The following is a 72,089-nucleotide window of genomic DNA, read 5'->3' as shown; positions in this document are numbered from 1 at the left end:
AAAAAACGACTCAGTTCAGGCACTTAAACAAACAAACAAAAGAAGAAATCTCATTCGGTTTTGGAGATCAAAAAAGGACTCGAAAATTACAACAGAACAAACAAAAATCGAAGATTAGCAGAGAAGGGAGAACAACTTCGAACGCTGGGAACCACTTCAAAGTTATCGAAATTCGATCAAACAAACTTCATAATTTGGCTATAAAACAACCATCCATCATCAAAAAAAAAATTTTCAAAAGCGAAGGTTAGCAGAGAAGAGAGAACAATTTCAAAGGATCATCTGTTAAGCCTAATCCGACTATTGTTTTCAATGGATTGTCGGTCCTATGCTGATGAAAAGACATACATGCATAATTTTCCCTACAATATCCATAATAACAATAATAGCAAATCAACAGCATGCATTTCTTAAGCCTAACCAACAACAGAAAACACATTTCAATCGCACATGTAATACAAACAAAATAACTCTGGAAAACTAACCTATTAGCAAATCGGGGCACAATGAAGAAGAACCTGAAAAAAGCAAAAGGGGAAACCGATTAGATAAAAACAATAGAAAAGGTTTACCTCGAAAGTTTTTGTTTTCATCTACAATAGAAAAGGATATTATTCTATCGGGAAACATAGACTAACCGATGACACAAATCGGCAGAAACTGTGAGCAAATCGGCCGAAATAGAAAAGAAAAGAATCGGGGGAGCAAATCGGCAAAAAAGGCAAGAAAATAAACTGGGACCAAATCGGCAGAAAAGAAAAGTAATGAAACAAGGAAGCAAATCGGATGAAGGTGGAAAACAGAAGAGAAACAAAGGGGATCGGGGGAGGGTAAAAGAGGGAGGGTTTGCTGAAGCGTCACCTAATCTGGGCAGAAGGGGGGGAATAGAAATCGGTGCTTTTCACCGATTAGGAAAGTAACGGAATACACGTGTATTAGTAATACGCTGAACCAAACGGCGGATTAGAGAGGTATTAGGTGGGGCCCACTGATTAGGGGTGTATTGGCATAGCCAATACACCAAACCAAACAAGCTCTAATTAAAGTTCAAGATGTGTTAAAGCTCCCCTTCTATTGTTATTTCTATTACTACATACTTTTTCTTCCTAAAGGGCACCTATGGAACAAAAATCAAATTGTATATCATGAAATCGTATTCAATTTTAAATGCAACATGCTAAAATGCAAAGTTAATTATAACGCAGAATATTGTTCAATTCATACTATTTCAATTTTTTAAAAGAAAAACTTTAAATTCAAATCACAAAAATATCTAGTGGTAAAAGCCATAACCAAACAATACCTTAATAAAATTGTGTTTTTATGCACTAATTATGTCTTATTATACATATTAGAAGACAAGAAAAAATTTGAAAACATAAATTTAAATATGAAAGAAAAACACACATTGAGTATTATTTTAATTTTCAGATTTTAATTTCCAACTATACAATTATAAATCATAAAAAATAAAACAAACAAATAAATAAAGAATTAGCAGAAAAAGTGGTTGAATTCAAATTTGACAGCTCAAACCCCTTTCAGATCTATAAAATAAAAGACCAGTAATTAAATGTATAAGTTAATGAGTGTCAAAACTAAAAGGAAAATATTCAAAAAAAAAACGAAAAAGAAAAAAGGAGCTTACCATGAAATTTCATAATAGGAATGCAAAGAATGAGAGGATGATGAGAAAAAAAAAAACACTAGGTTTCGAGGAGAGCTCGCTTAAATGAGATTCATGTTGAGCTCTAAATCAATAGCGATAAGCAACTCGATTTTTATTAAATAAATGGACATCAACAAAATTTAATATTTGTTTATTAAATGAACCAAACACGGGTAAAAACATGTTCAATTCATTTGTGCTTGTGAATATATTTATTTATGTTGGATTAAAATTCTTTTAATAAATCATTCAAAACTCATTTATTATACAATTATTATATATTGATAAAATTATTATTGTTGGTGTGCTTATTTTATTTATTTATATTGTAATTATTAATACTTATATTTGATTATTATATAACCAAAAAATAACATATTTGATTTGGAGTGATTGGATAAGAGGAGTCGAGAATCGCAGAAGTCTAATAGGAGTACACGATGCGAGTTCAGTCGAGTCAGTCTTATCCATGGAGTACGACAGTGGTTACTTTGGGGTTTCCATCTATTTGGCCGATGTGCAAGTATTGTAGATGTAAACATTCAGGAGAGTGTTGAAGATAACTGGAGTTTGTTTTCGGTGTGGTTCGAAGGATCACTTGTTGAAGGATTGTCTGAAGATGAATGATGTGTCCCAGACACAGAGTCCAACACTTGCTAGAGGTTGAGGGAAAAATGGTAACGTCAGATGGGCTGGGCAGAGGACAATTGTGCACAATGTAGTTTTTCCAAACAAATTTGGAGGACCAACTCAGGTCTATGCAGTTAGAGAATCACAGGACCGAGATATGACCAATGTGATTGCAGGTAATTTCGAGGACGAAATTCCTTTTAAAGGGGGAGAGTTTTACACCCCAAAAACTGGGTTAGTAGAATTAGGTCAGAAAATCGGGGATTAGTGAACTAGGAACTATAATTAAGTTAGATAATAAATAATTAGGGATAATTAAAATTTAATATTAAAATAATTAGAATTAAAATTTTAGGTTAAGAAATTGAAATTAAGTGTCCGAGAATTAATTTGGTGAAAACGAATTTTAAAAATGAGATTGGATTTGAAAATAATTTAGAAAATAATTTTTAATTGAAAATAATGACCTATTTAAAAAAAAGAAGAAGGAAGAAACTAGAGGTGGTTAAATGAGCAATGATCCAATTTTTAAAAATTGGTTGCCTACTTAACAACCCCCACTATCCCTTCCTTCTCATTTTCTCCATTCATTCAAAATTTTCCTTAACACCAAATTAGAGCTTTTCTCTCGAAATTGATTCATTCTTTTTGAATCTTAAGCTTACTAAACACAAATTCCTCTTCCAATTTCGTAGAATAATCAAGTTTTCATTTTCAAATTCTCTATTGTTCTTCACACATCCTAGTTCAAATTTGGTCTTAAACTCGTCATTTTCGTCAAAGTGAGCTTCTGACTTTTTATGATAAAACTAAGTAATATTTTATTTCAATTCGAAATTTAAATGATTTAATCAAGATTTCAATAGATCAAGTGATTTTAAGTTGATTTTTAGCTTGAAAATGGTGGATTCCGTTTTACTTAGTTGAGCTTTGATTTTAAAGTGATTTCTAAATCATTTTGATCTAATTAAAAGGTTTTTAACCTTGATTTAAGAATTCCTTTGTTAATTTAAACAAATTGAACGTTTTCACTTTCTTAATGTTCAAATAAGCTTGATTTTTTCGGAAAAATTAGATTCGTGTAATTAGATAAAATTGATGGTTTAGATCTGTAATTAGGTGATATATAGGAGGTATGAAGTTGAAATTTAAGCTTAGAAACGAGAGTTGAGTAGTTAAACATCTATTTCGGCAAAACTAGCTAAGTTTTCGGCATAAAAGTTAGTAGGTTTTGATCTATGATTTTGGTGGGATTTAAATGTGTTTGATTTTTTTTATAATGCCTTTGTATTATGTTTAATGTATATGTGAAGTGTCAACTCAATTAGGAGCCTCCACAAGCAAGGATAAAGGCAAGCAAAAGCTTACTTGAGCTTTGTTGTGTAAGCAAGTTGCTAAGGTGAGTGGTCTTATGTGCTATATTTGATGTGCAAATTAGTGAGTTAAAAGGGCTTAGTTGGTCAAATCATTTAATCTAAGTCCTAAGAGTAAGTGTTCTTACTTGAACTTTGTTATTTTTATAAGCAAGCTTAGATGTGTTGTGATATGTGTATGTGTGTGATGTGAATATATGTGCTGATTATATGACTGAATACACCTTGTGAATAGTTGGTTTTATGCACAAATATTTGATATGAAAGTGTATATGTGATAAGCTATAAAAGTAACATATTTAATCTCATTCTTAATGCATTTTGTGGATGGTTAATGATGTAAATTAGTGAATTTGTTGCTCATAATCCCTTAAATTCATGTTTCTATACTTAGGAGAGCATTTGAGAGTGAAAGGAGCGAAAAACAAGCAAAAATCGGACGAATAGAGCTACTTCCAGGATCCACATGGCCTGGGTACTTCCACACGAGCTGGCCACACGCCCATGTGCCAGCTCGTGTCGATATCGTACCTCATTTCCCAAACATGCGAAAAAGCCCAAATTTTACGCTTTTTGAGCATTCTAAAGTCTATAAATATCAACTAGAAGAATATCTAAGGGGCACACAGAGAAGATTGAAGAAATTAATCGAAGAATACCTCAGAGCCAACTCAGAAGTGGATCTCCTTCAAGATTGAAGATCTCCTTTCAACTTCTTTTGAAGTTTATTTGAATTTCTTTATGTCTCGTAGTTTTTCTGACTTCAAGATTTTTTCTTTTCAGATTATGAACTAAATTCCCTAGATACCTAGGGAAGATGAAACCTATGATGAATCTTATTATTTGATTTTTGATTTACATGATAAATACTTGATTCTTGTTCTCAATTATGTATGTTTATTTCGTATTTTAATATTTTCAGGATATTAATTCATGTTTAATGTGCTTATTTCAGTAGAGCAAAAGTCCCTGTTTAACAGTAGATCTATCATAATTGAGTGGAGTTGCATTCAATCCTAGAAATAGAACGACATAAATCTACCAGATTAGAGTCAAATCTAATAGAGGAATCCATTGATCGAGTTAATCCGACAATAGGGGTTTTAATTAGAAAGAGATTTCAATTAATCAACCTAGAGTCAGTTGTTCTTACTCTCGAAAGAGATATTAACATAATTTATGGATTTCTACAGATCAAGACACAAGTGAATAAATCGTTTAATTCAGATTCAGAATAATAGGTGAAGTCTAGGTGGATTCTTTCCTGGGTATTGTCTTTCTCAATGGTTGTCTTCAGTTATTTTTCCCAATTCATTCTCTGTTGCGTTCGTAGGTAAATTAGATTAGTTAAATTAGATTAAAAACAATCACTTCAATTTTTCGGTTAAATAATAGAAAAACGATAATTACTAGTACTTTTAGTCCTTGTGGATATGATATTCTCTACTCACCATAGCTATACTATTGTTCGACAGGTGTGCTTGTCTTTGTTGTAATTATAGTTAGTTTAGTGATCATCAATTTTTTGGCGCCGTTGTCGGGGACTAAAATATTAGGTACACTTTATTTTTATTAATTTAGCAATTTATTTTTATTGCATTTTATTTTTGTTTTTAGTTTAATTTTTGTTTTCTAATTTTTCTTTTATTTGCTTCTGGCAGGTTTCTTTAGTTTATGACTAGAAGAAACCCATCGGGACCATTATTATTTGATAGTGAGATTGAACGTACAGCTCGCAGAAATTGTAGAGAAGCAAGGCAAAGTCAACAGAATATAGTAGACGGGCAAGAGGACGTTGTTATTGTTATTGAGGAGATGGGTGATAATCGGAATAATCAGCTACCTCCTATAGTTGCTGCGAATCCGGATCCTGCCCCTCGTACTATGCACGATTATGCCAAGCCCACTCTAACTGGGGCTGAATCGAGTATTGTGAAACCCACCATTGCTGCGAATAATTTCAAACTGAAGCCGAACACTAATCAGATGGTACAATAGTTTGTTTAGTTCGATGGTTTACAGGACGAAGATCCAAATACTCATTTGGCTAACTTTCAAGAAGTTTGCGATACTTTCAAGATTAATGGCATTTCTGATGATGCCATTCACTTACGGTTGTTTCCCTTTTTGTTGAAGAACAAAGCTAAACAGTGGTTGAATTCTTTACCACGAGATTTTATCACTACATGGGATCAAATGACCGAGAAATTCTTACTAAAGTACTTTCCACCAGCTAAGACAGTAAAGTTGAGGAATGATATCTCTTCCTTCATTCAAATTGATTTAGAAACCCTATATGATGCATGGAAGAGGTATAAGGATTTATTGAGAAGGTGCCCTCACCATGGGTTACCTCTATGGCTACAGGTTCAAACCTTCTACAACAGTTTGAATCTCTTAACTAGGTAATTGATCGATGCAGCAGCCGGTGGTACTTTCAACAATAAAACACTTGAAGCTGCTTATTAGTTTATAGAAGAAATGACACTGAATAATTATCAGTGGCAAGTCCTGAGAACAAACCCGATGAAAGTAGCTGGTGTTTTCAACTTAGATGCGATCACCATGTTATCGAATAAAGTAGAACTTTTAAATAAGAAAATTAATGGTTTATATAGTTCTACATAGGTACATCCGGTGCTGTAGTGCAATACGAATGGAGGAGAGATGAATAATCCAGAATGTTTACCTTACGGTCCTAGCACAGAGAACGAACAAATCAACTATATGGGTACTAATTCTAGACCTCAGAATAATCCTTACAGTAACACTTATAATGCAGGTTGGAGGAACCATCCCAATTTCTCTTGGGGTGGTCAAGGAAATCAGAGAGCACAACCTCCTCCAAGCTTTCAACAACCTTACCAACAAGAGAAAACATTGAACCTTGAGGAGATGCTGACGAAGTTTATCTCGGTGTTAGAAACCCGCTTCCAAAACACTGAAGCAGCACTTAAAAATCAACAAGCATCAATTCAAGGACTCGAGAATCAAATCGGTCAACTTGCTAAACTGATTTCAAAATGACCACAAGGTAGCTTGCCTAGCAACACCGAAACTAACCCAAGAGAGCAGCTTCATGCAATTACTGTTCGAGATGAAGAAGGGTTAGTTGAATATGAATCAGAACAGAGGCAAGAAATTGTGGTAAGTAACGGTAAGGTTGAGGTAAGCCAGAATGAACAAAAACCGGCGGTAAAGAACCTTGTGTGCCATATCCTAATGCGACAAAGAAAGACCACACAAACTAACAATTTGGTAAATTTCTTAAACTTTTAAAAAAATTGCATATTAACTTACCATTTATTGAAGCCCTTTCACAGATGCCTAATTTCGTTAAATATTTAAAGGAGCTTTTGGCAAACAAAAGGAAGTTAGATGATTCATCGCATGTGGAGCTAAATGCAGTATGCTCAGCCATTTTGTAAAATAAACTACCCAACAAATTGAAAGATCCAGGGAGTTTTACTATTTCTTGTTTAATTGGTAGTTTAAATGTTACCAATGCTTTGATTGATTTAGGGGCTAGCATTAATGTCATGCTATAACACCCCTAACCCGTATCCATCACTGAAACAGGGTTATGGAGCATTACCGGACCTATCGGACAATTTACAATTAGTATGGAAACCAAAACATTTTCACATTCAAACCTATTTAAAACATGCCTTTCATAATTAAATAATCATCATATACCAAATGACCAAATGGTCATCTTGAACCATCACCAAAACTTTTATCAAAAAGACTCAAGCCTACACATGTCATATAACCAATATCACAAAGCTTATAAATACTAAATCATAGCTGGATAGTGTGATGAGATCTCCAACGACTTCCAACCCAAGCAAGCCTCCGAAACTCTATAACCATAGGGAAAAAAACAAAATAAGTTATAAAGCTTAGTAAGCTCGTATAGAAATAAACTCATGTTATTAAATAACCGCATTTAAAACAATTATTCAAAATATGATATAATTCATATGATTGCACCATTCTATTTCAAATTCATGCACATAGTTAATCCAGATTTTCATGAGTTTATTCATTCAAAACACGTATAGTTTGAATACTTCTTATCAATTCATTCACATTTTCATATGCATAAGCAATTATATATACTTTATTCAATTCAATATTCATCACCTTTTCTTTAGCCAAGTGAATTATCATCAAATAACGATATTTCACATACTATGTGCCATATGTATATTTAGTTAAAACAACTATAACTCATATCTCACATATCATCTATACAATTCACATAAATCATATTCCAATTCATTCTCAATCATATAATCAACAACAGTATAATGCCCGTTGAACCTAATGAAACATTGAAGGATACTCGGGTGATACACATTATGTGCATTAATCGGTAATCCATTAATTCATTATCATTTCTGCTCTTTTGAGCAATGATCGGTAAGCTCATTCCGAGCTGAAGAACGGTAAGCTCTATCGAGCTGAAACAGTAAGCTCATAAGATCTGATATATCAGTAATCTTATACGAACTGTGGTGAGCCCGTAAAAAATGCAGGAGCTCGACCAAAACGGTAACCCTAGTGACATGTCACTCGTATCCTACGATTTTCTATAGTTCAAATGAGACTCGGTATTACTCAATACATTTCAAATTAAGCAATTCAATATCCTTTATTTCAACCATTCAATTCACATATATATACATATTCATTTCATACAATTGTAATTAAATGAAAGTTCGATTCTAATTATAGGAACTTATCACATTGCATAATTTAAGTAATTAAATCAATATGTCCAACTCGAATATTCAAATGCTTATCACACATACACCTCAATAGGTTAGAATATCAAATATGCATATAACCAACATTTCATCCATGAATGCTTCAATTTGGCATTCAACTCACATAGCATTTCATTCATACATTTCATAAAATTTCATTTCCATTTCCATAAATCCTCATAACACATATCATATTTCATATACATGATACATTAAGAACTTATTAGATTACTTTCATTTGATTCTCATTTAGGTTTTGTACGTATCTGTATCACTTAATTCGATTGTACTTTCATTCTCGTCTTGACTTTACCCGTTGAACCATTCAGAATCGTTAAGGATACTCAGAAATCATAATAGCTCATACAATGCCATATCCCAGATATGGTCTTACATGTTATCACATATCGATGCCACTGTCCCAGACAGGGTCTTATACGAAATCATATAACAATGCCAATGTCTCAGACATGGTCTTACACGTAATCACAATACAATGCCAATGTCCCAGACATGGTCTTACATGTTATCACCTCTCAGTAATCCCAATGTCATGACATTTGTATCATATTATATTCCTAAGGTTCATAAGGGGCTTTTGGACGTCGTAACTCTGTCGATTTCGGCTCGTATTCATGACCATTCATCATTCAATTCAATTCAATAATTATTAAGCATTTATAACACAATTTAAATACGTTATTAGCATACGAACTTACCTTATTCGCTGTAATGACGAATTAGGTCAACTAATCCGATACTTTATTTTCCCCCGTTCTAGATCCAAATCTCATTTTTCTCAATCTATATAATAAAAAAATTTTCTTATTTAATCATTAATTCATTCAATTTAACACAATTTACACATTTTGGAAAAAATACACTTTTGCCCCTATTATTTCACATTTTTTCAATTTAGTCCTTATCACATAAAATCACAATTTCATGCAATTTCATCCTACCCATGCTTAGCCGAATTCTTCTTATTGCCTTAGCAACCCAAAATTTTCAAATAATCACACTTTTAACCACATAATTTCAAAATTTCACAATTTCATCCCTAATTTACATTTTTATCAAAAAATCACTTTATAAAATATGAAAATCTTATATCAAATATTCATATTTCACCATTAAACATCAAAGAACACATAAGCTCATCAATGGAAACTATCAAAATCTTTAACAGTTTTGAAATCAAAGACACGGGTAGCTAGTACTAGATGCAACGATATCAAAAACGTAGAAATCATTAAAAACATATCAAAATCCATACCTATTTGAGTAAAAATACCATGGCCGAAATTCAAGCTCATCCGTGGCTATTTCAAACTCCATTTTCGTTTGTAAATTGGATGAAAGAAGATGATAATTAACTTTGTTTTATTTATTTTATTTTATTATTATCAAATACCAAAATTAACCTTTAAAAACATTAGTAACTACACCAAATGCCACTCCACTATCATCCACTAACTCATAAATGGGCTATTTGCCACATAAGAACCTTTATTTTAAAGTTCTATAGCTATTTGACACCTTTAGCTTATAGAACACAACTTTTGCACTTTACGCGATTTAGTCCTTTTTATCAAATTAAGCACCCAAATGACAAAATTTCTTCACAAAATTTTTACACAATCATAATATCATAATGTAATTATTAAAATAATAATAAAATAAATTTTTTGACATCAAATTCGTGGTCTTGAAACCACTATTCTGATTTGACCCCCCAAAAAAGGGCTGTTACACATGCCTTATAAACTGTTTAAGCAATTAGGTCTTGGGAAACCTAAACAAATTAGGATGAGTATTCAATTAGCAGATAAAACCATTAGGTTTCCTAGGGGTATTATTGAAGACGTACTTGTCAAAATTGATAAATTCATATTCCCAATTGATTTTGTTATTTTAGACATGGATGAAGATAGTGGCGTACCTTTAATTTTAGGACGAGCCTTTTTAGCAACTGCTAAAATTATTATTGATGTTGGTACAGGTGAAGTAATACTTCGTGTAGGTGATGACATGATTACACTCCAAGCTCGTGATTCTGTTAAGACATCTAGTGATCGAGATGATTATACGAGTTCTGTTAATATAAATAACATTGTGGCTAAACTTCTTTGCAGGAAACCTCTCGGAAAAACGTGATGGAACCACATTCCAGTCCATGCGACAGAAACAGAATGACTCATGAAGAATGAATGCTACAGATCGATGAACTAAACGAACGGTGGACACATGTGGAGCAGAAACCAAGAATACACGATGTAGAACTAAAATGACGCCATGATGAGCATGTGGATGGAACGAACCAATTTAAGGTTGGGGACAAGGTACTATTAGATAAAATGAATCCACGTATTTCCACTTTAGAGCTTAATGCAAGTGGAGCAACTCCTTTTATGGTACTGAGTGTCTTTCTATACGGTACAATCGAGGTAACTCATTCTGAATTCAACACTTTTAAGGTAAATAGTACTCGACTCAAAACTTATCTTGATAATATAATTGATAGCGAGAAAGAGGAATTTCGACTTCGTGAACCACAGTGACCGTGCGAATACTAGGTAAGTCGAGCTTAGACTTTAAATAAGCGCTTCTCGGGAGGCAACCTGAGTGTTAACCCTGCTAATTTTCTTAATTTTATCTCATGAATTTTCAAAAAAAAATGTTTTTGACCCATACGGTCTGGACACATGGGCGTGTCCCAGGCCATGTGCACTAAAAGGGATTCGATAGTGAGTTATATGGCCTGTCGACATTGCCATATGACCCACACGGCCTAGACACACGGGCGTGTTCTTGGCCGTGTGGATCCTGAGACTTAGTTTTAAAATTTTAAGAAATTCGACAGTGAGTTACACAGCCTGGCGAAATGGCCATATGACCCACACGGCTTGGATACACGGGCGTGTCCTTGGCCGTGTGGACCCTAGGACTTAATTTTTCTAAAAATTGACAGAGACACGACCTAAAATAGTCTACATGGGTGTGTGACACGGCCATGTGGACCACACGCTTGGACACACGGATGTGTCCTAGGCCGTGTGAAACCCGGAGCTAATTTTTTTCATTTTAAAACAAGTCAGAGAGTTACACGGGAAAGGCACACGGCCGTGTGGGAGACGTGGCCGAGCCACACGGTCGTATGGATGGTTACACGAGTGTAGGAGAAGTGAAGGAGGGTGCACACGGCCATGCGACACGGCTATGTGAAGACTGGGCTGGTATTTTTTAACGCATACGGGCTTTAAAACATCCATAAGGCCGTGTGGCCCAACACGAGCCTTTACACGACTGTATCACCCTTAAAAAACCCTACCCCCAATTTTTTACTTTTGTCTTCTTCCCCAACTTTCCCAACCCTAGCCACCGGTGCTCCCCTACCTCCACGCTCCAGCCACTATTGTCACCCCCTCCCTCATCTTGCCGAATCCTCTCCCTAGGCCTTCTCTCAGTCTTGTCGCACCACCCCCACGACCTATCAACCACATCTCTGCTCCCCATCTCATCTTCTTCTTTTCTTCCTTTTCTTCCTACCTTCGAACCACCCATGCGGCAACCCTCCTCGTCGCCCCACTCCTCCCTCGGCCTTTCCCTTCTCCCGTTAAACACCCACACCCCCTCATTTTTCCTTTTCTCTTCTACGCACCCCCTAAACCTCTCGGCCCTTCCCTTTTTCCCTGACGCACAACACACATCCATTGTTCACACACCCACCCGCAAAACCCTACCCAACCCACTAGCGCTCCACCATCATGCATCTTCGGCTACCCATCGTCGATCCCCCACTGATTGCCCATTCTTTTTTTATTTTATTTTATTTTATTTTATTTACTTTATTTGTTTATTATTTTTACTTGTTTATCATTTATTTTTAATTTTCTATTCCTATTATTATTTATTTGCTCTATTCTGCTTTGATTTTAGTTTTCGTTTAAGTTTATTTCTTATTTCGTTGCATTTTATTATATTGTGTTACTATTACTTTTTTCTTCTATTTGTTTTTGTTATATCTATGAATACTATTTTTAGTCTAGCAAAGTTGGTTTCAATTGTTATTTATGATTTTTCTTTTTTGCACTACTGTTTATTGCTCTGAAAGTTTTTTAGTTTATTTTGATTCTTACAGTTCTCTTATTATTTTTAGTATATTTTTTTTGATTGGTTAATACTAAGTCCTATGGTATTTGAATTTTGAATTTTTGTTTATAGTCTGTCCACTATAGCTTTCTTTAATTCATTTAGTTATTCTCCTGTCTGCTTTGTTTTGTTTTAATACTTGATTGTTTGATTTTCTTGTAGGCACACCATGACAAACACTCGTGGCAAGTCCAAGGTCGCCATCCCTGCTTCGAAAAAGCGGAAGACACCTGACACGACTTCCTTTTCGAGCGCTTCCACAGAGGCCCACTACCCTTATCTCTGATTTTCAGCGGGTCCCCAAGAGGCTTTATTTTAGCTACTTCAATAGCGACCACTCGACCTAGGCCAATGTATTGATTGAGCCGCTTTGGAGTAGGTCTGCCTAGCTGATGATATTTGCGCTTTTAATACTACAACATTATAGGAATAATTCTTTTCCATCATCGAGCCCACATACATGGAGCTGACGTTGGAGCTTTGCACGACATTTATTATACAGCAAGTCATGACGACTCATGACAAGCCAGGCACCATCACTTTCCAACTCGGTGGTTTGCTGCGCCATATGAGTGTCTCCAAGTTCGGCGCTGCTATGGGACTCTACACTGAGGAGTTTATGAGTGTTGAGAACTTCATCCGCCTAGATCGGCACATCCATTACTTGCCATTTTATTGTTGGACAGATCTTACGGCGAGTACGACCCTTTATGATGCGAGTCGCTCGAAGGCGACTTCTCTCCTTCCAGCTTTGCGATACATTCATGCTTTTTTAGCTCATACTTTGACGAGTAGGAGAGAGAACACCAGCGTCGTTAGTACTACCGATGCTTATTTTCTATTGAGCATGGCCACCGAGCATATCTTTGACTTGGCCTATTTTATCGTCCTAGCCTTCTGCCATCAGACAGATCGCCACAGGAAGGGCCCTATCTGTTTAGGTCCTTACGTTACTTGACTTGCTCGACACTTCGGTCTCTTCGACACACTGGAGCAGTCCTCTACGCTTACTCTACTCAGGCAGATGTCTCTACAGGGAATCTCGACCATGATCCATATGAGGATGATAGAGCGACTTCATGAAGTTGATCCTCCTCAGTACTGTTTACTTCATTCTGACTTTTATTATTGGTTATGAGTGTGTCAATATGATTTATTATTCTAGAACTTGCATCGTATATATATGTTGAGGCCACACATTTTGATTTGATATACTGAGATGATAAAGACATTTAGGTTTAACCCACTTATCCCATAAAAAGTCTACCTACATAATTAACCCTTAGTGAACCCCGTTAAGCCTAACACATCGTTTCTTAAATTACCCATTAATGTTAACCCATAACTCATTCTTTTTGATTCATTGAGAATTTCTCTCGCTCTATTGACTCCCTTTTTATAGAGATTTGATTTGGTTAGTTACCTAACTATGTTCTTTTGTTAATTTGCTAAGTTGATTCTTGTTCTCGAAAAAAAATATTGATTATTATTTAGTTTTATGATTGAGTTTGAACAGTTAAATTCATATTTTGGAAAGAAGCTCGTGTTATTCTTAAATAGTTTTCAATTGATGTAATTGTGTTTTAATTCAGCATTTGTTTATTTTTCTAGTTTGATAATTTATCAATTCGATCTCGATTTTAACAAACTTTTTCAGCCTTTCTCCACACCCTTAACCTAAGCCCCATTACAACCTTTTAAAGACCTTTTGGTTTCTGTATCATCTCATTTTATAGTGGTGGACATTTGATTTTCATGCAAGCCTATGGTAATAACTTTTCATGTTTGACTATTGAGTGCTTATTCTTGAACCTTAAACACTTTGGTAATTACTTAGATAAGGGGAAATACCTATCTTTTCATGCTTTAAAAATATTCGACTTGGATTGTTTGAATCTTTAGTGCTCTTTTAGTTGAATTATCAATGTATGATTATTTGTGAATTATGACGAAACATCATTAATGAGAATTATGAGTTGAGGAAAATTAATTTTAATTGTAAGTTGAGGATTTTGCTTGAGGACAAGCAAACGCTTAAGTGTTGGGATATTTGATAAGCTATAAAAGTAACATATTTAATCCCATTCTTAATGCATTTTTGGATGATTAATGATGTAAATTAGTGAATTTGATGTTCCTAATCCCTTAAATTCATGTTTCTATACTTAGGAGAGCATTTGAGAGTGAAAGGAGTGAAAAACGAGCAAAAATTAGGCGAATAAAGTTGTTTTCAGGATCCACATAGCCTGGGTACTTCCACACGGGCTGGCCACACGCCCATGTGCCAGCCCGTGTCGATATCGCACCTCGTTTCCCAAACACGCGGAAAAGCCCAAATTTTAGGCTTTCTGATCATTCTAAAGTCTATAAATATCAACTAGAAGAAGATTTAAGGGGCACGTAGAGAAGATTGAAGAAATTACTCGAAGAACACCATCGGAGCCAACCCAGAAGTAGATCTCCTTCAAGATTGAAGATCTCCTTTTAACTTCTTTCGAAGTTTATTTGAATTTTTTTATGTATTGTAGTTTTTCTGACATCGAGATGTTTTCTTTTTAGATTATGAACTAAATTCCCTAGATGCCTAGGGAAGATGAAACCTATGATGAATCTTATTATTTGATTTCTGATTTAAATGATAAATACTTGATTCTTGTTCTTAATTATGTATGTTTATTTCGTGTTTTAATATTTTCAGGATATTAATTCATGTTTAATGTGCTTATTTCAGTGGAGCAAAAGTCCTTGTTTAAGAGTAGATCTATCATAATTGAGTGGAGTTGCATGCAATCCTAGAAATAGGACGACATAAATCTACCAGATTAGAGTCAAATCTAATAGGGGAATCCATAGATCGAGTTAAGGCGACGATAAGGGTTTTAATTTGAAAGATATTTCAATTAATCAACCTAGAGTCAATTGTTCTTACTCTCAAAAAAGACATTAACATAATTTAGGGATTTTTACGGATCAAGACACAAGTTAATAAATCGTTTAATTCAGATTCAGAATAATAGGTGAAGTCTAGGTGGATTCTTGCCTGGGTATTGTCTTTCTCATTGGTTGTATTCAATTATTCTTCCCAATTCATTCTCTATTGCGTTCGTAGTGAAATTAGATTAGTTAAATTAGATTAAAATAATCACTTCAATTTATCAGTTAAATAATAGAAAAATGATAATTACTAGTACTTTTAGTCCTCATGGATACGATATTCCCTACTCACCATAGCTATATTATTGTTCAATAGGCGCGCTTGCCTTTGTCGTAATTATAGTTAGTTTAGTGACCATCAATATGGCTCACTAAGAAAAGTGTTTGCACTTGAGATGCTTTAAATGACAAGTGATATGAATGTGAAGTGAGTGTGTGTGCATAAACTAGAAAACTATTCTGTGAATTGGATATATTGGCCTTGTGAACCTTTGAAAACATTGAATATAGTTGGCATGTCATGGGATTTAAGTACTCATATATGTGTTTATTGTTTTGGCATGTGGAGGGACAAGGGAATGTAGAACATTGTTCCATTCATGGTCATGTTGGTGCATAGGAGAGTGCTAGCTTCGTGCTACACTTTATGGGTCCGATATAGACTCTATGAGTCAAGTGCGGTGTAATGGAGATTCGTGTATCCAATGAGTGTTTTAACATGTATTTTCATTCTCATAAGTAGCCAATGTATCAATATGATATGATGTTAATGATGCCATGTGTTAATTGTTTTTAAATATTGTATTTGTGGATTACTGTAGCATCTTAAATACTTATTGAGCTTGGTTAAGCTCACACTCTTTTGTGAACATTTTTGTAGTGACATAAATGGAGTGAAGTGGTGAAGTGAGAAAGTTGATGATCCAAAGGCAATGACATCTTTAATTGTGCATGTGAGATAAATATGGAAATGTGGGTGCAAACTTGAAGGACTAGATTTTACTTTTGATTTGGATTTGTTATTGGAGTTTCTATGGACTGTTTAAGGACTTTTATAACTGTTTGTGTGTTTATACTGCCAGAAATATGCTTGAAAAATGCTGCAGTGTTAGATAGATTGTTAAATTTTCAAATGTAATAAGGGGTCCGCCATAGGGTTCGCAGGTATTTGGTGATAGGGGTTTGCATGTGTCCAGTGATACGAGGTATTTGGTGATAGGGGTTCGTAGGTATCTAGTGAGAAGGATTCGTATGTGTTTGGTGATAGGGGTTCGCAAGTTACATGTTAGGGTTCGAAGGTGTCTATATGTTTGCTTCTTTTCCTAGTGTAAATTAATTTTTGTTAATATGATTAGAAAAGCATGTTTAGAAATTTCACATCTTAATTTAATCCCTTGAATTTCAGTAGGGTAGCTTCAATTTCTTAAAATAACTTTTTCGAATATTTTGGAAAAATTACGATTTAGTCCTTAAGATTCCTTTTAGAAGTAAGTGCGTTTTAAAGATCGTTTTAAACCGAATTTTTCACAAATGCTTGAAAATAAAACGCTCAGGGCATTGGTTGATTCAAGTTTATGATTCACGTATTTAATGCTTACGACGTGTAAAAATGACAATTTTACCCCTAATGTTTTTTCGTTGTATTATGATGATCGAAACATGATGTATGTTGTTTGTTTAAAATTACTTATGTAAGCATGTTTTAAATTTGGTATGATGGTTGGTTTGTGGTATGTTGGTTGACCGGTAAGGAGAGTCACTTCGGTGGCTAATGTGACATTCGAAATTTGGGTCGAGCTATCTCAGTCGGGTTTGGGGTGCTATAGACATTATATCAAGGTTGCCCGTCTGGGCTAAACCTACGATATGTATAACCCGAGAGTTTGCAACAAATCTAAAATATCATAATAACATGTAATATCCCTGATAAAATGTGCGTATAACCCTAATGGCATGTCATACGCATCTTAACCTTTTACTAAGTTCACACAGGCATCATTTCCATAAATATGTCAATGCCAATTCCTGTACATGATTACATATTTCATTCACGAGTCCTATGATCATTCAACATTCATATTTGCACATTTTACTATTTCATAATAACCAATATTCACATGACTATTCAATTAGTCCATTTAAGTCATATGTATCAAAATTATTGAATTCTACTTAATTCTAACATATAGATAAATTGAAGCATAATTCATAGATAAAATAAATAGGGTGGTAAGTTCCATATGAACTTAACTGCTCAAAATATGTAAAGTGGATACTTTATGGGCTAATCTGTAATTTTAGTTTTCCCCCGATTAACTCCACTTCGATCTAATCTTGATCTAAATAATCATTTTATATCATTTTATATGATAAATCAATACCATTTATTTCCATTCTATGTTATGATATGTATGAATCCATATGAACTTGATTTTCAATATCCCAAAATTTTGCATTTTATTCAATTTAGTAATTGAACTTGGGATAGTCATAACTTTTGATTCTAGCTTGGATTAAAATCCGATTTCATATATTCTCATTAGGGACCTTAAACTTTCTATTTCTAACATAACTTTATGACAAGTTTTACATTTATTCAATTTGGTCCCTAATATAACAAATTTAACAAATAAGCTAAATTAACTTTACAATCTAGTCTTTTTTATATTCTAAGCTTAAAATCTATCAATTTTGAGTCTAAGTCTTTAAGAAATCAAAAGTGACAACTTTTTAAAACTTTAACAGTTTTACAAATTGATACATGGTCTAGCTAAATCAAGCTCCCATGACCTTAAATCTATAAAAATTTCATGAAAAATGACCTAATTACCTTAGTTTCTCCTTGGCCGAATGCTGCAAAGCTTGGAAGCATTTTTCTTTGGTTTTATTAATGGTGGACGGTGCTTAAAGAAGAAGATAGTGGAATTTTCCATTCTCCTTGGCCAAATGCTGCAAAGCTTGGAAGGGTTTTTCTTTGGTTTTATTAATGGTGGATGGTGCTTGAAGAAGAAGATAGTGGAATTTTCCATTATCTCAAGCTTTTTATATTTTAATTAATCTAAGTAATTTAGTTTAATTACCTTAATTTGGTTTAATTAACTTTAATTTAATTATCATTTATTCATAATAAGACATGACACTCACTTCCACCACTTTATGCATTGTCTAATTGCTATTTTCGACCTTTGGTTTATTGTTATTTAGGTCCCTAAACCTTTGACCAATTAAAAATCTGTAACGATTGGAATTTTATAATTTATTCATTGGGCCTCAATTAACTATAAATTTGGCAAAATTATTGGACCAATATTTAATAAATTTTTATTTTATCCTTGTAAATATTCATATTTAATATTTGCGGACTCGTTTTACGAAAATCTGTTTCCGAAACCATATTTTCTGGTACCATTAAAAATTGGATCGTTACATTGGCATGGTTGGGAAAGATTGAGGCTCAAATCTTGAAAGTCCGGTTCTTTTCATATTAGCTTAGCATTTGTTTGTTGTGCATTATAGTATTGAATTCTATATTGTAATTGGTTGAACATGATCAGATGCATTCATAGGAAGTAAGGTGACAAGGAGTAAAAGTACCATAAAAGCCTCTGCACTAGAAGTTAGATTGCATTTTGCCCCCTTTACTCAAAAAATGAGTAATTTAGTCTTTTTATGTTAGATTGAAGAGCAAGTATGTCATTTCTGTTAAATATTTCATCCATTTACATTGTTAAAAATTGGTGTCGCTGACAAAATAACTAGATAATTACATGTGGCATGCTAAGTATACCTTACACTGATGTATAAGGACCAGTTTTTAACAGTGAAAACTGATGTAATTTTTAACAAAAGGACTAATTAGTTATTTGATCTAACATATGGGGACTAATTTTGTAATAGCCTGATTTTTAGTAGTGCCGAAAAAGGCGATTTCGGAACCCCATTTTTGTAAATCGAGTTTGTAAATACTAAATTAAAATATTTATGGAGTTGGTATGAAAGAATTTCAAAGTTTGGTCCTTCAATTTTGTTTATTAATTGCTTAATTAAGGTACATGAACTAAATTATAAAAGTCTTATCGCTATAAGTTTTTAATTAGACAAAGACTTAGAGACTTAAATTGCAATTAGCCAAAGGTCCAAAATGGCAATTAAACCAATTTCTAATATTATGTTAGTGGATGTTGGTGGATTAAAACATTAAAGTGTGATTATTAAGTTAGTTAACACTGTAGCTTAGATTTATTTACATGTTTAGGACCTTTAACTTGCTTGTAATGACATTTTCATCTCTAGTTTAATACGATTTCAGTTTGTTCTATTTTCATCCATTAAAAATCTCATCTTTATCGTTTTTTCTCATTTACTTTGTTGTTAGTTGTTTCTCTTTCAACTTTTTTCAAGTAAAAACCACAACTTTCATCTTTTTATTGAGTTTTATGTTAATTGCTTTCTTAGTTGCTTATTTGATGGTTGATAGCTTTAGTATGGTAATGGGTAACTAAACCCTAGAGGGTTGGTTGATGGAGTTATGGGTAAACTAATTTTTAGGTCAATGACTAAATTGTAATAAATTGGACTAAATTGAATGAACCTCAAAACTTAGGATTGGCACCCCTAATGGTAAATCAAGACAAGTGAGACCGAGAGGTAATCTTATTGGGCATCAATTCATTAGCCTCAATGTTAACCGGTGAGATCGAGAGATAAACCAGACTAATTTGTCTAATTTGGTAAAATTGAGACTAAGAGGTAAAATGGAGCCATTTTATGAGTTTAAGCAATTTAGATCCCTAATTCGATAATTAGTGAACCATATTGAAGTCATCCAACTACTGTTCATATTTTAATTAAAAGTTTTATATCTTTGTATGCTTTATGATTTAGTCCTTTTATTAATTAGTTAGTCAAACAATTTTCTTAAGCTCAATTTCATGGCCTGCCATACTATGCTATTTAGCGAGTAGCTATCTAGACTCTTTATTTGCATGTTTGTAGCTAGAATTTGCTCAAATAAGAAGTACTCATGTATCTCGTTGTACAAATTATATTACAATTGACCTGTCACACTTGTAGACACCACACGTAGTATTTCTTATTTGATTGTTGTATTTTTGTTGATTTCTTTCAACCCCAATGTTCACATGTCGCGCGTCGAGAGGTGGTCACCCGAAGTTTCTAAAACTTTACAATTTGGTCCTATTTCGAGTTCAGGTTGATAAAAGAGCTTTCGTAAGCTCGATTAATACTCGATTTTGATTGTTTAACCATAAATGAATGTGTTTCACATTGAATTTCATGTACATATGAATATTTTACAATAAATTGACTGTAGTTGCTCCAGCAACGAATGTAGCATCCTGTAGCTCGAACTCGATGATCGGGTCAAATGAGGGGTGTTACAAATTTTCCTATTTTTAAAGTAGAAAAAGCAAAATACAATTCAACTCGTAAGATAAATAACTTCATGATACTTTTACTAATAAAGATCCCATTGCAATTGATACATTGATTTGAAGGCCATATCAAGTTGGTAGCCCAATCTCATCTTAAGGCCAACTAATCCACTTTGTAAACCTACATCAACTATTTTGGTCGATGTTATTAAGCTTAAGACTATCTCAACTGTAGTATTCTCAACCATCGTTAGAGATTTTAGCACTATAATTTATTAAACTATATATAAAAGGAAACGAACTTCCTTTTTATTGACAATGGGCACTTTCATATTTTTTTAATATAAACAAATGTTAAAGTTTAGTTTTGATCCTTTTAATTTTCCTATGTTTGGGATTTATTTTATATAATTTAATTTCTAAGTCTTTATATTTTTATAATATTATATAATTAGTCCAAATAGGTAATATTGTTAACTTTTTATTAAAACATGACATGGTTATATATAATTTAAGGGTTAGTATTTAGTACACTGGCAGTGTACTTTTTTATTCCACAAGTAGCCTTAAAAAGCTGTCATGTGTCTTTTGTTAAAAAAATATTTATTTATTTTAATTTTTTACTACATCCCTATATAGACTTGATCATCGGTCGGACCGGGTTGAGGTCGGATCAGGCCAATGCAAAATTTTAGGCCCATTTTTTAGACTTGGGCCAGGATAAAAAATGCTAAACCCGTGCCTGACTCACCCACATTATTATTTTTTATATAAAACCAAAATTTAAAAATACAATACATCAAATACACTAAAAACATTAAAATAAATGTTTCCCAACAAATTGAAAATACATTAAATTTTTTTTTACTTAAATAACACTAAGATAGTTTCAACTTAGCAAATAAATACCTTTAAAATAGTAGCAAAAGTAATAATAAAATAAGAGTTATATAATATCCAAACAATAACAATAAAATAGTAGCAATATAAAAGTAAAATAGAAGTAAAACAACTTCAAAATGGCAACAAACAACAACAAAACCACAACAAACAGCAATGAAAAACATTTAGACAAATTCGGGCTTGACCCGTTTACAAAAACGTGTCTTATTTTTTCTCCAAACCCATTTTTCAAGCTTATATTTTTGCCCAAACCCTCCCACTTTTCGAGTGGACTTGGGGCCTAAGTGGGTGGCCCAACCCATGATCAGGTCAACCTCTATAGGACACTTGTCATCCCCTAACCCTATTTGTGGAGTCTAAAAATTCTATTGGTAGTTTATCAAACTTAAATACCTTAAAAGTCTTAGAAACTAAAACATGACTTCTCATTTCTTTTAGGTTTGCATAAGTTTTTTTGACATTATAAGACAATGGTCAAATTTCAAAAATTGACCCCTAAACTATGTTGAAACTTGAAATTTAATCTATATATTTTAATTTTGACATAATTTATTCCCTTTACTCTTATAATATCATTAATTAGTCTAAATAGTTAATATTGTTAACTATTTCAATCAAAATGCTAAGGTCAATTTTGTGTAAGAACACTATTCAATAGAAAAAAAAGGTAAACTATAAAAATAGTCACTTATGTATAGTTTAAATTACAGTTTGGTCATTGAACTTTAATTTGCTAAATTTTAGTCATTAATGTTATTGATTTGTAATATTTTAATCACTATGTCGTTAAAAAAATTACGGAAGTTAGACATGACATAAATTGTGTGATTAAAATGTTAAGACTCTAATGATTGAAGGCACAATTACCCCTTATCCTTCTCTTTCTTTTTCACCTGAGATCAGATAGGTTTTGTAATTTTTTTACATTTCATTTTCACTTAATTTTGGTTCTTTTTATTTCTTATATTTTTATCTCTTTTTCTCATTTTCTCTCTATTTCTTCCCCCTTCACAACCCTAGCCGTCGCCCAACTATTGCCACGGTCGTCCGGTGATATTTCCGACCAAACTCACCTCCAAAATGCTCCCCTCTTCATCATCTTTCACCTTTCGGATTAGATTTCCTCAGAACTCACTTGAGAGCTTTGAAAACATAAAGCCAAATATCGGGAATGAGTGACTTGATATGCCTTACACCGTCGTCCAATCGCCACGATGCTTCAACTGTGTCTTACTATTATAACAACGCCTTCTTTCACAATAGGGATGCTTCGAATGAGACCCCGAAACTTATTAAACCCACAAACCCAAATGGGTCTTGGATTTACCTTGATTCACTTATTCTCTTCTCTCTTATTTCTTTTTCCTAATTTTCGATTGTTGATTTTTTTTTGGTTGTTGGCTTCCTTCTCGATAGGCTTCAGGAAAACCTCCTTTTGTTTATTTGTTTGTTGTTGTTGAGTACTGGATTGAGGGACTTGATTTCGGTTATAGGTGTTGGTGACACCTTTTTTTGTGAAAATGGGGTCGAATTGGGTTTTGAAAATGAAAACGAAGATGGGAGTCGCCACGAATCCTTTTTGATAAGGTGTGATCGGGTCACCTTGAAAAGTGGTTGTTTTTAATAAACAATTTAATTTTATTAAAACAACGATTTTGGTCCACAAAATTCAAAAAAACGGGTTCGGGAGTCGGTTACGTACGAGGAAGGATTAGCACCCTCATAACGCCCAAAATTGGTACCTAGTTGATTAGTTAGTGTCTTAATGTCGAAAATTGAAAACTTTGAAGAATTTTAAAAATACAATCCTTGTATTGAAACGTTGAAATTTTTTTTGAAAAGAAGCATATTTCACGTTAATCAAGAAAGAGAATCATATCTAGTAAGTTAGGACACAATGTCTCGAATTTTCGATACGCGAATATAAAATGCTTATTTAAAAGATATTTAGTTATCTCGGATTTTAGAAAAAAAGGATCAGGCCTAGTAAGTTAGGACTTGATCTCTTCTTAATTTCCGAGGTCGTTTAAATAAAGTTTAAAAGGATATTCAATTGTTTAAATCAGATAAGAAATCGCAACCCAATACGTTAGGACACAATTTCTCAAAAATCTAAACATTGAATATTGCCTTTATTATTTTAGAAAAATCTGCATCTCGGGAAAACAACATTTCATATCCAATGCGTTAGGACACGACGTATTGAATTCCCGATAATGAGCTTTTTATTTATGTTTTTATAAAAAAGAGTAGTCTCGATTATTTAGATTCAACGAAGAAAATCGAATCCCAATACGTTAGGGCTCGATTCTCTCGAAGATCCCAAATACCGAGTATTACTTATATCTTTAAAATTTCTTTTTTGAAATAAAAATGGGTGTAATGGAATAACAATGATAATGATGTAAGTAAAATAATACAACCAAAAACAAAAGATAAATAAATAAGAAGTCACACATATATATATATAAATAAAATCAATCACGTATGTACAATAACAAGTAATAAACAAATGAAAATTCTAAAGCATAATAAATAATAACGGACATGTAAATAAATAAATAAATGAAGAAAATAAATAAAAGATATATATATATGAATTATAAGATATTAAAAATATAAGTATTTACATATATATGTATATAGATTATAAAATACAAAAATATATAAAATATAAGTATATACGTTATAAAAGCGTGTGTATGTACGTAAATTTATAAAAACATGAAAAATATATGTATATGTGTATTCTAAAATTATTATATAAAATATATATATAAGTAAGCATGTACATATATACGTATATAACTATCATAGAATATAAAAAGTATGTATATAGGTATATATATGAATTATAAAATATGAAAATATAAAGAACATTTATGAAATACATATTTTAAAAATATGAAGAATATGTAAGTATGTATATACACGTATATGTATATAAAATGTATATAAAAAGTATAAAATATAATATATATATATATATGTATAAATATATAAATAAATAAATTATAAAAATATGTACGTATAACATAAAAATGCACGCATGCACATATATATATAAATGAGGAAATAAATAAAAAGTAATAATAATAATCATAATAGATTTATTAATAAAATAACCAAAATAACGAAAAAGGATCGAATTGAAATTTAAAAAAAATTGATGTTAGTCTGAAATAAATAAAAAAAGGAAGGGCCACATCGAACGCGTTGAGAAACTAGGAGGGGCAAAAGGGAAATAATCTCATTCTTGCAAAACGTAGAGTCCCAGTAGGGACTAAATTGAAATCGCTGTAAAATATCGAGATAAAAATTAAAAATTTAGAAATACCTAATTAAAAAACATTAAAAAAGCGGAAGGGCTAAAGGTGAAATTAGCCCTTCCATCTTAAAACACGCGTTGGGCTAAAGGTGAAATACCTACTATTCTCTCAAAAAACCCCTCCTCTCTCAAATGTCCGGCCGTTGGGTCCTCTTAGCGCCGCCGTTGCGCTTGCCGCACCGCCACTGCATCCGACGACCGACGAAGCGCCAGATCGGCGTTTGAACCCTGTCACGGTGAGCTTTCCTCTTTTTCTTTATTATATTTATGCGCAAATAAATAAACAAAAATAAAATAAAGGAGTTGAAACAACAAAATAAAGGGACCCCAGATCACCTTTGATTTTTTTTTGCTTTTTATCTCTGTCCAAATGTTACAAAAAGGAAAGAAAAAAAAGGAGAGAGAGGCCCCCCCAAAGTTACATTTTTTCGGCTTTTATAGCCTATTTCTATTGTTTGTTTCTGTCTTTGCTTGCTTTTTCTTCTTTGCAAGTGGCGGTGCAAGTGGATGGGCGGTGATGGATACGGATGGGACGTCCGCGGCGGACGAGCGACGATGGCGGCTAGCAAAGGTCCAAGGGTCAAGATGCGACGCCTAGGGTTTCAGTTTCTGAAACCCTAGGCTGATTTTGGTGAAGTTGGGTCTATTGTTATTGGGCTTGTGGGTTAGGTTAGTTGGGCTGCTGGGTTAATTGGGTAGTTAGGTCTGTTGGTAATTGGGCTGAGGGTTAATTGGGTTTATTTGTAACAGGTTTTGGGTTTTGGGCTTGTTTGGGCCCGGGCATAAAAATTGGCCTGTACAGCTACCCCTCATTGCTCGTTGTCGTGTAACGAGAATAGAGTAAAGACTAAGAAAGACCAATTTTACCCGGTCTCACCGAATCTTGACTTCTCTTGGCGCTTCTCTTCCAATAGCTTTATTCCAGTCCACTGTGTCTCATTGCTTCGATCCACTCCACTGCAACTTCAAAAGGATACGACTTATAGCTTCAATCCACTCTGCTGCAACTTCAGGGGGACGAGATTCATGGTTTTGGTCTGCTCAACTGCAACATCAGGGAGATATGGTTTGGCATGATGAGATTCGCTATCTACAGTCTGCTCCACTACAAATTTAGGGAGATAAGACTGGATGTGATCTGCTCCACTGTAATTTTAGAGAGATAAGATTTGTGGCTCTTCGAGGAAACATTTGCTATCTTTAGTCTGCTACACTGCAACCTCAGTGAGATAAGACTTGTAGCCTCAACTTGGTTTACTGCATCGTTAAGAAAATAAAGTCTGATGCGATCTGCTCTACTGCGTCTTCAGAGAGATAAGATCCATCATTTTAGTCAGTTTCACTACAACTTCAGGAAGATAGGATTGGTTTCTTCAATCTACTCCATTGCAACTTCAGGGAGTTAAGATTGGATGCGATCTGCTCTACTGCAACTTCAGAGAGATAGAATTGGTTATCTTCAGTCTATTCCACTGCATCTTCATGGAGATAAGACTTGTATATTCAACTTGCCCTACTGCAACTTCAGGGGGATAAGGTTTGCTATCTTCGATCTGCTCCACTACCGCTTAGGGAGACAGGATCTGTAATCTTCGATCTACTTTGCTGCCAATACAGGAAGACAAGATCTACTATCTTCGATCTACTTCGCTGCCAATACAGGAAGACAAGATCTGCTATCTTCAGTCTACTTCGCTGCCAATATAGGAAGACAAGATCTGCTATCTTCGACCTACTCCACTCCTGCTCAGGGAGACAAGATCCGCTATCTTCAGTCTACTTTGCTGCCAATACAGGAAGACAAGACCTGCTATCTTCAGTCTACTTCGCTGTCAATACAGGAAGACAAGATCTGCTATCTTCGATCTACTTCGCTGCCAATACAGGAAGACAAGACCTGCTATCTTTGATCTATTTCGCTGCCAATACAGGAAGACAAGATCTGCTATCTTTGATCTACTTCGCTGCCAATACAGGAAGACAAGACCTGCTATCTTCAATCTATTTCGCTGCCAATACAGGAAGACAAGACATGCTATCTTCAGTCTACTTCACTGCCAATACATGAAGACAAGACCTACTATCTTTGATCTACTTCGCTGCCAATATAGGAAGGCAAGATCTGTTATTTTCAGTCTACTTCGCTGCCAATACAGGAAGACAAGACCTGCTATCTTCAGTGTACTTCGCTGCCAATACAGGAAAACAAGACCTGCTATCTTTGATCTACTTCGCTGCCAATACAGGAAGACAAGATCTGCGAATTCATTGATCTGTTCTCTGGAGAACATGACCTGTATATTCTATTTTATGAACCTAATTATGCCTAGTGATTAGGATGACATGATCAGAATGAATCAAATGCTCCTAACTACACGTGTATGAATGATATTTGAATGAATGCAGAATGTCATTCTTTCGAGAATGATCCTTCTTTATCACTTAGGTTATCATTACTCAAAGTTTATTAAGGTTTTATCATTGATGTGCTACAACACATTTTTGCTCGACTGGCATATCCAAAGAAAACACTTAATCAAATTGTCCCCACTATGAACGTCAAAATTCAATCAACTGGGATGCAAAATTTGTACCATCATTCTCCTACTGTAACCCAAGGGTAGAAAAATATGGTTTTTTCTCAATCCTCTCCTATCGCAATTCAAGGATACAGAATGTGAAGCTCTTTGGTCATTTGTCCCATTCCCAAGGTGTTATACCAAATGCTCATGCACCAATGAAGAATTTTCTTCTCCCAGGAAACCTCTCATTATTGCTTAGTGAACATCGCTTGTTTGTTCAATGGAGCTCTGACATCTTGTCATTTTGTTCAATCAATGCTTTGACGACAAAATCCAAAAGGATAGTCTTAATTTAGACTTTTCCTTCTTAGATATTTCAACATTTAAACTTGGTGCATTCTAAACAATAACCCCGTTTCAGGTTCCTATATTATTTAGAAACTTCCAGAGTAATATGCAAAACTTCCATTGTAAAAGTATTATCAGTCCATTAATCATTATTCCAATGCAACATGCTTACAAAAAGGATATAACGATGAATAAAATAGTATTGATTTGAGAGCATAGCTCGAAATGAATAAATCATCAAAGAGAATAAGAATAACAAAAGAATTGATTGGGAACACATATCTTGAAAGAGAAGAATGAAGTATTCCAAGAACAAAATTCAATATAAATAGTATAAGAACTAGGTGCCCCAGATATCGCAGCTTGAACTTTTCTGTACAAACTTTCTGAAGACCATTCTGAGTTTGACATATGTTTAGGAGATCTATAAGGCTTTGTCAATGCCCCAAGATGTCGCCTACCCTTTCCTGTTGATTCAGGTATAACAAGATTACCACATGCCCCAATTTGATCAAAATTTGAGCTGCTCTGATCACCTCATGCCCCATTTTGTTCCAAAATTTAAGTCGCCCTTTTCGGGTTTTCAACTCAAATCCCCTTTGATCTCAAGACGCCCTTTGCAAGTTTTCACCTTGGCCTCTCCTTTTTCTTTCCCTTTTTTCTTTTCTTTTTTGAAATATTTTTATTAACTCTGAACTCATAGGATTAGGCATGTCCTTGTTATCCCTTCCGATCAAGATCGTCGCTTTTTTAGATAAGGTCTTCCACATAAGGTCCTTCCCAGCTTGGCATGAAGTTTTTTTTGCCTGGAAAGGATCTTCTTCAATACTAGGTCCCTCTTGTAAAATCCTCTAGGGCGAACTTTTCTTCTTCTTCTTCTTCTTCTTTTTTGTGAGCTCGCATCATTTGCTTTTGGCGCATTTGACCATGATGAACAAATTTAAACTTTTCTCTTCAATCGGGATCGGATCTAAAACTTAGAGAGAAGGAGTCTTGACCTCAATGAGCAAAACTGCGATAAGCCAAGGCGTTGCCCTGGCAGAGTTTTTTTTTTTGCCTTCAATATACTATTCACTTTGGGGCGATATGATGTTAATCTTGAACAGACTGCCAACTTCTGATATTGTACTCTTGTTCAAATTTAGTACATTGTCAGATATGATCCTTTTTGGCATTCCATACTGACATATGATTTTTTGAGAATTTGCTGACTGTCAACTTTGTGACGTTGGCATATGAAGCAGCTTCTACCCGCGAAGATAAATCAATAACCGTTAGAATCTTCTGTCGGGATCAACCCAATAACCTTCATGGCCCACATAGGGAAGAGTTATAGATTCCATTGATTCTTTATAGGGTAGGATCTGTTTTTCATCTTGATCTACCATCCTCGATAAGTCCGGAGATAGGCTACAATCTATGTCATCTTCAAAGTCGTGAGATCCCTCTAAACACATGTCTCACTCAAAAGGAGATTTTGAGTTTGTAGCGGCGTCACTCATGCCGTTGATATTCAGGGACCTATTGTAGGTACCAAAGAATATACAAAGAATGTATGAATTTAAGAATAATTATCTGTACAGTATGATTATGAATGAATGATTGATTTGGAGGAAATCCAAAAGTATGAAAGAATCAAAAATAATTATTCGTAAAGAATGAAAGAATATTGACTCAAAAATGATTGCAAAGATACATTTCATTAAAATAATGACGTTCAAACATGAGCCTATTTCACAAAAGAGTTCTTATTGCCTCTAGGCTAAAAGCAACAAGTGTGTTTCGAACATTACTTTGAGTAAGCTCTAAATACTACAGGGTCTCTTCTATTATTTAGAACACTCCCAGGTTTATAAAGGTGAATATCTAATAAGGCCCCTTTTTAATTGCGTCTTCATGTACGGCATTGATGTGAACGCTTCCTAACACTTCTTCATACATCGCATTCACCCCATTATCAATGTGATTGGGTAGCAGATTTTCAGCACTGGATGAATCATCAAATTTGACAATGCCCATACCGATAAGCCTTTCAATCACTTTTTTAAAGGCAATGCAATCTTCTATGGAATGCCCCATAATTCCCGCATGATAATCGCATTGTGCATTTGCGTCGTACCATTTGGGGTACGGAGGTCGTAGGGGTTTTGAGTAGAAAGGGGAAACAACATGCACATCGAATAAGCTTTGATATAGCTCCTTATACGACATCAGAACTGGTGTGAACTGAAGCTTCTCAATGTTTTGTCTTGTACCAGATTCTTGTCTCGGAGGAATCTGATGACTAAAAGCAACCGTCCTTGGCTGGCTTACGATAATTGGCTTTGAATAACCCTCGTTATACCTACTCGCATCATTCACATTATTTTTTCTCTTCTTCGAGGCTCTTGAAGTATTGATTTGGGAGTTTGACTCTCGCCCTTTCCATTTGTAACGATCTTCAAATTATTTTGAGAACTTCACTCTCACCTGTTTTGTTTCCGCTAGATCATCAAGGACAACAAGATTAGTTAGATTGCCCTTAAGGTTGGAACCTGAGCCTGTCACGAAATTCACCAGTGTCGCGGTGCTGGTCTGGTATTGTGGTCGAATGTTAGCACTACCCTTTGTGGATATGTATTTGGTTGTGTTTGGATGTTTGTTGGGGTAAAGCATGGAAGATATGCAGGGTCCTCATTATTATCCCCAAAGTGGACCACTGGGTTTTTTCCTTTTTCTAACCCTTTATCCAATAACTGGGTTAACTGGCTCATTAGATTTCTTTGGACTTCTAGCATCTGATCCTTCATATCTTGTTAAAATTTGGTCAATTGCTCTTGCATCTGTATTTTTGCCTTTGTTCTAATCTCTCCAACCTTTGGTCCGTTCCTTTAGTCTTTGCTCGGATACCGTAAGGGTGTTGGTTTTCCAGATTAGCTGAAATAATTTTACTCAATTAGGGTCTTTTAATAGTCCTTAATGCACATGATGTCATGTAATGCACATGCATGAAATGAATGCGAAAAAAGACGTTGACTCCGTTTCAATTCCATTTAGAAAATTTTACTAAAAAACAAATTTCTTTACATAAAACGGATGCATGTATGGCCTCGCCCTCATACTCCAAGAAACAACATCGATCTTTCCCTTTATCCGGATGCTTAAGATAAACCTCACAAATTGCCAATGGATGGCACTACTAGCTCCTTCTTGCCTGATCCTGGTTGCAATCCATCGTTTGCCCATCCTCGTAATGCTCATCAGCTCCTTTCAGGAAGTTGGAATGTCGGTGACTCTCAAATAATTAGCTTGAATCTTCAGGCCACGAAGTAAAGTCAGGTACTCTTCCATCACCCTTCTTTTACTGTGTTTCTTGGGATATATTTGGGCAGCCGTATTGTCATCCACTTTATCAAGAAACCCATTTTCTTATGACAAGCTCTCTATTTAGCAACTGAACGTGAATCAACACCTCTTTTTTATGATGAAAATGCAATGCAATCATAACCAAAACAAAACGAAATGGGTTAGTACAAAGTAAAAGTAAACAAGAAAAATAGAGTACCTATTCGGGTAACCACTAAGGGTTTGAAGTGGCTCTACCTAGGGTGGGCTTCTAAGGTCTTCTACATGTGGTTTTGGTTCTAAAGCAAAGGTACCCGAACCAGCAGATTCCTCGATCTTCACTCATTATGGGCTCATATAGACCGATTTCGGTTCAGGGGAATACATTTCCCTATGGCTGCACGGAGATGAAAATCTCACGAAGACATAGGTACAGATGTATCCCGGAAGTGGTCCACTATCTTGCACGGAGGTGAAAACCTCACGAAGGAATAGTTTCTCACTCCCACTTAAAAGGGTGTGACCAAAGGTCATGCCATGTAATGTGCAGAAAGATGCCAAAATTTAAACCAACACAACAATTATAAACCACAACGATGAAAATTGTAATAAAGACGAATTAAATACAATGAAAGGATCGTATATTTAAATCCAATTTTTAATTTTCAACAAAAAGGCAAAAAGTAATCAACTCGTGGCTTAACTCTCTTATTTAAAGTCCCCAGCAAAGTCGCCAAGCTGTTGACACCTTTTTTTAGATGAAAACGGGGTCGACTTGGGTTTTGAAAATGAAAATGAAGATGGGAGTCGCCACCAATCCTTTTTGATAAGGTGTGATCGGGTCACCTTGAAAAGTGGTTGTTTTTAATAAACAATTTAATTTTATTAAAACAACGATTTTGGTCCACAAAATTCAGAAAAATGGGTTCGGGTGTTGGTTACGTACGAGAAAGGATTAGCACCCTCGTAACGTCCAAAATTGGTACCTAGTTGATTAGTTAGTGTCTTAATTTCGAAAATTGAAAACTTTGAAGAATTTTAAAAATACGATCCTTGTATTGAAACGTTGAATTTTTTTTGAAAAGAAGCATATTTCACGTTAATCGAGAAAGAGAATCATATCCAGTAAGTTAGGACATAATGTCTCGAATTCCCGATACGCGAATAAAAAATGCTTATTTAAAAGATATTTAGTTATCTCGGATTTTAGAAGAAAGGGATCAGGCCCAGTAAGTTAGGACTTGATCTCTTCTTAATTTTCGAGGTCGTTTAAAGCTTAGGTTTAAAAAAAGACTCGTGTAATAAAGTTTAAAAGGATATTCAATTGTTTAAATCATATAAGAAATCACAACCCAATACGTTAGGGTACAATTTCTCAAAAATCTAAACATTGAATATTGCCTTTATTATTTTAGAAAAATCTGCATCTCGGGAAAACAACATGTCATATCCAATGCGTTAGGACACGACGTATTGAATACCCGATAATGAGCTTTTTATTTATGTTTTTATAAAACAGAGTAGTCTCGATTATTTAGATTCAACGAAGAAAATCGAATCCCAATACGTTAGGGCTCGATTCTCTCGAAGATCCCAAATACTGAGTATTACTTATATCTTTAAAATTTCTTTTTGAAATAAAAATGGGTGTAATGGAATAACAATGATAATGATGTAAGTAAAATAATACAACCAAAAACAAAAGATAAATAAATAAGAAGTCACACATACATATATATATAAATAAAATCAATCACGTATGTACAATAACAAGTAATAAACAAATGAAAATTCTAAAGCATAACAAATAATAATGAGACATGTAAATAAATAAATAAATAAATGAAGAAAATAAATAAAAGATATATATATATATATGAATTATAAGATATTAAAAATATAAGTATTTACATATATATGTATATAGATTATAAAATACAAAAATATATAAAATATAAGTATATACGTTATAAAAGCGTGTGTATGTAAATAAATTTATAAAAACATGAAAAATATATTTATATGTGTATTCTAAAATTATTATATAAAATATATATATAAGTAAGCATGTACATATATACGTATATAACTATCATAGAATATAAAAAGTATGTATATAGGTATATATATGAATTATAAAGTATGAAAATATAAAGAACATATATGAAATACATATTTTAAAAATATGAAGAATATGTAAGTATGTATATACACGTATATGTATATAAAATGTATATAAAAAGTATAAAATATAAAATATATATATGTATATATATAAAATAAATAAATTATAAAATATGTACCTATAACATAAAAATGTACGCATGCACATATATATATACAGAGAGAGAGAAAATTGAAATTGGAAATATATGTATATATATATATATAAATGAAGAAATAAATAAAAAGTAATAATAATAATAATAATAATAATAATAATAATAATAATAGATTTATTAATAAAATAACCAAAATAACGAAAAAGGATCGAATTAAAATTTTAAAAAAAATTTGCGGTCAATCTGAAATAAATAAAAAATGGAAGGGCCACATCGAACGCGCTGAGAAACTAGGAGGGGCAAAAGGAAAATAATCCCATTCTTGCAAAACGTAAAGTCCCAGTAGGGACTAAATTGAAATATCTGTAAAATATTGGGGTACAAATTAAAAATTTAGAAATACCCAATTAAAAAAAATTAAAAATCGGAAGGGCTAAAGATGAAATTATCCCTTCCATCTAACACGCGGATCCCCTGGAGCAGGCGGGTCGGATCTCGGGTCAGGAGCCCAAAACGACGTCGTTTTGGGGCTTTCCTGACCCTACCAAAACGGCGCCGTTTAAATGAAATTTTTTTTAACTTCATTTTCTGTTTTCTCTCTAAAAAAAACCTAATATTCTCTCAAAAGACCCCTCATCTCTCAAATGTCCGGCCGTTGGCGCCGCCGTTGCGCTCGCCGCACTGCCACTGCATCCGACGGCCGACGAAGCGCCATATCGGTGTTTGAACCCCGTTACGGTGAGCTCTCCTCTTTTTCTTTATTATATATATTCGCAAATAAATAAACAAAAATAAAATAAAGGAGTTGAAACAACAAAATAAAGGGACCCCAAATCACCTTTGATTTTTTTTGCTTTTTATCTCTGTCCAAATGTTACAAAAAGGAAAGAAAAAAAAAGGAGAGAGGCCCCCCCATAGTTACATTTTTTCGGCTTTTATAGCCTATTTCTATCGTTTGTTTCTGTCTTTGCTTGCTTTTTCTTCTTTGCAGGTGGCGATGCAAGTGGATGGGCGGTGATGGACGCAGATGGGACGTCCAGCGGCGGACGAGCGGGGATGGCGGCTGGCAGAGGGCCAAGGGTCTGAAACCCTAGGCTGATTTTGGGGAAGTTGGGCCATTGTTATTGGGCTTGTGGGTTAGGTTAGTTGGGCTGGTGGGTTAATTGGGTAGTTTGGTCTGTTTGTAATTGGGCTGAGGGTTAATTGGGTTTATTTGTAACAGGTTTTGGGTTTTGGGCTTGTTTGGGCCTGGGCATAAAATTGGGCTATACAGGTGTAATAGGCAAAAAGGCGATCAATATAGTGGAGATGATGATGGTGAATGGTGGTGATGTTGAATTGTGGGGTGTGTGGATGGTAGCAGTGAATGTATTTAGGCTTGGGGAAAATGAGCTATTGGAGAGGGTGAGTTGGAAGAAAGTGTGTTGTGTGTGAGTTTGGTGTTGCTGGTTTGAGTGGGGAAGCTAAATGGTGAAGATGGTGGTTTAAGATGCTCAATGGCTGAGAGTTGGGTGCTGGTGTGCATCAGTTGAAGGCATGGCGATGACTAAGAATAAGGAGTAGGGAGAGAGGGGGAAGAAATAAAGTAAAAAATAAAAAAAGGGATAAAAATGTATATAATTATGTGGCACTGACCCGGGTGACACGTGAGCCTTTAACGACATAATTTCTTCCATATCATATTTTATAATGTTTTTAAGTTAGAATAACCGCATGATGATTAAAATTTTATAAATAAATAACGTTTTAATCAGTTAAAGTTCAGTAATTAAAACGTAATTCAAATAATATATAAGTGATATTTTGTAATTTATTAAAAAACATTTCATCTTGACGATTTAGAATAAGTATTTTTAAGAAAAATTATAACTAACGTTTGATGTTTTTATTGTGTGAAATTTTTCAATTTCAAAATGTCATATTAAAAAGATTAAATTTCTTCAATAGAGAATTTAATAGAAGAATTTTAATAATAATAACAACTTGAATCAAAGTAGAAGACTATATTTTAAAAATAAAAGTAGAGACTAAATTTTAAAGGTACAAAATGTATAAGGACTTGAACATATTTTAACTTTTAAAATTTTAATTCTATAATTTAGAATAAATAAATAATTATGATAAAATTATAATTTAATCCCTAAAAATAATAAAAAATTAATTAATAATAAAATAATAAAACTATATTTTTACTATTATAAAAATATACCATTTCAGAGGATATAAAACAAATAGAGCAGGGATACAAAAGGAAAGAAAATCATTAGCGGAGTTGTAAAATTTGATTGGAGCATAAAGCCCTTGTCTGATGGGAATGAAAAAAACAAAAAAACAAAAGTAAATGTTAGAATTCCATCAAAATCATTGACTTGAAGAAGTCGTCGGTGATGACGACTTTGCATCATTTCCATCCAACCATCAACCAATACAACTGATAAACGTAAACGGCAGGTAAGTTGCCGCCTCGCCTGGTTGTCGTGCGCCATGCTGAATCCCATTCCCACCGTAATCTTCTTCACCTTACATATCCTATTAATTCAATCCCAAACCCACACCTCCAATCACAGTCGTTGTCCTCCTTTCCGTTGTCACCACATAGACTTCCCTTTTCCCTTCTCCGATCAACGCACTTTTGGCTCTGGCACCATAGACTGCGGCTTCCCTGGCTATCAAATCCTATGCGACGAGGAGGAGGAGGAGGAGGAGGAATCCACCCCAGTTCCCATCCTCATGATCTCAACTCAACCATATCAAGTCAAAAACATCTTCCTCAACCAGTTCTACGATGAAGGCGTCGTCAATCTCATCACCTTGGTCAATACCGATCTCATCCGGGACATTAACACCGCTTCATGTCATTCTTTCCGCAACTTTACCAGTCCTATCTCTGGTCTCCTTCTCCCTGACTGGAATATTAACTTAACCTTCTTCAAATGCCCATCTCAGTTTGCGCCTCCTCAAGATTTCCTGGACCAAACCGCCTTGAACTACACTTGCAATGATGAACAGTCCTGGCTTTATCTAGGGAGATATGTTAACAGTAGTCCAATGAATCGAACCGAACGAAGCTTCAACAATTCCATCACTCCAAGGGATTGCAATCTGGTTATGCTGCCGGTATCCAGTGCCGACATAAATGTTAGTAGCGTTAATAACGGTGATATTGAGCGGAGTCAGCTCAGTAAAGTATTGGCTGCTGGATTTCCATTGCAATGGAAGAGTGATGTGGATTGCGAGAATTGCATTAAGAAAAAGGAGCGGTGTGGTTTTGACAGGACAAAAGTTGTTTGCCTTTGTGACGATGACTGCAACAACACCAACTCCTCCAAGTAAATTTCTCCTTCCATTCCCATTCTTTTATTTCTGAATTAGTATAATTTATCTTTCTTCGTAAAACAAGTACTATCTTAAATCAATTACTATAACTCTATGTTAGTAATTTTTAGTTTTCTTCCAAGTATTCATGATAGCTACTGTTTTGCACCTATTATTCTGTAACCATGTCAATTTGTTTTTAAAGTGTTCGAGTCAAGATAATATAAATATATAGAAAATATTGATGCAAATAAGCAACCAATTTATTTCGATGAATTAAGCAAAGGGTTAATACAATTTTAAATTTAGACTTGGTAATTAGTTTTACTCAGGTATTTTTACTCCTCCTTTTTCTATTTTGATATATAGCAGCTAGGTTTATTTTAATATTGAACTTGGATTCTATTAAGATTTGATGAAATAACACATCATCAAACTTTTACATTTGCTAAGTTTAAGGACCAAAATAGATGAATTCATGTACCAAAATAGACCAAAAAAATATCGAAGTTGACCCAATTACCAAGTCAAAACACTAAAAGTTATATTAACCTTAGTTAAAGGGGAGAAAACATTTTCAAACCTAGAAACAACATTATTGTTGGGAGGAATAGTCACATGTCCTTGAAAGAATTAGTGTTCATTCACAGTAAAAAGGATAAAGAGATGTTATATGTCAATAACTTGAGACCCGAGTCCTAGAAAGGATCCAAACCTCTGACTCACGACCCGACCGCGAGTAGACAACAAGGCATACCAGCTCGCAAGGCAAGGCTATAGACCCAACTTATGAGAACCTTGCACGAGCCCACAGGGCAAGGTTGCAGGACTAGCCTGCGGATCCAGCTCGCAAGGCAAAGTTATAGACCCAGCTCATAGGAACCTAGGGAAAATCACAGTCTCACTTTGCATACGCCCAAAGGACTCACTGAAAGGGCCACGTACTCTACAGGCCATCCAGACACGTGTCCAGTAAGTACAAAGCCCGCCCAGAGTGCCAGTCCCAAAACTAAAAAGGACCGCATGCTCCGTAGACACGTGCCCAACAGACCTAGAGTTCGTAGAGAATGTCAATACTAGAGGCAATAGAATCAAGGCAAAGTAGTAAGGCCCTACTATGAGCTGTAATAGTACTTATAACCACATGTATAAATAACCCAACATTCCTATCAATAGGATATAAGAAAAACATTACTTAACAATTGGTATGGAAACAATGATTATCATTCGGGTTCCAAACATCGAATAACTTCGACGAATATGAAGCATTGATATTAGGATTACAAATTGGCATGCCAGTTAGGATCAAGGGATCTGATCGTCCACACAGATTCCCAATTAGTGGTGAAGCAAATAAATAAAGAATGCGATGTAAAAGAAGTAGTGCTAAAAAAATATCATGCGATGGCAACTCAACTGCTCGTAGGATTCGACAAACTCGAGGTTAAACAGCTCCCAAGAAATGATAACACACGCGCCGATGCTTTGTTAAAATTAGCATCCTCCATCATTATTTAACAAAGAGGAAAAATCATGCTCGAGCATAAGGAAGCCTCGAGCTATGATGCGCCCCAAATACTCTGTATGGCCCAATGGGAGACATGGATGATGCTAATAATCCGTACACTTCAAGGTGAACAAGAAAGCCAAGACAGGAAAGAGCTCGCAAAGCTACAAGGCAAGGCTGCGAGGTATGTAATTATTGTTAACTATGAATATTTACTAAACTCTCTATATATGAATTGGATACCTAGACATTACAAACTCATTACGTGCTAAATTAAAACAACACGTTTCATCCTACGTTTAATAGATACACCCTTCTGGAGGGTGTACTATATAGAAAAAGATTTTCCCACCCACTGTTGCGGTGCCTGTCAACGACTGAAGCCGAATACATTATGAGAGAGATCCGCGAAGAAATTTACGGCGACCACTTGGGAGGTAGATTGCTCGCACAAAATATTTTTAGACAAGGATACTATTGGCTTACCATACAAAATGACACCCATCAATTAGTTCACAAATGCGATGCTTGCTAAAAGAACGTTAAAATCCAGTTGTAACCAGCAAATCCCCTTCAGATCATGTCAGGTCTTTAGCCTTTTGCAACTTGGAGGGTCGATATCATTGGTCCGTTCCCTATAGCCACAATACAAAAGGAATTCATAGTAGTGGTTGTGGACTACTTCACCAAGTGGACCGAAGCTGAAGCTTTAGTGACCATCACAAAAAAACAAATGAAGTATTTCCTATGGAAATTGATTGTTTTTAGATTTGGGATACCTCACACAATTATCATGGACAACAACACACAATTTTAGGGAAAATTCAAGCAGTTTTGCATTGAACTCCAAATAACTCTAGCTCAAAGTTTGGTAAAAATGCCACAGACCAACGGACAGGTGGAAGCTATGAATAAAAAAATCTTGACAATCCTTAAGAAAAAAATGGGCGAAGCTAAGGGAGCTTGGTTGGAAGAACTACTAGGAATTTTACGAGCCTTGAGAACTACACCTTACATGGTGACAGAAGAAACAACTTTTTCTCTCGTTTATTGCTTAAAAGCTGTAATCCCTGTGGAGATTGGTTTGAGTCACACAAAACACAATAATTCGATGAGGAAGCTAATCAAGAAGCTCTCAGGCTCAACCTCGATCTGATCGACAAACTTAGAGAGATAACTGAAATTATAAATGCAACACACGCCCAACAAATAACTCGCTACTATAACTCCAAGGTAAAAAAAAAAGCAGTTTCAAGTGGGTGACCTCGTCTTAAAAAAACACCGAAGGCAGCCTACCTTCCTCCCAACGAGGAAAAATGGCTTTAAATTGGGAAAGACCATACAAAGAGATAGAAAAGATATGATATAGATCATATAAACTAGCAATGATAGAGGGCACAATTGTACCACGAACCTAGAATGGCCGACATCTCAAAAATTACTATGTATGACTCCTTACCCTATGAATAAAAAAATTTTCCAGTAGTATTTTTTTCATATGAAGATTCGCAGGTAAAGAGCCACAACCTCCAAAATAGTTAGTGAGAGCAAAGCTCTTAACTGTCATATTAAGATTCGCAGCAAAGAGCCACAACCTCTAAAATAGTTAACGAGGGCAAAGCTCTCAGTTGTCATATTAAGGTTCGCAGGCGAAGAGCCGCAACCTCCAAAACAATTAACGAGAGCAAAGCTCCCAGCTGTCATATTAAGGTTCGCAGACGAAGAGCTGCAACCTCCAAAATAGTTAGCAAAAGCAAAGCTCCCAACTGTCATATTAAGGATTGTAGGCAAAAAGTCGCAACCTCCAAAACAGTTAGCGAGAGCAAAGCTCCCAGCTATCATATTAATGTTCTCAAGCAAAGAGCCGCAATCTCCAAAACAATTAGTGAGATCAAAGCTCCTAACTATAATATTAAGGTTTGCAGGCAAAGAGCCACAACCTCCAAGACAGTTAGCGAGAGCAAAACTCTCAGCTTGTTATCTTTCAAAACTTTCTTAAGTATAAAATAACTTGCGAATTAACACCCCCAGTTGTGTTACCTTTCAAAATTATCGTCAAAGATCGCAGCTAGCGATCTTCGAAGTTTCTTCATAAGTACCGACATAGTTGTGTGATAAAAATAATTAAAGTTTCAAAGACACAAAAGTGATAACTATAAAAATATATTTTCATTAAAAAATAAACGAGATATAAAATTTTCAAAAAATCAAGGCATGTTATCCCTATCTATGCCTCGACACACATCATTAGAAGGAGTAACGTCATTGTTCGCAGCAGAAGGAACCACTTTCTTGTCCGCAGAAGGATCGTCCTCTCTATAAAAATCTAGAGAACCTTCCTGGTAGACACAAAGGAGTCCCACGTAGCACTTGAGGGACGTAGCACGTCAAAGCCTAGCAAGCTCATATCCACCCGTTCGAGAGCATCAAGATTTACCTTGCGAACATCAAAAAGACTAGCAGCGACTTGGGCGTGAATCGGAATGTTCATCTTCAACTTTGAAATAGAGCTTAAGACATCTTCAGCTGTCTTTTTCTTAAAATCCTCAAAAACTCAAAGATGTTCCCTGATCATGCCCTCTACTTGATTTTGACATTTGCGGATAATCCTATTTGTTTTCGCTGCGTGCTCTTCTGTAAGCTCGTCTAACTCAGCTTGCAGAGCCTCCTTACTTTCCCTTTTAGTGACCATAATACGCTTTAACCCCTCTACTTGAGTCACCACTATGGCCAGAAACTCAGTAGGATATTCGTTTTTGCTTAAGGATGACCTCATTTTCCTCCATCATCTTGCAATGCTACTCACTAACTCTCACCAACTCCGCTTGAAGATCCGTGAGCTCTTTCTGACGGGCCTTCTCATACCTTAGTCTGACCACATTAGCTTCAGAAAATAGAAAATGCGGAGAGGAGTACAAGTTTGAGGCTGAGGGTAGTAGCGTACTGCTTGGCTCAACAACTTCTGGCACTGAGGCTTGTCATACGAGGGTTGCGATATTAGGGTTATAAAGGTAATCCTATGCGCTCAAGTCCCCACGTTAAGGAAATAAACATCTATTACCCTCGATTGACGTTCCTCTAACGGCGAGTGCAGGAGGAGAGACACGAGTAGTAGAAGGAAGAGTATCACCAACAACAACAATCGACGAACTAGCAGGGGGAGTAGAAGATGGCAAGTTCATGGTAAAAGACGGGGAAGACTCAAAGCTTCAATAGTAACCCCAACAAAATTTACTCTTTTTTTACTACGACGCTCAAGTTGTGCACTTTTCCTTTCCTCTTCGTTTACAGAGCCAATATGCACAGCTCTTGCGGTGGTTTTATACTTCTTGCGAGCACCACCAACCAAGGAATCGATGTCCATTGTCTTATTAAGTTCACGATAAAGGTTATCAATTCCACTTGAAGTATCTTGGGAACCCCAACCGATTCTTGCACCAGCAACAACCTCGTGATTAGTAGGAGCAGTTAATAAATTAATATCTAACCCAACAACCCCCTTGTGCGAACTCAGCAAAAGAAAACGATCAACGCTTCATCTTGTAGAAGTGATAGAAGAAGTTAAAGGGCTTTGTCATGCGACCCAACAATATCTAGGCCAATTAATCAGAATAATCATAAGGCCATGTAGCACTTTCAGGCAACGCCTCAACTGACTGAGCAACCTCTTAATTATCACCAAGCCTTCGTCCATTAGGGTTAAAACCCTTTAAACAATATTTGAAGACATTTATTACTGTGATGAAAGTCTCCAGAGTCAGCAAACGACTAATGGGAAGCCTTTAAAACTAGGCAACAACTTCATCCATAGTAATGCTTCATTGAAATGCATACATATCCTTACTGGGTGAGGTCCATCTTATGGGAAATTTGAAGTCCTCGCAAATCATATTGTTAACTTGAACGTACATCTCTCGGTTTAGATGAAGGTTGGAATAATAATTTTGAATAATTGTTTGCACTTTTTTTATGCGGAGAAAAATAGTAGAACCTTGTTGAATTCTTTGAACCACGACTCTTCAACTGATACAAATTCTGGAAAATAACGAGTATATGTATCTCGCCACGCTAACTACAGTCAAGAAAATACGCCATAACGAGCCACCAGGAAAAGCTCGAAAGTTGGTCGAGAGTAATATTGTAGTTATTTAGAAGTCTGCAGAAGAAAAGGTGCAGCGACAAATGAAACCCAACCTCCAGCGTGTGCAACGGAAGCAGAAAATTATCATTAGTGGTCTTACACAGTCGATGTGACCCTTCTAGAATGGAAAACTCATACGCAAAATTGGGAAGTTTTATTCCTTACACCGATAAGACCCGTTCTAGCTCCTCCCATTTAGTGGTGCTTGCGTAAGATTTCTCCGTTACTAAAATCAGAGTCGACCAGCAGATTGGGATGATACGGTTACCAACTCCTCTCATTTTTACCATACTATCGATCAAAGAAGGAAACATAAATGTTAAAAGAAAAATCGAAGTTTCTAAAAATTACCTTTTTTTTAATGGCAGAAAACATTAAGAATGGAGGATTTAGGGTTCTGAAAGATATTCTTTCAAAGAAGAAGTTCCCTTCTCGCTTGTTTGACGATTTGCATGACTCAGGAAAATCAACGACTTAAATGCAAACAAACGAAAATAGTTCAATTTTCAACGATCAGATACACACACGCGAGAATCGCTCATGCACGTGGCAGAACAACAATCATGCATCACAATCCGTAGTGTACCCAACAAGTTGCATTTAATCCTGATGCGATGGACCTAAGGAGCGCCACTTTATGACACCTTTTAGGCCCACTTGGGGGGAGATTGTTATATGTCAATAACTTGAGACTCGAGTCCTAGAAAGGATCCAAACCTCTGACCCACAACCTGACCATGAATAGACAACAAGGCATACCAGCTCGCAAGGTAAGGCGATAAGCCCAATTCGCAAGAACCTTACGCGAGCCCATAGGGCAAGGTCGTAGGACCAGCCCGCGGATCTAGCTCGTAGGAACTTAGGGAATATTGCAGTCTCACTTTGCATACGCCCAAAGAACTCACTGAAAGGGCCACGTACTCCATAGGCCGTCTAGACATGTGTCTAGTAAGTACGACGCTTGCCCAGAACGCTAGTCCTAAAACTAGAAAAGATCGTGTGCTTCGTAGACACGTACCCAACAAACCTGGAGTTTGCAGAGATTGTTACTACCAGGGACAGAGAATGTCAGTATCAGAGGCAATAGAATCAAGACAAAGTAGTGGGGCCTTGCTTTGAGCTGTAATAGTACTTATAAGCACATGTATAAAAACCTCAACATTCCTATCAATAAGATACAAGAAAAACATTACTCAACAAGAGACTATCTTAATAATAATAATAATAATAATAATAATAATAATAATAATAATAATAATAATGGATGTTGGTTGATGATTATTATTAGTTAAAATAGAACAACTATTGGTGAAATTAAAATAATTATATAGACTTGTGTTTGATAAACTGAAAATTTAAGTGTTGAAAAATTAAACATTAAATTTTTAATATTAAATTTGATAAGTTTGACTTCATGTTAGAAGATTGTTTGGTAAATTAGTAAATATAAGGATTGAATAAAATTATGTTGTTTGATAAAAGTAAATATTAATCTTTAAAAAATTATTTATTTCTTAGTTTTAATTTTATTAATATAAATTTCACATTATTGTAAAAAAATATGATAATTTGAATATTTTATTTTTAAAAAGCAATTTATTTTAATTTTTTAATAAAATAAAACAACTTAATATTTTCTACATTAAGTGATAAGTAGTTACCTATCTACCTTATTCAACAAATGAAAATTTTAATAATTTATTAAACACACACCCTTATATCGTGGAATATTTTTTTATGTGCAGGCCCAAACTGTCGCAAGTGCACAAGATTATTATAGGTGAATGATATATTAAACGTTTTTAGATGGTATTATATAATATAATTGATTTTTGAAGTAGTTCATCATCTAAAGGGCCCGTGGGAAATGTTTTCCTTTAACCAATCATCAAAAAAAAAAAAAAAACCAGTGCTTTCTTTTGTAATCTCAACGTGTAAGCATGTACACAGGTGTTGCATGTGGAATCTTCTCAATTGTCGTAATTGTAGCCCTACTTGTGTACAAGAACAGAGCTTCATTAATCTCAACTGCCTATTTGAAGAAGAAGAAGAATCAAACCACTTTAGATGGACCAAATGCCGAAGAGTTCATCAAAACTTATCGCTCAAATCTATTGAGCAACTATTCCTACAATGATATCAAGAAGATGACTAATGGATTCAAGGATAAACTAGGTGAAGGTGGATATGGTAATGTCTACAAAGGCAAACTATTTGATGGTCGCATCATTGCTGTCAAATTGCTCAAGTCTGCTGACATTATTATTGGCGACAATTTCATTACTGAAGTTGCCACCATAGGTAGGATACACCATTTCAATGTTATTAATTTGTTGGGGTTCTGTTGGGATGGCTCTAAACAAGCTCTTATCTACGAATACATGCCTAACGGATCGTTAAAGGATTTACTGTCGAAAGAGGAGGCAGAGAATTCAGTTGGGATAGCTAAGCTTCTCGAAATCGCGATCGGGGTCGCTCAAGGGATAGAATACTTGCACAATGGTTGCGAATCAAGGATTTTGCATCTCGACATAAAGCCTCAAAATGTTTTGCTTGACCAGAGTTTGAACCCCAAAATTTCTGATTTCGGATTAGCCAAAGTATACTCTCGAGACCATAGCTATGTGACGATGACGAGTGCAAGAGGGACTATTGGCTTTATCGCTCCTGAGATATTCATGAGAAATCTGGGAAACCCTTCGCATAAATCCAATGTGTATAGCTATGGGATGTTGCTGTTGGAGATGGTAGGTGGGAAGCAGCAGTTCAAACAAATAACCAGCTTTAGCACAGGTGGTTCTAGCGGCACTGAAGCCTACTTCCCTGAATGGATATATGAAAAGGTAATGGAAAAGATGGATAATGTGGTGGATGAGAGCTATGAAATAGGAAGGAAGATGAGAATGGTGGGATTATGGTGCATCCAAATGAAACAGAGAGATCGACCCTCAATGAAACGAGTTGTGGAAATGTTGAGTGGGCGTATGGAAGACATTGAGATGCCCCCTAAGCCCTTATTTATGTTTTCTCTTCCTCGGCAACATGTATTTGAGGACCAAATCAATACATTAGGCAGTGATTCCAATGTTTTGCCCTCTACGTGATCAAAACCCTTGGGATGCTTTTCCATTTGTATTTTGTTTGTTTTTGGTCTGATCAAAAGCCTTGGAATACATTTCAAAACTATAAAACACCTTAGAACCACTCATGGCGACTAAGTTCAGTTCACCATTATATTTAACATTGCTCTAGTTTGACTTTATTTTTGAAGAATTTACTTATTTATTTATAATTGAAAAGAAATTATATCAAATGTTGGAGACAAACTTGTCCTATGAAGAAAATCATTGAATGAAAGTGTTATTATTATCCGACAATAAAAAAGTCACAAACGAGCTTCCAATCAATTTTAATTAGTATTATTTCTGACTCTTAATTGTTTTTTAATTTTACAATAAAATTTTAAATTTTAAAATATACTATGCAATTTAGTTCTTATTTTTATTTTTAAAATCTAACATTTTATTTTTCAGATTTAAAATACATATTTAATTATTACTAATTCAAAAAAATTCATTTAAATTCACGGATGCTTATTTAATTTTTTTCCACTTGAGCTCGTTATGATAAAATATTTTTGTTGAAATAGTGTTCTTAAGAAAAAAATTGACGTCGACATTTTCATTGAAATAGTTAACCATATTAATTATTTAAACTAACTAATGATATTATAAAATAGATGGACCAAATTATGTAAAAATTAAAGTATGTAGGTTAAATCTCAAGTTTCAGCATAGTATAGAGGGCAAAATTGAAATTTTACCATTGTCTTCTAATGCTAAAAGACATGCAAGACAATCCCAAAAGAAATTAGAAGATGTGTCGGTGTCTAAGACCTTTAGGGTACTTAAATTATATATAATCATATAACATTTTAATCGAAAAGTTAACTATATTAAATATTTGGACTAACTAATAACATAATAAAATATGGAGATCAAACTATGTTAAACATTAAAATATAAAGATTAAATCTAAAATTTAGGAATAATAGAAAGACCAAAATTAATATAAAACCATATTTTATAATGTTAAAAAGTAGAGCAGAAATGGATTAGTGAACACTTTGTTAGGGTCTCCTGTGTGTAATGATTTGGTCATCTTATTTGTAATTTTTAAACTGATTTCATAGTTAATTTGTCAATATATGAAGTAAAAAGGATTTGCCTAATTGCTTCCGATCCAACTATGGTCTAGTTTAGTAATGCTTTTAAAAAGTATTTTTAAAAATTGTTGTAAAAAAATATTTTTGAGAAGTACTTTTGAAAATTTTGGTTTAAGATTTAAGTGTTTAACATTACTATCAAAAATTTAGATGGTATCATCTATGACGTTACATAGACTTATTTCATTGACCGGTGTTTGACTGACGGTCAACTCATGTTTACCATTACAATTGAGTTGATTTCTGAAAAAATCATAAAATTGAGGGTGTCAATAAAAAAAATCAAAGGCACAAAACCAAAAGCCCCCAAATATTGAGGGTTTTTTTTTCAATTATGCCAAAAAAATAAGGGAAAGTGCTATGTTGTCAGAGAGGTGAAAACGTAATTAAACACTAAAAGTATTTTTAGGAGAGGAAAAGCTAAAAGCCAAAAGTAATTAAACGTAATTTTAGCTTCTCTTTTTCAAAAGTGATTTTCAAGAGTGTTTTTAAAAAGCCAAAAGCAACTTGTTTAGTATAACTTTTATTTCAAAAATGGCTTTCAAGTCTAAAGTGATTTTTCTAAGTATTACTGAACAAGCCATATGTTTCCTTTACTATTATTTTTATTAGGATATTTAGAGTTTTATTTGATTTAATTCTTTAGAAACTTAGGCTATATTTGGTTTTTAAAATATTATTTTCATAATAAAATATAAAAATATGTTTAATGACTACTTTTCTATAATAGAAATTTGAGAAATAAAATAAAAATTACATTTATATGGATATATTTGAAAAACCATTTAAGAAAAAGACTATTTTGAATTCGTGTGAGTTTGAATTAGGATGAATTGACTTAAAAGTTAAAAATTTTATTTTTACAAATTATTTTAGTTTCTAATTTTGATATTTTCATTTTCTAAATAGTTATTTTAAAAATTTTAACCAACATCTTGTTCTTTCAACTTGCTTAATAAGTACTTAGGTTGTGAGCTTGATTTTGTTTGTTTTAAGTTGAAGAATAGTTTGTTGTTTTCTTTTTAATTTATGGATTTGAAATGATACCAATCATATAATTTATATTAAAGATATATACAAACATTTGTGAAATTAACAAAGCATGAATTTAAAATGTTTATTCCTAAGACTACATGAGAGAATTCATCGCAGTTTAACTTGCCTAATTACAAGGATTAATTAAAGGTTGTTAAGAGATTACCATTGGTGTTCAATTTAACAATCCACCCTGCCATTCTTTCATAATTATCAGAATTATAAATTAGCTTTATATATATATATATATATATTCACAGTTTTCGCTAATCACATTTACCAACAACATTTTCAATGCGGTATTATTTTATGTTTGCTTGCATATTGCTGTTATTTCCTCCTTCTTCTCCTTTTTTTTAACGTGTATAATTGAATAAAAATTATATTTTTATGTATATAATTGAATAAAAATTTAAATTTTATGTACATAATTATACTAAATCTATAACATCCCGATTTATGGCTTAGTCGGAACAGTGGTTTCGGGACCACAAATTCGATGAGGAAAATTTTATTTTTACTATATTTTTATGGCCTAAAATTTCACGGAAAGATTTCGTGAAAATTTCATTCAAAAATTTTGACGTTTGGACACTCAATTTAGTCAAAAGGACTAAATTGTAAAAAGTGCAAAAGTTGAGTTTTATATGTTAAAGGTATTTAATTGTTATGGAACTATAAATTAGGGGTCCTTATATGGAATTAGACCATTAGTTAGTGATGGAAAAAAATGGACATGAGATAAGTGAAATAGGAATTTTTTTTTAAGTAAGAGCATTTTAGTCATTTAGTAAATAAATAGAATTAAAAGGGAAAAAGATGTAAAAATTGTGTTCATCATCCTTGCTTGCTGCCAAAACTTGAAGGAAGTCATAGCTAGGGTTTCTTCACTTTCTCAAGCTCATAGTAAGTGATTCCAAGCCCCTTTTTTAATGTTCTTTACGTTTTTGAAGCCCCAATAACTTGATCTAGCTTATTCTAACAATAATTTAACCTAGGGTTCATATTTGGAAAATTACTCATAGGTGAAATGTGTTTATTTTGATGTTTTATGGTAGAATATGAAGCTTGGAATTATCTTAAACAACTTTTGCTAAGCGATTTTAAGTGAAAACGAGTAAAACGACATAATCGGCAAAAATACCTAATGTTCATAAGTAAGTGTTAGAGTAAGAATTTGATGTTGTCATAGAAGGAAAAAATGTACAGCATGTTATAAAACATAAGAATAAGAGATGAATTTAAATTTCCGAGATTTGGGGCAAAAGTATAAATATGCAAAAGTTTAGGGGCAAAACTATATTTTTTCCAAAATTGAGTCAAGGACTGTTTTGATGAATGCGAGTATTAAATAAGCTAAATTTTCTATCATAGATCAAGAAGAACGAAATCCGGAGCTAGACCGGGGAAAGAAAAAGATTGAGGACTAAAGTATTAGATTTGATCATATTTTTTGTACCGATGTAAGTTTACGGTAAATAAATGCAATATTTTAATAATTATTATTAATGCTGCTATTTTCCAGCAATTATGTATTTATTTAATGAAATTATTTAATGTTGACTTAAGTATGAAATGATAGGGAATCAGTGATAAAAGCCCCGTTGAAACATTAGGAGTGTATTGGATACAAATGTCATGACATTTGGGTAAAGAGATCCCATGTAAGACCATGTCTGGGACATGGCATTGACACCATTGAAGTTATGAGAGGTCCCATGTAAGACCATGTTTGGGACATGGCATGGGCACCGATATGAGAACTCCCATGTAAGACCATATCTAGGATATGACATTGGCAGTACAAGAAACATCCCATGTAAGACCATGTTTGGGACATGACTTTGGCATGTTATTATCAGAAAAGAGACCCAAGTATCCTTATAATTCCAATGTGGCTCAACGGGCTAGTAAACAAATTATGTTCCATGAAAGTTCAGGTAAAAGCATAAATAGCAAATTCAGGTGAGTTATAAGAGTTAAGAACATATTATGTTATCAATTGAGAACCAACATTTCAGCAAGAGAAGAGTAAGTTATAATCATGAGTTATCTAAGTAAATAAGTAAGTGAACGAGTAAGAGATTAAGTAAAGAGGAAATTAGATATCATGACACTTGAGTATATTTATTTGTGTTAAATGTTGTTATTTATTTGCTTGTAAACTTACTAAGATTTATGCTTACTTCTTTTATTTCTTTTTCTTTCATATAGTATTATCAAGCATAGTCGGGATCTTGAAGACGTCAGAGAGCATTCACACTATCAACCACCACAACTTGGTATTTTAAGACGATAAATGTTTCAAGCTATGACATGTATAGGGACTTAGTCATTTCGATTGTATATTCTTAAATTATGACCAAAAGATGATATGTAAATATTTGATGATGAATAGTTATTAAAATGGCTAAGTATGAAGGTGTTTGTTGTTATAAAAGTCTAGGTGATAAATTATGCATAGAAATAATGAAAAAGTAAAAATTGGTAGTGAATCAGTTTTGAGACAGCAGTAGTGACGTGATTTTGAAAAATCACCAAGAATAGTAGAAAATGAATTAGAGGGTGGATGAGATATAAAATTAAAGCTTATTGAGTCTATTTTCATAGAAAAATAACATGTAGACAAAGGAATTATGTATTCTGAGATATTTGCATTTTAGTTAGACAAGGTCAAAGTGGTTTTTGGAATCCCTGTTCTGACTTTGGAAAATTATTAAAAATTGTACAAAAGTAGTAATGAGTTGTAATTTATATGAATAGATTCCTTATTGAGTCTATTTTCTGTAGAAACAAGTGAGAATACCATATAAAGTCTGTACAATGAGATAATTAAATTTTAGTGATGAGAGGTCAGGACAGTCGATCAGTGAAACAGGGGAGATATTAACTAATAAACTGTACTAATTGGCAGAACCAAAAATTCTGAAAATTTTATGGTAAAAAGATATATGAGTCTAGTTTTAGGAAAAAATTACAGATCTAAATTTCAAGTTTCTTAGTTCGAGTTATAATTAATTTAGTAACTGCTGCGCAGGTGGATAGCTTTGTTGTGAATAGTGAAATTAATTTCAAAAGTAAAATTTTATGCCCCGAACTTTTAAGTTAAGTCAAGTAACGCCTCATGCTCGACTCCAGCAACGGTCTTGGGTAAGGGGTGTTGCAAAATCAAAATATATATATCAAATTACACATTAAATCAAAATTCAATATAATTTTAAATTTTATCCTCTTCAAACTCAAAACTTAAATACAAATATCATTCAAGAGAAATTAAAACTTTATTGCAATCAATGGGACCAAAACCAGAGTTCAAAACATTCCAAGGGGAAACCCCAAAGTTGAAATTAAACATTTACCAAATTGAAAAAAAAGAAGCAAAAATAAAACTTCAATAGTAATCATTCTTGGAAATTCCTTAGTTTCCAAGCAGCCTTTTGCTTTTTCTTTACTCAACAGCTAGTGGAGCAGTCTTGACCTGTAAAACACACAATTAAACAAACATTCAGAAACATGAAATTTTCAGTTCAATGAAAGAGTAAAATGATGTTTGATGTAATAATAATAATAGACATGATTGTTTTACCCGATTGTTATACATCAATGCATGCAACATTTCAATGTAACGCTTGCGCCCACGTTGCTCCTGGTAAGCTACATGTTTCGAAAAGCCATAAACTCCGGTGAGAGTCAATAGCTTCTCGGAGTAAATCTGCCATGTATACTTCTCCTGTATGCGTTTCAACCCTCCCTGGGAGATCTCATCCCAATAAGATGGATCCGCTTTGCACTTCTCGAAGAAATTGGCAAGGGTCTCGGCAGCCAAATCACCGTTATAAGGATCGATGTTGAACCCCGATTTTCCGTGAACTATAATCTCAGCAGGGCCCCCGTAGCATGTTGCAAATGTTGGTAGTCCACAGGTCATTGCCTCAACAACAGTCAAGCCAAAAGCCTCGTATATAGCAGGCTGAACGAATGCTCCCTTGGTGTCGCAAATATAACGATAGAGTTCACCATTTCTCACACGGTTCATCTGGGACGATATCCATCTGAATTGTCCATTCAACTTGTATTTTTCGATAAGTTCATACATCTTCTTCATTTCAGCCTTTTCTTCTAAGTCCTTGGATTCCTTTCTCCTATCTCCACCTACTACAACCAAGTTAACCAGTTCCCTCAGCCGGCTGTTCTTGGCATAGAACTCTACGAGCCCAGTTAAGTTCTTCACTCGGTCCAACCTTGCCATGGTAAACAGAATCGGCTTGTTGCGGTCTTTTAGTACACATCTGTGAGACAACAATTTAAGACATTGTTAACACTGAACACAAAATCTAGTGAAAAGGGTGTAAAAATAGGACCAAAATCTCACAAGTGCTCTGTATTCTCAACAGGGCTGTAAAGAAGCTCTTCAATCTCCGGGTGGAACTTCTTCAACCTCCGCTTCTCTTCCGTGTAAGGGAAGTATATGCTCATATCAGCACCAGGGGAGACAATATTGAATTTGGGATCAAAAACATCGATCCCATCAACAACGCGGTAGAGACCTGGAAGAGTGAAAGCAATGTGACTCTCGTATTGGCCGAGAGTGTCCTTGCTGAAAATCATGGAATGAAAACATTGTTAGGGACTCAAATAGGTGGCAACATTTACAACGTACAAGGGAACCAAATGTAGTAAAGTGGGAGATAGATTACCTTCCAGCAATCTCTTGGAAGGTGCTGGTGATGATAAAATCAGTATGGTTCATAGCAATAAGATCAGCAGTAAACTGACAGGAGAAGTGATACTTATCCTCAAGCTGTTTCCAGTTAATGTCTGAATCCGGGTATTTCGTCTTCTCGAGTGCATGAGCAATAGAGCACTGCATAAAACATTGAAAACCAAGTTTTTAGATTGCACGAGGAACATCAAAATACAGCAAGGAACTTGTTCAATTAATTGGCATTTAACAAACCTGTGTAACATCAAACTTATGTGCCAATAAAGAAGCAACAATGTTTCCATCACTGTAGTTCCCAACAATCAGATCAGGCTTGCCCTGGAACTCTTTGGTGATCTCAGCTGCAACATCCTTAGTGTAAGTCTCCAGGTAAGGCCAGACTTTGAATCGTGAGATCCATGGACGTACAATTCCCTTCTCAGTTCTGAAGGGTACCCGAAGAATATCAGAATACTTGGTTCCATACACTTTCTCAAGACGCTGTCCGCAAGTTGTTCCTACAGCATCAGGGAGGAGCCGAGTAATCTGGTACACAAACAGCCAAATTAAGCATTAAACATAATGATCGAAACTGAATTAACATTCAGATACTCACGACTAGGATACGTGGGGTAATGTCGAGTCCTTGCAGCTTGAAACGATGAAGCAACTCTTCCTCCAAGGCACGAACTTGATCTAAGATATAAACAACCTGACCACCTGTGTCAGGGTATCCCAAAACATTGTCTTGGGCAAAGTATCCATGGGGAGTCATGATTACAACATTGGCGACCAATGGGATTCTTCCAAGGAAGCTTTCAAGTGCGACAGGATCAGGTGCCTGAAGGAGATCCAATAGAAGATGGATCATCTCAAGAACATGCTCAGCATTATCGCCCCATCCCTTCTCCAAACCAATCCCCAGAAACCTTTTCTCGAAAACTGAGTACGGGGTATCCGACGATAGAGGAGTCAGATACTCCTCGGCCTTCCTCAATGCATGTTGGAGGGAATTCACATCTTGGATTCTGTCATTCAACAGCATACCCTGTGGCATAACATTGAACGATTCTTAAGTTTTGATGTATACAGAAAGGAAAAACAAATAGTGAAAGTGAAACTTTTACCTTTCCCTTCTGGCAGCGAATTTGGAGAAATTCAAGCAACAAGTTCAAGTTCTCCTTGTCTTGAAATAGCTTGGCAGAAAGGTGGCGGTTGAGGAAGTCCATGCCATTACCAATGGACTTTGAAAGAGATGGACGAGGAACAGAATTATTGAATGCACCAAAGTCCAATTCCAACATAAACTCGCCATTGGAGCTGAACCACATCATTGAGCATTGTTCAACATAAACTCAAACATAATATAAACCAGGAGCTGTAAGAGAAAACTACCTACCTTCCATCAACAAGTTCTTCCTTCAACCGTAGATACTCAGCAACGGGCATTTCCTCCACAAAAAGCTTTTGGAACTCCAGAGCAATGTACTCCCAAACTCCAGGAGCTGAACGAATGGCAAGGGCAACCAATGGAGACGACACTACAGCTTCCTATTAGATAGCGGTAACATATCAGTCCAATATTCTCATCATGAAACATAACCAAAGAAAGGGTTTGTTTTATTGTGACCTGAGTGGACCTGAGGACCTCCACCACCATCCCATCAAGTGCTTGATTTCCGGCCTCTTTATCGAGAACCGAGAGCAGCTTTTGAGACTTATGAATACCCTTTCCGAGGCTTTCAATCCTGCAATATGACATATATAAACAATGTAATAAAAAATAACAAAGAAAGACCAGAAATTTGAAGGCAGCACTTATTTACATTATACCTTGACAAGATAGACTTTGCCTGCTGTGGATGAGTAGCTAGAGATTCACCCAAACGCTCACAAACACTGATTGAAGCCATTGTTTTTTAGGTTCCTGAAATGGCAGAAGGGAAGGAATGTATGAAGAATTAGGATATGGATAAAAATCAAAGACACAAAAGATCAGTTTCAAAGGCTATGTTATATAGTACTGAAAAAGTTGGACACTGCTAAATGGAGATACCTAATGGTTGCAGTAAATTAGATAACTTGAAAAGAAAGTAGGTACAGATTTAAATCTAACTACAAATAGTACTTTTTAAAAAGAAAATACAAAAATTCAACTTGTTTTTGTATGAGGAATCGCTTAATAACAAAATATCAAGAAAATGATTTATAGATAATTTTGGGTATCTAAAAAGAAAGAAAAAAATCTCGAATTCGATCCCTCGATAACCCTACTCCAGTGGAGGTGAAGAAAGTATGAATGAGTGAGGTCTAAGGCAGCAACAATTGCATTGAATATAGAGAGGGTGACTATTGAACTAAATATGGTAACCTCCAAATGCTCTGAATCGACTCTACCAATAGACTGAAATAGAATCACCAACTTTAATGAAAATAATAATAATAATTAAAACTTGTTGCCCAAGAAATTACTATAAGTACGTAAAGCTGTAGGAAAATCCAAGTAATTTTTTTTTTTTTTTTGTAAAAAGGAAAATTGAAGAAATTTGACAAGGAGCTTCCTTTAAACGGATTTGACTCTACGTTTCTTTACAAGGAAATGTTATATGGAGAGATTTATTATGTATAAAAATAGAAGGCCTAATCAATGCATTAATTTTCAGTAAATATATTCTAAACTTAAATTTTAATGAATACATATGTTTGGATTGGGAGGGGGAGGGGAGTTGGCTTCTGTTTTCAGTTATGTAAAAGTGGCCCTTGGACAGGTTGGCTTATGTGTTTTGGTCCCACCTCAAGCAACCGACCAATCAACCATCACTTTTTTATTTATCGCCATAGAAACTTTTCTGATATAAAAAATACTTAAGTTTTGCTTCCAAAACAAGTTTCAATCTTGGGTTCTTATTATTGTGATTTCTTTTATGAAAATTATGGTAATTGTTGTATTTGCTGCATCAAATCAGACTTGAGAATCAAGTTGTAATTCTTATTATATTTTAAAATATTAGCTTAATGAAAGAATGTTAATGATTAGTTATTAGATTTGCTCAAATGGATACTTCAAGAAATCAATTAAAAATTATTAACTTACTTGTATTTTTTTAAATGTTTTTTAAGAAAAGTTATATCACTTTTTTAATTAAAATAGTTTTTTATAACAATTATAGAATTCTTCAAAATAAATTTTTTGAAGTTTATGGTTATCCTTTTAAAAAATCATATTGAATTCTCTAAATATAATTTACCACACATCCAAGACTAATGGATTAAACCATAAATGAAAAGAAAATCCCAATGGTTAGATTTAAGATGTTTCAATATTATTTTTAATATTATTTTATTTCCTAAGATATAATTTAATTATTATTTTTACAATAATATTTATTTACTTAACTAAACTTTGTTTTCCTTAATAGGGGTGAATATTCGATCAAGTCAAATAAAAAAAATTTCGAGTTAACCTAGTTGCCCATTACTATTTTATCATCCTATCTCGATTTGAATTTTTTCGAGTCGAATCGAGTGAAATGAAATTCAAGTCCAGTTGAATCAAATGAAACTATTCAAGTTAAATTAAAAAAGTAAACATGTTAAATTAAAATCTTGTTACAAAGATAACTAATTTCATACTAGAGTACGTAATTTTGAAAGGATATATATTTGAAAACCTTTTCAAAGAAAAAAAGGAAAAAAAAGAAGATATTTTAGTATGATAAATTTGAATCATTAATTAATTTGTTTAGGTTCCAAAATTATTATATTAGGAAATTTTAAAAATTTAAATTTCTTTATATATTCTTTAGATTTATTTTTAAAAATTTTACAATTTTTAAAAATATATAGGTTTTGTAATTTTATAAATATTTTGAATTTTGAAAATTATTTTGATTTTTTTGTATTTTTGTTGAGAGAGAGACAATTTTGCTCATTTTCAAAACTGGCAGGGAGCAGAGGGGTATTTACACTAATCTGTTATTTGAATTGTAAAATTTAACTTGTAATGGCCCAAATTCAAAGTTATCGGAATAGTCGTTTCGTAACCACAAATCCGATTTAAAGATAAATTTATTTTAATATTTTGCATGAATATTGATATGATAGGAAAATCGTATGAAAATATCGATAGTAAAATTTTACCAATTTAGTGGTCGATTAGAAAAAGAAATTATTGAAGAAATTGGGTAAAAATAAGGTATCGAGACTTTGATCTCATAAAACCGAGTCAAAAATAATTTTATAAATAATTATGAAATATTAGTAATATGGTATAAAAATTTCGTTAGAAAATTTTAATGTTTGGGTAGTCAATTAAGTGAAAAGGACTAAATTGAAAAAGGTATAAAAGTTACTAGAAGGATTAAATAGCTCAATTGTTAAATGAACAGGGACATAAATTGAAAATAACCCCAAAAGGAGATATTTTTGGCGGCATATGCTGAGAAAAATCAGGAGAATTGAAGAATTAAGGGTAAAATTGGAATATTGCAAAATTTGCTTTAAAAGATAGCACTAAAGTGGAATTATCTAGATTCCTCTTTATTTTTCTGCATTCCCATCAGCTAAAAACGTCCTAAGGGTTTCTTCAAGCTGGTTTTTCATAATTTTTGCACCAAGTGAGTTAATCCTTACCTTTTTCTTGTAATTTTTGTATTTCTAAGACTTTTACAACTAGGTCCTATTACTAAATTCATTAGTTTTTGATTTTATGAATGAATTTGAAAGTTGCTATGAATATGTTCTGGAATTTTATGATGAAATAGGATGAAATTGAAGCTTTAATTTGTTTGTGAGATGATTTTATTAGGTAATTTTAATAGAAATTGATTTGTAGGACCTAATTCTGAAAATGTTTGGAATCAAAGTCTAGTGCTGAAATTCTGATTTACAAAGGTTATAAAGTAGTCTAAAGTGATGGGATAAAGTGTTAATTGAGAAAAATCAGCTCAATTGAGAGGTTAATTGAGCAGGGATGAAATTATCATTTATTGAAAGTTTAGGGAAAAATGGTAATTAACATCATACACTAAAACAGTTTTGGACAGCAGCAGTACTCTAACTTTGAAAAATCACCAAAAATTGTAGAGATCGAATTAGAGGATGAATAAAATATGAAATTAAAGATTATTGAGTCTAGTTTCTTATAAAAGAAACGGTGTAAGCAATGGAATTGTAAATCATGAGATATAATAGATTTTGTGAGACAAGGTCAGAATGAATTCGGGTTCCCCTGTTCTGACTTTGGAAAATCATTAAAAATTGTAAAAAAATGATTATGAGTTAAAATTTATATGATTAGAATCCTTAATGAGTCTATTTTCAGAAGAAACAAATGGAAACATCATCCAAATTCTGTACTATGAGATAATTAATTTTTAGTGAAGAGAGATCGGAGCTGTCGAACAGTGAAACAGGGGAAACTTTAAAGAATAAAATGTACTTATTGACTAAACCAAAAATTTTGAAAATTTTATGGTAAGAATATATTGAGTCTAGTTTCAGGGAAAATTAACGGATCTTGATTTGGAGTTCCGTAGCTCAAGATATAAATAATTTAGTGACTGTGACTCAGTGAGACAGCTTTGAATGCACTACAAATAATAATGGAATTATAGAGAATGTCACATATGAACATGAAAATTATTAGATTAATGATTAAATTTATTTATTTAGATCCGGAAAATTTAAATACGAAGCAAGATCGAGGAAAAGAAAAAGTTCGGGATTAGTAGATTTTTGGTTACGAACAAGTGTCGATATTCATAAATGCTTGAAATGTTTGTTATTGATGTGAATATGATTTGGATGTTTATTGTATGATAACTGATGAAATATTGATATTCTGGATGAAAAGAGGAAATAAATCCCGGTTGAATGAAAGGAAAATTCGATGGATCTCTGAAAAGGAATTGACGATAAAAAGGATCTAGCCCGGACGGGTGATCCTATCCTGATATAGCCCTCCCGAAGAATATGTGGAAAATGGATTTAGCCGGACGGGTAATCCGAATTAGGGTCTCAATTTAGCTTCGGACTGTAATTCGGATCCAAGCTCATTAGAGTAATTGTCGCTGCAGGGATTTAGCCTCGACTGGTAATCCCGACAATACTCGTGAGTTTATATTACTGAGGATTTAGCCTGGACTGGTAATCCCGCTGTAAGGATGAGGTTCGCGGGAGTGTGCTCTCTGAAATGGAAATGTGCTCACATGAATATGAATTGACGGACCCGGATTTGTACACTAAAGTGTACCTCTAAAAATCCATCGAAATTCCAAGTAGTTCAATGGGATAAATATGGAAAAATAACAAGGAAATGGAAATCATGGAATTGATGAGCTCATCAATCATGGTATAAATTATTGATACATGGAAATTATTGGACTAATTTGAATGTTGAGTTTGTGCATGATAGGGGAATAATGTATGGAATGGGTGTATGAATGTTTATTACATTGTATGGAAAATATTAGGTAAGTATAATTCTTGTTACATGAGCTTACTAAGCACAAAGTGCTTATCCTGTTTCTTTTTCCCCTGTTTTGTAGTGTTAAGGGCTCGGAGGTCGGATTTGGTCGGAGACGCATCACACTATCAACCTCAAATTCTCGGTATATAAAGAAACTTTATTTTGGAAATCAATGGCATGTATAAGCTAGTAAAGTAGATGTTAATGTGAAATGAATGTATGGTTAGCCATTGGTATGGCTAACAAATTTTGGTTTTGGCATGTGATGAGATTATCTTATGAATACAATAAATCTATCTTGAAAATATGTTGAAATGGATTGGTTGTGTTGGCTTGGTCTCGGTTTAAAATTTGCAGGGAGGATTAGATATTTATAAAGGGGTTATATTGAGTTTTAAAAAAAAATCGGTAAAATCTGGTAATACCTCGTATCCTATTCCGGCGACGGATACGGGTAAGGGGTGTTACATAACTCGAATCAAACTCGAAACTCAAATTACTTATTCGAGTTGACTTGAAAAAATTGAATAACTCAAAATTAAATTTTTTTTTATTTTAATGAATTCAATCGAGTTTTACTCACCCTTGCTCCTTAATATCATTCTCTTATATGATTTTCTAAGTAATTATGAATATAATTTTATCTAATCTCCCAAAATGTGTTTTTGGTTAAAATATGTCGCCAATCTCTCTATTTTGATCAACTTTGATATTTAGTCCCTAGTTAGAAAGTTAAAAGTTAAGGTATTTTATTTTTCAATTTGAAAAATTTCGTACAATCATTAAAATATTTAATTTTTTCTCATCAAATTTTGTCAACTTGGCATGTCGATTAAATTATCTTCATATGACATGACATATAATTGATATAAAATAAACATGCCAAGTTGATAAATTTTGATGGAAACTACTAACGTTGTTAATGATTGAACTAAAATTTTAAATTAAAAGATAACATAGTTTAATTTTAAAATTTAAATTAAAAGATTAAATTTCAAAATTTTTAAAAGTATAGAGAGCAACAACATATTTTAATTTTTTTTATTTATCATTTTAATCCTAAAAAACAAAGGGAAACCAAAAAAGTTAAAGTAGATATCTTAATATGCTCTCTTATTGGAAATTTTGCATTCTGGTTTTGCTTGTGTAAATAATATAGCGAAAGTTAGACTACTCCACACTTGGATTGCTAAATATTGGCAAGTGAAGCTTAGACTTTTATCGAGAGATGGCAACAAAGTCGCTGACTGCTTGGCTAAGGAAATTTTGGGAAGCTTGAACCAATTGATCATCTTGGATAAACCTTTGATCTATGTGCGACGTCTATTGGAAACTGATGGTTATCACACAACGTCTGATGTAATCGACGAAAATTAGACTAGTTTTGTTTTAGTCTAATATTTTTCTTCTACCAAAAAAAAAAGAGTAGATATCTTAATTGCCTTTTTTTCATTTTGATAGAAATATATATTAATTGTTGACTGTTCAAAACTAGAGAGAAATTAGGCAAAATAAAGGAGTGCATTTTTCTAAAAAAAAGAAGAAATTATTCTAATTTTTCTCACTTGTATATTTTTTTTTGGTAACACGTAAAAAACAACATCAATTACATGCTAACAGTAGGAACCAGGTTGGATAACCAAAAACATCTATCAATTCGTATCTGATCATCAACCGATGATGGAGCTACATAAAACATTCTCGCGCCAATGGGGGAATCTTTCATCAGATTAGCTAAGGTATCAACAGCAAAATTCACCTCTCTAGGTACTTGCTTTATGAGCACTCTCCACTCGCGCCTGCACAGTTCTTGGATACGCAAAACCAAATCTCTATTTGAATGTCCTTTATGATCACCGTGGATATCTTTGATAGCCAAAGCATAATCTGTTTCAATAAAAATTTGCCCATTTATCCTCCCAAGCTATTTGGAGGCCATCATAAATGGCCCAAAGCTCAGCTTATAATACACTACATCTTCTAATATTTCTTCCTAATCCCTACATCAATCTACCTTGCTCATCTTGAGCCACTACTGCAGAATAAGTTATACCCAAATTCGGATTATAGGCACAATCTATATTAAGTTTAAAGAACCTAGTAGGCGGGGGAGCCCATATTTGATCCCTGCTTTGATGCACATTGTTTCCTCTATATCAACATGCCCCTACTTAATGGATCTCGCCCACCACCACGACGATTCGATCACACTAAATATGTTAAAATGGACATCTTGGAACACACATAAATTTCGCTGTTTCCAAATCCTCCAACAAACAATCCCAGAAAGAGAAGGCCAATTTACATCCTAAAATACAACATCAACTTCATTTTTCAAATTACCAGATAACCATTCATCCAACGAAGAAGAGAAGAACCGGGTTGAAATCCTCGAAGAAATTAACTACTTCCACACTTCTTTTGCTTGACAACAATCTCTCAACAGGTGAAGACAAGATTCTTCAACGCTTCCACAAATCTTATATGATGGGTCATCAGAAAAGCCTCTTCTACAACGTTTCTTATTAGTAAAAATGCATTTCTTGAACATCAACCAAATAAAGTGACGAACATGTTGTGGAACATTTAAAGACCAAATAAGCTTTTATTTTACCTCTGGTGGGTTTAACGAATTTCTCAGAATACCATAGGCTGCTTTGATATTGAAATTTTCATTAGAAATCTAACTCGATATAACTTCATCAGGGCGTACACGAGAGTTCGGGGTCGGAATGCCTCCTATATAGGATAAAATATCTTCAGTTAAAAAACACCGCATATACTCCCAATTCTAGTAACCCTCTACATTCATGGCCTTCCAAAGAGTGATAGACTCATCAATCAAGGAAGGAGTCAAACAATGGTTAATAAGAGGACCCACCTCTACTATCCAATTATCAATCCAAAATTTGATAAGATTCCCATTACCAACTGACCAAAGAAAACTTTAACGCAAAAGAGGACAAACAACACAAAAGAGCATTTTCTTTTAGAAATATCCTCGGGGCATTCTTTCAAGAGTTTATACGTAAATCGAAGCACCCTTACCCACAACACTTGATCATTAGTCAGGAGATAAAATCATAACTTTAACATAAAAAATTCATTCTGTTCTTTAAGGCATCAGATACCAAGTCCCCCATTAGATAGAGGCTGACAACAGTCTCCCCACCTAACCAAAGTCGGTTTCTTAATGGCTTTAGAACTCCCCCATATAAATCTCCGAGCAATTCTTTCAATTTTAGTACAAACGCTAGACAAAATTTTTACAGTTCGCATAAAATAGTTGGGAATGGATAAAAAAACTAATCGAGCTAAAGTTACTCTTCTCACCATAAAAAGTGTCTTAGCATTCCAGTTATCCAACTTTTGTCTGACCTTGTCTACAACAAATTTGAAGGTGTTTGTTGTTATACATCAATGGAAAAGAGGCAATCCCAAATATACCCCCAAATCATCAGTTTGGTGAAAACCACTAACACTACAAATAGCATTAGAATAGTTGGAATCAGTATTACTAAAGAAAAACATTGTAGTTTTGAGCCCATCAACTTTATGACCCAAGGCAGCTCCAAACGTGTTAAGCACATCCTTTGTATTCCTTGCCTGATCTATATCTGTTTTTGCAAATAGGAAAAGATCATCAACGAAAAATAGGTGCGATAAGGGAAGACCATTCTTACCTAATACAACAGGTTTCCAAATTTTATCCTCCACACTTTTGTGAATAAGTTGACCCAATTTCTCCATGCATAACACAAAGATATAAGGAGACATCGAACAACCTTGTCTCATACCCTTGCTTAGATACAATTCAGCTGAAGGCTTTACATTCCACAGAATCTGCATGGACACCGTGTTGACACCATTTTTTGCATAAAAACGGGGTCGACTTGGGTTTTGACGAAAACAAAAAAACGAGAGTCGCCACCGATCTTTTTAGATGAGGTGTGATCGGGTCACCTCGAAAAGTGGTTGTTTTTAATAAACGGTTTAATTTTATTAAAACAACAAGTTTGGTCCACGAAATTCAGAAAAACGGGTTCGGGAGTCAGTTACGCACGAGGAAGGATTAGCACCCTCGATACGTCCAAAATTGGTACCTAGTTGATTACTTAATGTCTTAATGTCGAAATTTTAAATACGATCCTTTCTTTTTGAATAAAATGAATTGGAAGATAAAGCTCATTTATTTTAAAGAAATAAATTGTTACACTGAGTAAGTTAGAGTGCAACATTTCAAATCCTCAAAATTAAGCTTATTCTTCGTCTTTTAAAACCTATGCATTTTAAGGAGGATATCCGATTATCTGAGTCAAATGAGAAAATCAAAACCCAGTAAGTTAGGGTTCGATTTCACAAAATTTCTAAATATCGAGCATTGCCTTTATTTTTAAAATCCTCGTCTCGAGAAAATAATATGTCATATCCAATGCATTAGGATACAACGTGTCGAATTCCCGAGAATGAGCTTTTTACTTATGGGTTTTGATTAAAAAGGATGCTCGATTATCTAAGTTCATCGGAAAATTTGAAACCCAGTAAGTGAGGGCACAATTCTCGAGAACTATGAGAACGAGGCTTTTTTTTGAAAATTATGAAATAGGGTGATTGTAGTGCTTTGATAAAACACGATTTTTACAAATATGACATGATTGAAAAGTGATGTATGACGTAATAGATAATATATAGTTCAAATGCATATCAAAGAATAATGAACAAATAATGAATTAAAACTAACAAACATAGCAACAATAATCTCTATTGTACATTATGCTAATATCACTATCTACATTCAAAACTAAAAGAAAACGAGTCACTTAAGGCAAATACGGACCAAATGTATGAGTTTTGAAATAACTAAAAATATATAAAATGAAATTATATTTATATTTTAGATAAATAATATATAAATGAATATTTGAAAGGAATTAAAATATGGTTAAAAATAAATACTACATAGAATAATAGTGTCCAAATAGGTTTTAAAGTAAATATTATATAAAGAATAAGTCACAACACATTAAATAATATATATATATATATATGTGCACGTATACATGATGAAGATTAAACAATAATACATAATAATTTTTAAAACAAATGTATAATAAACCCAAAGTGTTAATACTATTTTATTTATTATATAAAATAATACTACATTAAAATACGTGATGAAATTAACCATTGATATAATAATACTCAAAGTAATAATATAAATAATAGAATTATAATACGTGTACATAGATAAATAAACATCTAAATAATAAAACTAATGATAACAATAGTAAAGATAATAAACTAAACAAAATTAGTAATAATGATGAAACAGAGGATCAAATTGACACCAAAGCTGAAATTAAAGGAAAAATCTAAAATAAATAAATGGAAAGGCCCGAATTAAAAAGCGCGAATGACATGGGGACTAAAGGGTAATATTTCCCACCCTCCAAAACGCAAATTATGGCGAGGACCGAAATGAAGCGGACATCAAATTAAAGGCGAAAATTAGAAATAAAAAAATTGATTTGAACGCTACAAAAGGGAGGACCATCTGCGTAAATATCCCCAAAATGGAAAACACGGATCCTCCCGGTAATGGGTCGGTCGACGCGTGGATCCACCCCACCAAAACAGCGCCGTTTATAATTAATATAAATATAAAAAAGGCCCAAAATTTCATTTTCATCATTTTCTAAAAACAAAGAGCTTTCTCTCTCAGGCCCCAAGGCTGCCAAAGTCCGGCCTCCTCGATCATCGGGCCATCGTCAAGTCGGCCACCGTGCACGGTGGTCGGAGTTCCAAAATGGGCCTTCCGGCCTAAAATGATCTCCGAACCCCGATCGAGCCCCAAAATACCAAAAACACTCTCTAAACTTAAGAAAAGGATGAGGAAACCTTCGTTCCCTCGGATCTGGTGTCAAGACGGAGAGTCACCCTCCGACGACGCGATCACGGATGACTCGGTGAGTATCCCTTCCTCCTTTTGATTTTTTAATGTATAAAATAAACAAAAAATAAAAATAAAAGACGAAAAAATGATGTAAATCTGAAAAAAACTTTTAGAAACGTGTTTCGCTTCTTTTATTTTCTTAATGTTTGTCAAAAGCCCCTCTTTTACAACGTATTCGGCTTTTGCCGAAAGAAAAGAAGAAAACATAAAGAAAAAAACCATTCAGTTGAGGCCCCCCCATTCATATTACATTTGTTTGGGTTTTATAAAAGAAAAATATTTGTCATTGTTTGTTTCTTCTTTCATGTTGCTTGCAGTATTTGGCGAAGGCGAGGCGTGGCTTGCCATTTTGGTGTAAGGCCGATGGCGATGGCGAGCCTCGGGCGTGGTGTGTTGTTGAAGGCACACATGGGAGCAATGCCGCCGAGGCAAGGGCTAGGGTTAGGTTTTTTACTGAAATTGTTTTAAGTTTAGGCCATGGTTGATTTGGGTTTGGGCCTTTCGGGCCTGTTGTAAATGAACTGGACCCTTTTTAGCTTATTTTTATATTTTCTAGCGTGCCGGGAAAAATAGGCCTGTACACGCCGTTGTAATACATTCCATAATAATCTTAGACAGATTTGAAGGAAATCCAACATTCGATAAGGTATCTCCAATAAAATCCCACCTGATTTTATCATAGGCTTTCTCCAAGGCCACTTTATGGCCATCCAACTTTTTTTTCTCTTTTTTTGTACTTATTGAGTGAACAACCTATTGGGCAATAACAATATTATCAGTAATCTGCCTTCCAACCACAAAGCTAACTTGATTTGGGGCGATAAGTAAAGGGAAAAATAGCTTGAAACGATTCACAATAACTTTTGTGACAACCTTATAAAGAACATTACAAAGGCTGATTGGCCGAAACTGAGCCACGGATTCAGGAGCTTTAGTTTTTGGAATCAACACCAGAAAAGTCTTGTTCATGCTACTATTGATAAACCAATCTGAAAAAACTCCACAAACCTACCTACACACTTCTGCACCAACTGTTTCCCATTAACTCTGATAGAATAAAGCATGAAAACCATCTGGACTCAGAGTCTTCAAGGAACCCATACTAAACAAAGCACTTCTAATTTCCTCATTAGTCACATCCGCCTCAACAATACCCAAAGACTCAAAGTCCAAAGTCAGGAAATATCCATATAAAGGGGATATACCAAAAAAATAATCATCCAAGGAATAAAGTGAAGAGAAGAACCTGACTGCTTCCTCTTGAAGGACTTCATTGTTATAATGCCATTGATCTTCAACCTTCAAAGCAAAATTTTTTGTTTAAACTTCTCATCGCAATGGCTTTATTATGGAAGAATTTCGTATTTCGGTCACCAAGATCCAATCCACTCTCGACTTTTGTTTCCAAAGTAATTCTTCCTCGTCAAGAATATTCTCATATTTAACACACAACTAACAACCAAGTTCCATGAGGAATCTAGAATACCTTCAGTCTAAGACAGCTTGGATCTTTTCAATTCGAAGAGCAAACAACCGCTTCCTTCTGATGATATGACCAAAAACCTTTGTATTCCATCTTTTCAAGTTCATAGTGAGAGTACCAATATTATCAACTAAATCCACCTCATTACTCTAACTCTCTCGAACAAACTATGCAAAAGACAGATGATTAACCCAAGGCGCTGAGAAATGAAAAGTCCTATCAACTTGAGCTTTTTTGGGAGAATTTGATGACAATAAGATAGACCTGTGATCCAATTTTAGATGGAAAATTGTTACCTCTGGGAAAGTCCTGCACCACACACTATTCCCAATTGCCTTGTCGAGTCTCTCAAAGATCACCCCTCTTCTCCAAGCGACTTGAGGTCCCTTAAATCCAAGATCCCTTAGCTCATTATTCTACACAAAATTAAATAACTTGCATCTAGAATAAATAGGTCGCCTCTCTTTCCTTTCCTCCGGTAGCAGAACATAATTGAAATCACCAAGTAAATCCCAAGGTTCCACAACAGATTGAGCAAGAATACTAAGTTTGTCCCATAAAATCTTACGTTTCTACTTATCAGGAAACTCATATACAAAAGTCACCAAAATATTCGAAGAACCCATCACCTTTTTCAAGAGACAATGTACAAATTGTGGATCATTCATGAGAATATCAATAAGAGCATTATTATTCCAACAAAGCCACACTCCCCCAGTGAAACCACGAGCTTCAACCTGATGGGATCGATCCATTCCAATTTTCATAATAATACCATCAACCTTTGCCCTACTAATTCCAGTTTCAAAAAAAGCAGCAACATCTACTTTAAAGTCAGCAAAATAATCATTAACAATACTTACAAATTTAGGATCCACAAAGCCTTGATAATTCCAAGCAAATAAATTCGATACCATCCCAATTAAAGAGGAAATTAAAATCAGACTCACTTCAAACATCCAAATTGTCCCTATCATTACTGATGAACTACTCCTAATATTACAGTCGGAATCAACCTTCGAAATTCCCTCTTCAATTATGTTTGTTACCATACTTATGGCTTCAGTGACAGGAATTCGGTTTGGAAACCGAATCTTAAATCTGCTCCATTTCCTTTTTAGTAGAATTATTATTTTTTAACACTATTTTGCTCACCTATTTTTGGAGAGGGACAACTAATTAGGGGTGATTCCAGTGGCCGCGTCTCAATACTAGATGACACAACCTCTTTAGAAATGTTAGGGTTTTGGTTTTCAATAAAATTTATAACCGCATGGGCTTCTGAATTTAAGGTGGTAGCTCCAATTTTTCTACCAACATAGGAAATTTTCCTTTCTTTAACAGTACGGGATTCTCACCTAAGGGTTCTACCACTGATGCCTGCAATTTTCCTCCATCATTGCGCTCCCGATCTTTGGACGATGAAGAACCAATGTTTGGGCCTGATTCATTAATTGGTCCAACAGAAAAATCTGCTAATAACAAGGCTAGCTTAGAGGTAGATAAAGGTGGGCCCACTTCTTTTAATTTCTGTTGGGCTTGTAAGTAAACAACTCCCTTTTTTTCTCTTAGCCCAAGTCTGCTAGCCAATCCATCACCCAAGCTCGATTTTGAAATAACAATACCATCATTCAAGTCCTTTTTGCGCATTGTGTGGTCTTCTCCCAAGGGATGATTATAGATGGCAACTCCTTTGCCTTTAAAACTAGTCGAATTAATGGGATTAGAATCACTAATTAACTCACTTTTGTTTTCCTATAAATTTTGTAAAATATCAAACCTAGATCCCGACGAATCAGCCCCTTTCTTTGCTTACCGGTCATCACTTTATTTTCGACCATTCCTCTTTCTTCAGTGATCAGCTAACATCCATGGCTCAAAGTTCTCATTTTCAACATTCTTATTTGCATAATATGAATTTCCACAATCCACAGAAGGTAACGTTCCCTCATCTTTTTGGCCTTCTTGTCCCGATTTAAAGTTGTACATATCTTTCAAATGCCTGTAGCATCCACATGAGAAACACATGTTAGGTAGGGATTCATACTCTACCCTTGGATACATCCATCCACTTTGATTTTAAAGATAAAGGGTTTATTACGATCCAGGAGAACAACCATCCTAACAAAACGACTTTTTTGTGCATTACCAGTTTGATAATCCAATATGAAGACGTGTCCCACCATTTCTCCAATGTTCGTTAAAACACTCTTTAGGTACATGAAACCCAGAATACCAGGAAATAGAATCTAGGCAACCACATTCGATGGGTAAATCTGAGAAGTAGAGAAATATTGTGACCATGGTTGAATCGTTAGGTATTTCCCAAATACAATCCATGGTCCTTCTGTTAGGGTCCGAACATAATCAACTTCCTCCTGAAATTTCACCAAAAAATAATCATTCTCTAAGTCCATAATACTTATGGGTGTAGATGGCTTCCAAAGGCGGTAAATTCTATTAGATAAAGTTTGAATTCCAATTTTCCAACCAAATAGCTTGACAACAACGGTCCGAACCCTGCTTTTATATAAAGCTTGGTGAATCCGCTCAGAGAACCTAATCGATGGTAATCCATCCTCCGTTCCAATGGTAACATCACCCTTTAGAATCTGTAAATCGTCATCAACTCTTCCTTGCACATCCCTTCCCAATGGTTTCATAGATCCAACTAACATATCGTTGAAAGACAATCTCTCATTAAATTGTTCATTAATCCCTTTAGGATTAAACCTCCATTTCCATAATTTGATTCGTAAAATTAGACTGGTCAGTTCTCATTCAAACCTTTTTGGTCGCTTTGTCCTCCACCATGGAGGACAAAGAAAGACTAGGAGAAATGCTGGACATGTTTTATTTATTTACCATTAACTTTAAATTATGCAAAAGTTTGAACTTTAAAACTCTTAAATGTATATTTTTTTTGTAAATACTAAATTTTTTTATTTGCATACTTTATTAATTAATTTATTTAGATGGTTCTAACTAAAATTTAAAATATAATCCATTTAATTTGGTTATAAAATAATTCAGATTTAAAATAATAAAACTTAAAATTACTCCAATAATTCAAATATAAAATTTTAATATTTAAACTTAAATAATCTAAAACCAAAATAATCCAAACTTAACATTATTAAACCCAAAATTCACTTAAAACTTGAATTAATTTCACACGCGGAATTAATTGATTTTCATCGATTTGGTTCATGGGATGATAGGAGTAGGTTTATGGGCCTGCCATAGAATTGCTTTTATCTCTCTTTTATTTTGGGCTCTCCCTTCCATAGTAAATAAAATAAATAAATTACACCGGTAATAACTAAATTATAAATAAATTTTCGTTTTGATAACATAATTAAAAAAATCATAATTTAATCACTAAACTGAAAATTTTCTTTTAAGTTACTGAACTATTTAAAAGTTTTCATTTAAGTCACTAAACTATTCAAAAGTTTTTAAGTCACTAGGTTGTTAAGCTTTTTTTCTTTTTTTTTTAAGTTCGGCCAATGAGCTCCAAGTGATGATTCGACGACCGGTACCCATCGACAGGTAGAAGAACATATTTTAGATCCAAGTCGATTTGATAGTTAATGTCGAAGATCGAAGAAAAAAGCTATTTGAATTTTGATTTGCATATTCTTAATGTCCAAAGTTGTTACATGAAAAAAACTTGAACTGTAGAAAAAAAGGGGAAAGCGAGCTTTCAATAGGTACAAGCAGCGCGAATAGTATAGTATCGATTTTAGCAGCTCAATGACTTAAATGAAAAATTTTGAATAGTTTAGTGACCAAATTATAACTTTTTTAATTAAATGACCAAAATGAAAACTTATCCACAATTTAATGACTAATGATGTAGCTTACCAAAAAAAAAAAAATCTTTTCAAATCATTAAATCAGGTGTTACTTTGATTAGTACTCATATATTTTAACATTTTCAACTATGACTTATTTTATTATGATTGTACTAAAGCTAATTTTACAACAAAATAATGATTTTTGGATAGTGTTTGAGAATTAAATTTTGTATTTAAATTTAGGTTTGGATTTTAAAATTTTAAAATTGAAATTTATAATCTTAAAATTCAAGATTTTAATTAATTCAAATTTATTATTTGAATATCTAAAATTTTAATTTAATTTTAATTGCCTTTAAGCTTAAAATGCCATACATTTTGTATGGTATTGGTATTGCTTAATTGACATTTACTTAAGATATTGTAAAGAAAACACCTGATTAATATTACCATATTGGATCTATGCTTGCCAAAAAATTTAATCTGGATCGAAATAAAAAAAAATGTAGAAAGAAATGAAATGTATGTGGAAATTAAAAGATGATTGAGGAGGCTCATCATGTGTTTTGTTTATGGGTTTATAAGTTGGATTAGTTTGAATCGAAACTTGATTTTCAAATAACTTTTAAATTTGAGTCTGGCTTAACTCAAACCACTCAAATGATTCATTTTACTATTTAAAAATAATAAATATATTTTTATTTAAATTTAACTATAAAATTATATTAATATTGATATTTATATATATTATATTTTTTATTATTTTAAACCAACCAACTAAATTTACACAACTAGCCAATTAATATTGTACCAAATAAACCACATAATCAATCTTTTCATCATCGAATAATTATAAAATAAAAATGTTCACATGTGATGTAACACTTAGATTACTGGATCCGAGTTACAAGATGTCACATTCGTTCCCGAAGCAACTGCAGTCAAATTACATTTAATTACAAACTGTTAAACATTCAAATATAACTAAAACAAGTGTATAAAACAATACATAATCATTTTTGGGTCTTCTACGAGCTTACAAAAGCTCTTTTGCTAACCCGATTTCGAAATAAGACCAAATAATAAAAATCTTACGATTTTGGGTTGATGTCGCCATGTTAGGGGTTCCTCGTTGCAACGACGCAACTCTCTGTTTGGTGCTCGTCATGACCTTGAAGCAACGACGTCGCGACATGAACTTTGCTTTGTTCCTCATCACGACGTCAGAGGTTCGTCATCACGACGTGATTCACTGTTTTCACAAGATCCAACCTGGTACAAGTTTGAAAGACCTGAAATCGTATATAAACACATTAAATACAATCATATCCATCACAAACCAAAGCATTCAAATCAAATTATTCTAAATTGGTACTTCCAAATACAATCAAACTCCCAATTTCTAACATCAACTAATCAATCTAACTTATATCATTCATATTTCCAAAAACAAACCAAAACACATATAGAATTTCATAGCCTTTAACTCTAAGGCTCCAAATCAACTTTAAAAACATATTCAAAGATGATTTCTAAACATTTACATAAGATCACAACTTGACAACCTATCCATTTGAGATATTAAACCAAAATACCTTTAGGTACATGCTAAATAACCAAAATGAACCACAATATACAAACTTTGTTGGGCCGAAAACAGTAGTTTGGATGCTGTCTTCAAGTCCCGCAGCTTCGAGAAACACTTGAACTTGTGCACAGAGAAAATGAACCATACGTTAAGTAATAGACTCAATGATACATTTAATCAATACATAAATAACAAGCATTAACAATACATTTCATAATAAACATGCTTATATACACATAAT

At 34.0% G+C, this 72,089-nt stretch overlaps 2 protein-coding genes and 1 non-coding gene across 3 annotated transcripts; 1 reads left to right on the top strand and 2 right to left on the bottom strand.

Moving 5' to 3' along the window:
- Nucleotides 1–5,916: 5,916 nt before the first annotated feature.
- Nucleotides 5,917–6,023, bottom strand: LOC128042235 (small nucleolar RNA R71). Its single transcript, XR_008197441.1, has one exon. It is a non-coding gene; the product is annotated as a small nucleolar RNA R71 (small nucleolar RNA).
- A 29,891-nt stretch (nt 6,024–35,914) lies between these two features.
- On the top strand, nt 35,915–45,834 carry LOC105774762 (LEAF RUST 10 DISEASE-RESISTANCE LOCUS RECEPTOR-LIKE PROTEIN KINASE-like 2.1). Its single transcript, XM_012597339.2, has 3 exons — nt 35,915–36,959; nt 44,339–44,373; nt 44,544–45,834. The coding sequence occupies exons 1-3, from the start codon at nt 36,115–36,117 to the stop codon at nt 45,695–45,697; spliced, it is 2,034 nt and encodes a 677-aa protein (XP_012452793.1). The 5' UTR covers nt 35,915–36,114; the 3' UTR covers nt 45,698–45,834.
- Nucleotides 45,835–51,115: 5,281 nt separating this feature from the next.
- On the bottom strand, nt 51,116–54,556 carry LOC105774032 (sucrose synthase). Its single transcript, XM_012596339.2, has 10 exons — nt 54,389–54,556; nt 54,186–54,303; nt 53,955–54,106; nt 53,683–53,875; nt 53,172–53,603; nt 52,811–53,101; nt 52,551–52,717; nt 52,226–52,450; nt 51,440–52,142; nt 51,116–51,331 (listed from the first exon to the last, which is right to left on the bottom strand). The coding sequence occupies exons 1-10, from the start codon at nt 54,466–54,468 to the stop codon at nt 51,302–51,304; spliced, it is 2,391 nt and encodes a 796-aa protein (XP_012451793.1). The 5' UTR covers nt 54,469–54,556; the 3' UTR covers nt 51,116–51,301.
- Nucleotides 54,557–72,089: the final 17,533 nt, after the last annotated feature.

The sequence above is a fragment of the Gossypium raimondii genome, chromosome 6 (genome assembly GCF_025698545.1).
Source record: "Gossypium raimondii isolate GPD5lz chromosome 6, ASM2569854v1, whole genome shotgun sequence".
NCBI lineage: Eukaryota > Viridiplantae > Streptophyta > Magnoliopsida > Malvales > Malvaceae > Gossypium > Gossypium raimondii.
This window is presented reverse-complemented; position numbering and strand designations above follow the sequence as displayed.

What these genes read in the sequence shown, in the direction of transcription:
- LOC105774762 (XM_012597339.2), top strand. Translation starts at nt 36,115, where the DNA reads ATGCTGAATCCCATTCCCACCGTAATCTTCTTCACCTTACATATCCTA. An exon ending in AACAACACCAACTCCTCCAA is followed by an intron (nt 36,960 to 44,338) that starts GTAAATTTCTCC and finishes TTTTATGTGCAG; the next exon opens with GCCCAAACTGTCGCAAGTGC. An exon ending in AGTGCACAAGATTATTATAG is followed by an intron (nt 44,374 to 44,543) that starts GTGAATGATATA and finishes GCATGTACACAG; the next exon opens with GTGTTGCATGTGGAATCTTC.
- LOC105774032 (XM_012596339.2), bottom strand. Translation starts at nt 54,468, where the DNA reads ATGGCTTCAATCAGTGTTTGTGAGCGTTTGGGTGAATCTCTAGCTACT. An exon ending in AGGTCCTCAGGTCCACTCAG is followed by an intron (nt 54,107 to 54,185) that starts GTCACAATAAAA and finishes GCTATCTAATAG; the next exon opens with GAAGCTGTAGTGTCGTCTCC. An exon ending in TTACCCCACGTATCCTAGTC is followed by an intron (nt 53,102 to 53,171) that starts GTGAGTATCTGA and finishes TTTGTGTACCAG; the next exon opens with ATTACTCGGCTCCTCCCTGA.